This window comes from Podarcis liolepis (genome assembly GCF_965112155.1).
Source record: "Podarcis liolepis genome assembly, chromosome: 3".
NCBI lineage: Eukaryota > Metazoa > Chordata > Lepidosauria > Squamata > Lacertidae > Podarcis > Podarcis liolepis.
The window spans coordinates 32,287,462-32,359,550 of NC_139557.1; the positions used below are offsets into that span (position 1 = coordinate 32,287,462).

Sequence of the window (72,089 nt, forward strand, 5' to 3'; positions counted from 1 at the left end):
TGAGCAAACTCCTGGAACTTCTGTAATCTACAAAGAGAGAAAATCATTGCACTTCACATTCTAGCCTAATCTGATGATGATGATGATGATGATAATTTATACCCCACCCATCTGACTCGGTTTTCCCAGCTGCTCTGGAAAGTGTCCAACAAAGTATTAAAAATACAATAAAACATCAAACATTAAAACTTCAGGTGTCTTCTAAAATATGCATTGCTTTTATTCCTTGACTAGGGTCTGCCCCACTGCTTACACTGCTCACCAATTCCCTCCCCTGCCCACTCTACCCTTGTGGGGTCCTGTGTGCCTTCTGCCAAGAAAACTCAAGAAAGTAGCTTATTTCTCTCCTTTGTCCTCCCTGCCACTGTGGAAACCAAGGGAAGGATGCAAGCTTTTTCCTCTTGCTCCTACAGCAGCAGGATGGGCTGGGGAGGGGGAGACTTCCTCCCCTTCGTTCCCCTCCTTCCACAAGTGGCAGCAGTGATAGGGGCTTGAAGGGCCGCTTAAACCTCCCCCTTTTTGTCTCATGCCGCCACGACTGCTGTGCATCTAGAGGCCAGCCAACGCTTTTGTGTGCCTATCTCATCTCTGGCCACTTGAGGCTGTCCATTCACCACCTCTGGCCATGCTGTAGTTCATAGCACCACCTGTTGGTGACCAAGAAAACTGCACCATGACAACACAAACACATTGTTATTATAAAGTAAGATCATTTTTATAACCTTTTTTTTTAAAAAAAAAAGCTGAAAAAAGTGAAGGATTATTAACTTCAGTGAAAGAAAGCGACAAGGGAATGGTTTCTCCCTCCCTCACCTTCAGGGTGGCTCACTACTTTTAAAGGGCTAAGCCAGAGTGGTTAGTAGAAAACATCCTGAGCTCTTTTCCTTTAAGTTGCTGGGTGCTGATGGATTCTGCCACAGAGTAAGACTACAACTTAAACCCCACTTAACTGGGAGTTCGCCCCAGTGAATTTGGTAGGGCTTCGGAATAAACATGGTAAAGGTTGTGTTGTAAGCCCATTTATTCCAGAAAAAATAGGGCTTTTATAGCTATTCTAGTATGATGTGCCAAGTTGTTGTTGTTGTTGTTGTGTAGCAGTGCTCCTGTGCATGTAGTGGAGAGGGAAAGCAGAGGAGCACATTCAGAACGGGAACCAGGTGTGCCTGGGTGATTAATGGACCCTCCTTGCTGTGGCAAGTGAATGAGAAGGCCTTGAGGTTTGTTTAAGGGAAATTACCATAGATGGAGCCAGAGAATGAGAAAAATAATCAAGCAGAGACTGGGTTTTCTTTTCTTTGATGGGGTAGCAGTCATGCTGACCACATTAAACTGTGTTGTTTAGGGGCAGAAGGTGCTGGCTGCATTTTTTTTAGGGGTGCCATATTTCAAAAAGTACAATCCCTGACACCCGCAAAGTTGTTGAGCTTTTGAGCAAACTCCCCCTATGGCATTTTTACACCCCAAAGCCATGACATTTCCTGGCATATGACGAGCCTGAATTTTGGGGACTCTCCTTCCTGGTGCTGCGATCCTGGGTGGGCGGACTGCCTGGAAGTGCCCTTACATTTCAAAGGTTGTCGTTCAGCCACTAGCTCTCCAAGTTTAAAATAGCTCAATTGGTAGGGCATGAGACTCTGAATCTCAGGCTCACGGGTTTGAGCCCCACATCGGGCAAAAGATTCCTGCACTGCAAGTGGATGGACCAGATCACCTTTCCAACTCAGCGATTCTATGAGAGAAGCAGCTGAGCATCCCATCTCTATGGGTTTGTGTGGAAGTAGGAGCGCCAGTTTGGCCCCACCAGCATGGGTGCCCGGGGCTGTGTGCATGATCCTGGCGCCAAAATGTGTGGGTGCCCAGCCCCTTCACGGGGAATTTTGTGGGTGCTTGGGCACATAGGGAGTAGGCACTTATGTGTGCAAGCCTCCCTGAGTGTCCCCTTACCATGCAACTGCCATTGGGAAATTTTATGTCAAGTGTTGCATTGCAGTATACTTGGCACGGATTGTTGCATTCCGACGATCATTTCGGGTGAGGAAGCCAGGCTTTTCATTATAACATTTCGACGTTTATATAACCAAGTTCTTCATTAAAAAAAGAAGGAAACCCTCGATGTAGAGATGCACGAGGATGCCGGGAGGAGAGAGAAAGAGAAAATCCCCTCCAAACGCACTGCAAACTGAGGCTTAAACGGAAACAACCAGAGGTCAATGCAACGCCACAACTTGTCACTAGCTGTAGTAGCAGCAGCAGCAGCCACGGCTCACAAAAGCTCCTATTTCACAGCTCGCGCTGCGGAAGGATATTTTACCTTGTTTACCCTGCAGCCGGCTCATTGAGTGAGTGGAAAGAGGGAAGAGGAGGGAGAGGGTTGGGCAGGCTTTGCTCGTGTGATTGGCGCTTCGCTGGCTCAATGGGGAGGCACCTCGGGGCTCGGGGCGGGCCCTCTCCGCGGAGCCAGTCGGCTCTGCGGCGGCGGGGACTGGGCAGGCAGTCAGTCTCTTAGCCAGCCAGCCAGCCTGCTCGCCTGCCTGTGCGCTCCGGGTCGGCGTAAATGCGCTGGAGCTGCTGCAGCCGCCGCCGTTTGTGACACCCAGTAAGTAGAGACGCAGCGAGAGAATTCCCAGCGCACGTAAGTAGCTATTAATACATGGTGGGGAGATGATGCCTTGCTGAAAGGGATTGGCTCGGCCATCCCTTTCCCTCCCTACCTCCTCCTCCTACCTCCAGGAATTAAGAGAGATCGACGCCTGAAATAACTGAGTATATATACATATATATATATATATTCTACACATATTCAACGCGCATCTTTAAAGTAGCAGCATCTCCTCCGCATCTCAGGACTCTCAAAAGGAAGGACAAAGAGGAAACCGGCGAAAGGAGGTCTCCTCTCTTGCAGAGCTACTATTGTTAAGTATTCGCCTTTCATGCTGCTGCTTCTTTTGCATCATCACCACCACCATCATCATCATCATCGCCGCTGCAGGCGCGTCGCGCTCCAGGATTTGCTGAAAAGCGAAGGGATTTTCTCCCCCCACTCTTGTTGGAGATAAATAAGCAAATCAGCCCCACGCGAAATGGAAGAGCATTGATCCGCGCTTGTCCTTGATTGCACTTTTTGTCTGATCAAAGGAAACACACGCGAGGGCGCGCGCACACGAGAGCCGTCGTCTCGGGCGCGTGGATCTTCGCGCACCTCTCTCTTTCCCGGTGGTGACGGTGCCTTTCAATTTAGGAACATTTTCCCTCCCGCAAAAGAAAAAAAAGAGAGAGAGAGAGGAGTAAAGAAATCGATGACCAAATAGCGTCTTTATATTTTTCTCTGTGTGTATTTGTATATACATATATATTTATATCTATATATATTATATTTTTCATCCTTTTGTTGTTGTTGGAGCTCCTTGCTGACCCTCTGAAGTTAAATGCTCCCTCGTCGTGGTTTTGGGTTTTTTTTGCATATCTGGATAGTCCTTGCTATCAGGGAAAAAGCTTCAGACGCCATCTACAGTTAAAACGTAGGGGAAAAAATTGATTGGGGGGGAAAGAGAAGGGGGGGGCAGTCGTCTGGCTGGTTGCTGCACGTTACCTGAACTTAACACTTTTCCAGCCGTGCGAGGATTTTGCAGGAGCGCAGAGGAAGCCAAATACTAATAACGATTCTCACCTCTCTCCGTTCTCGACTTGTTCATTCCATTGTTATTTCTTTAAAAAACAACAACACCACAGTTGCATTTCCTGAGAGGCCACGTTTTTGCAAAGACTCACGCTTTGGCTTTGTTTGTGTCACTTTGTTCTCTTGCGCAAAAGCTCCCCGACGTGCCGGGCTTCTCTAGGAGAGGGGAACCCTTCGGCTTGGCCACCGGCTCTCCAGTCTCCGCGCCCCCTACCTCCGGTTTCCTCTCTCGGCGACATAAACTGGACACTAACCCCACGGAAACCTGCCCTCCGAAATCCCCCTCTTTTCTTCCGACGACAGCACAAAGGCATCGTTGCGGCCGGCCTGATCTTCACAATAACCCCCCCCCCCCCTCTCCAAAACGGTTGTGTGTGCGTGCGCGCGCGCTGCTGCTGCTCGCTCCCGCCTGCATCTGTGCGTGTTGTGTGATTTTGGGGGGGACGGACCTTTTTTTGGAGGGCTTGCTCTCTCCATCCCCATGAACATACAAAGGTCAACCCCAATCACAATCGCACGCTATGGAAGACCTCGGAATAAAACCCAGGATTTTGAAGAGCTCTCTTCTGTAAGGCCCACCGAGTCCAGCCAGAGTTTCAGCCCCAACCTCGGCTCACCCAGCCCGCCAGAGACTCCCAACTTGCCGCATTGCGTTTCTTGCATCGGGAAATACTTGCTGCTGGAGCCTCTGGAAGGAGATCACATTTTTCGAGCCGTGCATCTGCACAGCGAGGAAGAGCTGGTTTGCAAGGTAACAACTTTCCTGCCTCTCTTCTCTTCTCCCACCCCCTGGGATTTTTTTTTTTTAAAGCCTTTCTCTGTCTAGCGAGTTTATTTTTAGAAAGTACTCCGGAGTGGGGGCTGTGTGTGCTGGGGGCGGCGGCGAGCCATTGATTTAAGCACTGGGAGAAGTTTAATTAAAACAAACAGGGAGAAAAAAAAATCCTTGCATAATTTAAACGGCTCTCAGCAACTTTCCAGACAATGGCCACGTTATAACGGTGGCCTGGAGCCAAAGACTTGGGGAGGGGAGGAGGAGGGGAGTTAGGCTCTGAAGGCCACATAGGTGGAAGTACGTATAATCTAATTTCCCTCCTCTCTTTCCTTTCTGACTTCCCAAAAGGGAATCCCTTGCTAATTTTCAACCGGTCCTCCGAGGATATTTCACTTCCCTTGGGTGGTGCTGGATGCAAACTTGGCAAGTTGGCAGCTTTGCCTCTGTGTAAGACTGCAGTCCTGTATAGGCTTACTTGGGAGGAAGCCTGATTCCACAGAGAGGGAGTTTTACTTGCGAGGCGACATGTGTGGGATTGGGATGTGGATCCGAGTTATTTTTTTTAAAAAAATGCACACGAGCACCAAGCCTCCTTGCTATGGATTGTTTGCAAACACAATCGCCCACGTTTCAGCAGGAAACAATAATAATAATAATAATAATAATAATAATAATAATAAATCCTCGCACACTTGCATGCTTATTTGGTTAGAAGGGCATGCAGAAAACAACAACAGGGCTCAGACTTGGTAGGTTGCTGGCTTCTCGGTCTCTTCAGCTCCCCCAGTGAAGGTAAACTGTGGAGAAAGGAAGTCCACATGCTTCTCCTATGGAGGGAAGTGGCGTCCATTCACTCAAAGGCGATACTATTTCCTTTGTTCCTAAACTGCTGTGGTTACTCTTTCTTTCACTCTCCCTGGTGCCCTCTTGGAGCTCTGCTCCTGGAGCAGCCCCTGGAAAGGCTGCGTGGGAAGATTGCCACACTACACCACCTTTGTAATTACAGAATATTTTCCCCAAAATGTGTATTTTTATGGGCTTGAGAACAAAACCAAAACAAGCTGCAATCCTAGTGTTGAATTGGCAGGCTGTGATATAGACACATGGGCCACCCTTTAAACAAGCCAAGCTTTTTGGTCACTGTAGACCAGGTGGATGTTTTTATTTAGATTCATATGTGGTGACAAAATTAAATTGCAGCCCCTGGTTCGTCGCAAAGGGCTCTCTGTTCAGGTCAGTATAAAATGTACTGGCCACCCGTGAGTCATGAACCCTAAATCTTAATAAAGATTTAGTTCTGCACAGTTTATACCTGATTATGGAAAGTAGAGCCACTCTGACCTTACAAGGACTTCCACTGCACAAGGAACCAGAAAGTGGAGCGATGGTGCAGATCATTTAAAATACATGCATTAGTTTGTCCAAAATAGATGCAGATCAAAATATTATCAGCCTCCTCTTGTGGGAGGAGCAGATGAAAGCCAAAGAACGAGCAGCTGAAATGCAAAGAATGACATCTTTATGAAGATGCACACATCTCACAAGGCTGCCTTATCTGCTTGAAGATTTTCAGGAGCTAGTAACTTCTTTTTACACATCTAGTAGTTAAATTCGATCCAAAACCACCTGTGATTGTGTTCTAAAGGTATGGGAAACTACTGTGCTACAGAAGCAGAACTCCTATATGAAAGAGCATCTTTGTCCATTATAATTTTGAGCTTCAGGATGGGGAAGTATTAGGAATTTTCATGTTTTGAGGACACCGGCAACCATTTTTCAAAACTGAACACCTCCCTAAAAACAAAACAAAAACATTTCAGTTCCCCTCGCTTGTAAAATTGTAACCGTTTATGTTTGCCTTTAAAAAACAAAACAAAATCGGCCTCTTTGGCTGCTCCTGAAAAAATAGTGCCCTTGCATATACAGCTAATAATAATAATAATCAACAACCGACTCTTGTCTAAGTAAAAACAGGCTTGTGGATTCCCCCCCCTGCCCCACCCCCATTAAGAGCCAGATAACAAAGGGGGGGGGTGATGAGGCTTAATTTAATTTGGCTGGAACCCCTGAGTATGCAAAATGCCATTCTAGAATCCAAATGAGCTCTTTTTTTTTACTCTCGCTGCTGGAAAGAGCTAAACTGGACTACCTATAAAGTCACATGTCCTGACTTCTCATTATAAAAAACAACAAAGATAAGCTTTTGGAGAATCAGTCAAAATGACTTTTTTTTATTTAAATAGCTCTTAGGGAGAAATCTGGCTGTTAAGGGGAAACGTTTTGCTTGCATGAGGGCCACACGTTTTTATAGTACGTAGAAGGTGGTCATGGCTGCAATCCTGATCCTGGTTACCTAGGAGTCAGCCTCATTGGATTCAGCAGGACTTCAGAGTAGACAAATAATATCTTGCAGGTGATGTGCTGCAAGATTTCACAAGGAGGCTGCAGTGGTGGTGGGAATTTATATCTGTTCCCACAGCTTCTGGTATCATTGATGGGTTCCCCTGAAAGACATTTGGAGCGGACAAAAACAAACACCACTTGCAATGGTCTTCCCTTTTACAGATATGTAGTTAACCGGTCAACAAGCCCGAGTAAAAGAGCTTTTCTCTTTCCACACGTCAGGAATAACAGGAAGAGCTGTGGTGAATGCAGTTCATGGAATGCCAAAGTTTGCACTTATTTATAGAAACTTGCTAGAGAGTTTCTCAACCTGCTGCAGTCCTCTGCATGTTTACCTAGGAGCAAGACCCATTGAATTGGGTGAGACTTAGTTCTGAATGGACATGCATGGGATGCTGCTAGCAGGTACCTCAAAGGCAAATGCTGTTCTGCTTCAGAGCATGACATCAAGATAATGGCTTCAAGACAGGTTTTGCGTGCCTTAAATTAATTTCTGAATTGCTAAGCTACAAGCTATAGAAAGAGCAAGCGGTGAGCCACAGTCATTTATCCTTACGTTGCGCAATATGGTTGGCCTGCGTTCTTCAGCATTAATCTGACTTTGTAACTTCCTGACCTTCATTACCAAGGGACAAATGCATCAGAATCTCGCGAATAATGAAAGCCTTTGTGTCACGCACTGGCTATGCCTTCTTACTGCAGTGCACCCGTTATTCTCAATGAAACGTTCCCATTGCCTGGAATCCAAATGTCTCAAGCACTGATTCATTCATAATCGCTGGATTAGTGGAACATTTTTTAAAAAAATATATTTGAGTTACCCAGCATGCTTGGCGATTCCTTACCATTTCATTCACGAGAACGCAAGGTGGATGTGTCTGCAAGGTTAGAGAGGCACTCGTTCTGCTAAAAAAAAATGCACTAAAAATCTCCATAAATATTAAAAGGCAAATACAAGTTTGCAAGTCCATTAGAACATTTCCCTAGTCTTATGGGTAGGGAACACGCAGCCCAGGGGGCTCAGCCCACCCCCCAAAGTGATGTCTCATATGTTCGCCATCATTGCATTTGCACCTAAGCTTCCCTGTTACACATCTCCCAGGAGTTTCTCCTATGCAAGCCATCACAAGCGAAGGGTTATCCATTTTGCCTCATCTTACAACTGCCTGCTCTGTCACCGTGTGAACAGCAACCGAAACCTTGTGTTTTCTGTTGCTTAGCAACGGAAACACAGCAGAGTCCTTCCCTCGTTTTTCAGCATTTCAGACACAACTCTGAGACGTCACCAAAGGCCTCTTTAACTCCTTCCTTTTGTGAAGCAGCAAGGGAGGTCTTTTCTGTATCTCCGCTCCAAATTCCTATGTGGTGGTCTAGCGGTCTTCAACCTTGGGTGCCTTGCTGTTGTTGGACTACAACGCCTACCCTCCTCAGCCAGCTTAGCCAATTGTCATGGAAGATGGGAAGTGTAGCCCAAGAACTGTTGGGAACCTAGGATGAAGAGCATGGGGATAGACAAGGAGTGGGGAATGGGATAGACTCTGCCAACCTCTGATAGTGCTTAGGGATGGAAGAGGCTGTTGCCTGCATATTGGAGAGGGGAGGAAGGAATTTGAGAGCCTTCAGCTTCCATATGAGTTGCGGACCGTGGCAATATTTGTGTTGCCCAACCATCTCAACAAGAATTTTGACTTCCCTCATTCCTTCCACTGCCAGAGAATAGAATCATAGAATTGTAGAGTTGGAAGGGACGCTGAGGACTGTCTAGTCCAGTCCCCTGTGATGCAGGAATACACAGCTGCCCCATCAGGGAATCGAACCTGCAACCTCAGCATTATCAGCACCACATTCTCTAACCAACCAAGCTATCCAGGCTGTGGAAAAAGAAGGTGGTGTGTAGAAATGGCAAACAAGACTGTGCCCTCCAGAACTACAACTTTCGCCAACCACAGGCAGCATGGCCAGTGGTCAGGCATGATGGGAATTGAAGTCTGAAGGGCACCATGTTGACTTACCCCTCTGATAACCAGAAGAAGGCTGTTATAGTAGCACAACCTGGTTTGCAAGATGGGTGGGTAAGGGGGAACCTGTGGTCCTCCAGGTGTTGCTAGATTACAATTCCCATAATTTTTGACCATTTAGCCCATGGTGGCTGGGGCTGATGGGAGTTGGAGTCCAACAATATCTGGTGCCTCAACCCTGGTTTTTTAAAAAATAAAATGGGAATACAGAGGGAAAGGGGAAACCGGGAGACAACTGAGAGTGCAATTATCACATATAAGAAGAGAAAGGTGAATTATGTCAGTAACCAATTTGTGTGAATGATAAAAATATTAATAAAAGATTATTTTTTAAAAACAACAAAACAAAACAAAACAAAACAAAACAACAACAGCCCTGGAGTATGGTCCTTTTAAAGAAATGTAGCATGCTCTGCTTACTCTCTAAAACCCATGGCAGAGTTTTCATTCAGATACAGAGCCAGTGTGGTATAGTGGCGAGATTGTTGGACTGGGGCCTGGGAGGCAAGGGTTCAAATCCTCTCTTGGCCTTGAAAGCTCACTGGGCAACCTTGGACTGGTCACTGCCTCTCAGCCTAACCTACCTTGCAGGGTTCTTGGGATTAAATGAGGAGCGGGAGAACTATGTTTGCCACCTTGAGCTCCTTGGGAGGAAAAAAGAAAAAGGTGGGATGTAAATGCATAGAACCATAGAATTGAGGAGTTGGAAGGGACCCCGAGGGTCATCTAGTCCAACCCCCTGCAGTGCAGGAATCACAGCTAAATGAGTGTCTGGGTGCCGGATCCATTGGTGGTATGGGTGGACGGACAGATTGGACAGCCCCTCAGAAGCAATGCATAAAAGCAAAACGAGTGGGGGAACCCTAAATGGTTTGAAGCATGATACAGTGGAACCTCGGATTGCGAACGTGATCTGTGCAGGAGGCACGTTCGCAACCTGCAGCGCTGCATCTGTACACTCGTGTGATGCGATTCGGCGCTTCCGCGCATGCGTAAAGCGCAATTTAGTGGTTCTGCGTGAGCGCCAAAACCCAGAAATAACCCGTTCCGGTACTTCTGGGTTCGGCGCAGTCCGTAACCTGAAAACGTGCAACCCGCAGCGTTCCCAACCCGAGGTATGACTGTACTTCCCTCCCCTCCCCTTTGCTGTAACTATTGGCCATCCAGAATCAGAATTTTCATAGATTCTGAACTGCCGTCGAATTTTTTTGATGCTTTTGTTTGCAAAGAACCGGATGTTCCTTTTTAAAACAAGCCTATTTATGTTTCTTCCCTCTTATCAGCCAGGAAATTAGGCCATTCACTTTCCTTTCTCTCGCTGATATAATTTATGTAGGCCGGTTGGAGTGTGTGTTTTGGTGGAAACCCTCATTTAGTTTTCGTAAGGAAGAAAGCACTTCCAGACTGCTCAGGGCATAGTGTGCTGAAACACAAGCGCCAGTTTGCAGTTTGGACATCTTCGCTTTTGTAATATGCAGAGGGGTTTTTATTAGTTTTTAAAGCCTGTTTCCTTTCTATTTCTAACCCTTTCCTTTTTGATTGCCCATTGCATCTCTAGGTGTTTGATATCGGCTGCTACCAAGAGTTGCTCGCGCCCTGCTTCTGCCTGCCCCCTCACGACAACATCAACCAAATCACTGAAATCATTCTCGGGGAGACGAAAGCCTATGTGTTCTTTGAGAGGAGCTATGGGGACATGCATTCCTTTGTTCGTACCTGCAAGAAGCTGAAGGAGGAGGAAGCAGCCAAGCTGTTCTATCAGATAGCGTCTGCTGTGGCGCACTGTCACGACGGCGGGCTGGTGCTGCGAGATCTCAAGCTGCGGAAATTCATCTTCAAGGATGAGGAAAGGTAAGGGATTTCTCTCCCTTCCTCCCGGCCCTTTGGAATCCATCAAGGAGTGTGTCAGGGATGCAGTTTTGAAAGGGGTTGTTTTCTGAAGGCTCGTACTGTTAGCCCCATGTGGAAGTAGAGGAAACATTCCTGCCAGTTTTGATGGAAGATCTAGGAGAGCAGGTGGTGGTTATTCCACCTTGTTTCCTTCTGGTCCCTGGGGTGAAGCCGCCGCCACCATGTAGCTGAAGCTAAGCAGGTCTAGGTGGGGTGAGTGCCTGGATGGGAGAACTCGTGAGAATCTGTATGGCGATGAGTTACATGAGAGAAACATGGGATTGTGATGTAATGAAATTACACGCATGCATACATACCCTCCCCACAGTGTTCCTCATAAACTAGAATCTGTACAGGATCCCTTGTGATTTTCCTCTTAAAACCAAAGTTAATACTCCTTCTGTATACACACACACACACACACACACAGTCACAATCACAATCTACACTCACAAACATATCTTTTGAACTGTGGATTTCTATTTTCCATTCATTTGATTCCTGGGAAAAAGTGGGTAGTTGTTTTTTGGCAGTTACTGTGAGAGATTGCTTTGTGGTAGAAAAGCGATGGATGGGTTTATAAGATAAATAAAAAGAAGGGATGAATAAAGCGTGTACCACCCCAACCCCCCCCTCCTGCTTTGGCGATTGCTTAATCTATATTCTTCTTTTTGGAGCAATAAGCCCTTGTTGCCACGGTGTCATAAACCCCAACCTACCCTACCCACTCAAAAGTTTGGCCGGGACTCACTTCTGCCTTATGGAGATCTTGCACCAAGCAGCCCAAAGGGCTGACTCTGTTGGTTACAGATGGGAACATGGAGACTAGAGGCAAAGAGTGTGCCTTCTCATTCAGGTAAAAATGTGTGAATCACTTAATAGACCTCTTACTGGTCTGTAAAGCTAGGACAGGTGTTGCTGCTTCTTTACTAAGAGGGGAAAGCATGGGGACGTCTGGGTTGTTTTAGTACAGAAAACTCTCCTCTTACACGAGTGTTTGGTTCCGGGGGTCCACTTATAAAACCCAAAAACGTGCAAAGCCAGGAACCCTTGGAACTGCCGCCCACCCCTGTGCAAAGTGTGGGGAGCTGCTTACCTGCCTTTGGGCTGCTTACCTGCTTCCTCCCCAAAGCTGAGTAAGGCTGCAATAATAGCTGTGTAAGGGTGGGTGGAAATAAATAAATCAAGAGAGGGTTTCCTCCTCTTTCCATTCATTTATTTCCTCCTCACCTGCAGAAAGCTGTGATTGTGTAAGTAAAAGAAGCATAAGATGTGAGTTACCTGTGTGATGTTTGTTGTTTTCTCTCTTTTTTAAGCATTTTGTGGAGATGTCACTTTTGGAGCAGAGGTTCTAAAACACACACACACACACACACACACACGTTTGCAATGCATTAAGCTTGACTTGAAGGGACCTTTTGTAATTCTTTGTTAATGTAATGAATTAACACATGTTAAGCTGGTTTCTTAAGCTTGCTAATAATATCCAAGAAGGTAAGGAGACTGGAGGAGGCAGTGGAAGGGAAAAAAGACATGTTGCCTGTGTGATGTCCCGTAAATACAGCAGGATTCTTAGATGTTTGGGATGACTGGATAAGGCAAAGGGGTGTTTTACCTTTCCATCTTGGCAGCATAAGCAAGCAAGCAAGAGTGAGTGTCTCCTAATCAGTGCGTTTGGGGCTGCTGATGATTAGAATTCCATTCCTGTGCTTATCAGTTTTCTAGGGTACTTACATCACATAAGGTAAATGCCTTGGCTGGAGATGACAGGCACAACAGGGAATGGTGCTAGAACAATGAGGACCAGAAACAAAAAGTTGCTCAGTCTTCAGGGTGACCTGCAAAACATTTTTTTTTTAAGAGTTAGAAATTTTTCTGCATTACTTGAAACCTCCTTAGCATGTTTCATAAAGTCTTCTTCAAATGCGAAGTGTGAAATGGTACATTCCTGAAACCACAATAATTGGTATCTACAAAGAAAAAACTGGCCAGTGAGTTTGACTGGCTGGTGAGAGTGTTCAGCTTTCCTTTCCTTTGCCATTGCTGGATGAATGTTAAAAATGCTCTCACAATTTTTGACTGTTTCCCCGTCTACCAAGGAAACCAGGAAAGCTTTTAAGAGTAGACAGAACATTTGCCTGTTGTGTTACACACACACACACACACACTATGCACACACCTGTGCTCACACAGGGAAGTCTTTCTCCTTTGCTTCCCATTTTCCAAATACTGGCAAAATGCCCAATTCCTAGCTGGCAATATGGATTCGGCAGAATAAAATTGGTGGTGGTTGGTGATAGGAAATGTTAACTGCAAACTTGATTAGTTGGACCGCCTTCTCAAGCTGTGATGTTCAAACTTCCCTAGCATAATTCCCGGGTGACATGGAAGGAACTTTTGATTGTATTCAAAGTACTATTGATTTAGAACTCAAACATCTATAAAGATTTGGAGGGGGGATATTTTGTGTTTCTGCTGTCAGGCAACAGTATTTGTTGTTGGGTTCTGTAAATTGATGCAGCTTGAATGGAGTGTTGTTAGAGAGGAAGGGAAAAGACATTGCTTGGTAAAGGTAAAGGACCCCTGGACAGTTAAGTCCGGTCAAATTTGACTATGAGGAGGTGCTCATATCGCTTTCAGGCTAAGGGAGCTGGCGTTTCTCCCCAGATGACTTTTCCAGGTCAGGTGGTCAGCATGACTAAACCGCTTCTGGCCATAGCTGTCAACTTTCCCCCTTTTAAAAGGGAAATTCCCTTATTCTGAATAGAATTCCTTGCAAGAAAAGGGAAAAGTTGACAGCTGTGCTTCTGGCGCAACGGGACACCATGGCGGAAGCCAGAGCACACGGAAACTCCGTTTACCTTCCCACCACAGCGGTATCTATTTATCTACTTGCACTGGTGTGCTTTTGAACTGCTAGGCTGGCAGGAGCTGGGACAGAGCAATGGGAGCTCTCCCCGTCACACAGAGCCCAAGAGGCTTGGTGGTTTAGACCACAGCGCCACCTGCGTCGTCCCCCCAATTGCTTGTAATGTGTTGGTTTCTCCCCCCACCCCCACCCCTGGGCCTACAATAGAGTAACTGGGGTCTTGGTTGGAATGAGAAGGATTTTGAATGCAGTTCCCTATGTTCCCCTGTAGTGGAGCTTAATTTAACTGAGGTGGCTAAGATCAGTTGATTTGCAGCTACTTTCATGCAATGGCTTTGGGGTCTTTTTCCTTGCACACCTTGTCACAACTATGAATTTGGGAAGCCTAGTTGGGGCATGTGCCCAAAAGCCTGAACTGGAATACTTACGTGGAAACAAAAAAAAAACACCCCTTCCATTTAAACATACACACCCATTTTCGTCCAATGAATCTTTTAGGTCAGTGTGTGTAGAGAGCATGCTCCCTTTTGTGACTGGCATTTGGATTGCTTTCCCTGTTGTTACACATTCCTTATTTCCTTACTATATACTCCTGTGATCTTGTACTCTCATGGTTGCTTGTTGGCTGTATTTTGTCTCCCTTGATTCTCCCTAGTTCTTAGCTGTTGTGTGGCTCAGGGACACTGTTATCAACTGCTTCTGCCCACCTCAGTACAGATGCTCTATTCTGACATTGCAGTTATGTGTGTCCTTGACTCTGATGCCAGTGTGGTGTAGTGGTTAAGAGCGGTAGACTCGTAATCTGGTGAACCGGGTTCACTTCCCTGCTCCTCCACATGCTGCTGCTGGGCGACCTTGGGCTAGTCACACTTCTCTGAAGTCTCTCAGCCTCACTCACCTCACAGAGTGTTTGTTGTGGGGGAGGAAGGAAAAGGAGATTGTTAGCAGCTTTGAGACGCCTTAGGGTAGTGATAAAGCGGGTTATCAAACCAAAACTCTTCTTATTCTTCATTAGTTGCCTTGTAAATGCAGCCTTGTGCAGGTGCTTAGGTGAGTCCCAACCTTATCGAACAGGATGCTCATAGACTCTCCTTGTACAAGTGTATACTGTAAATTGTGATCCTTAATGCTTGGAGGTGCAGTTCCCCAGCTTTACATTTTCTGCTCTCTGGGTAAGACTTTGAGTACTTTATGACGCAAGAATTAAGGTTTCTTTATTACCTGAATGGAAGCTTCAATAGGCTGCTATGCAGCAAATATGTCCTAGATGCTTTTAGTCATTCCGTTGTTTGTTGGGAACTGGCCGAGAAGCCAATGGGCAGTGCATACAACTTTGCCTACAATATTGTGTGATTGAAAGGGCAACACCTAGATCTCTTGTGTGGATGGAGTTGTCTGAGGAAAATGGATGCAAATAATTTGATGTCGGGGCCAAAGCACAAAGGCATGGTCCCATCTATCTTTCAAGTCTGTTGAGAAGGATCGATCTGTGGGTCTTGCATAAAATAACTTTTATGCTCTTTTAAATGATAAGAGTCTAGAGCTAAAACACTGCCTAGGTACAGAGCTTGCTTTGAGTGATAGATTAATTTTTCTTGCCAGCGAATTATTAATGTTTGGGGGTATTAAATCTTCAATTATATTCAAATATTAGCTGTCACAATATTTGACACTGAAAAAGTTTGTGCTCGTTAATCAGTCTTGTTAACAAGGTTGGGATCATTTTTAAAATATTGAGACTTAAGGCGTTCTGTTTACTTCTGAATTTCCTTTCATAAAAAGAGATTTGTCTCTAGTTGAGAGTTGAGAAAGAACCTGACTTGCCTTTGCACTTTGTGCTAATATAAACATCAGTCCCAATAGTTTAAAAAGCCAGTGTGGTACATGAATGCCTACTATGTCTGTATGTAGTTATGTTCGTCTATATGCTTTGGTTATCTAATCCCACCTGCTCACCTTGTTTAGCTAGGATTTGCATTACAACCAAAATCTGCAAAGGCCAGAGTCAGTCCTAGCAAGACCTAAACTGATCAATTAGCATATCACTGTAGCAGCAGTGTAGGAGTTGCTTCCTCATGGCACAGTCATGCCTAGATGGAATAGTAGTGTAGGTATGATTCCTTCCTATGCCCCTGGTACCTGGACCTCCAGGGAAGACAGCAGCCAGACACAACTGGCTTGCAGGAAAGTAGGTATTGTGCCACTGTGGCACATAGGAAGTGACCTTGTAACAAGTCATACAATTGGTCCATCTAACAGAGCATTGTCTGCACTGGACTCGTAGCAAGTTTCCAGGCAGGATTCCAGGCAGGGGACAGTCCCACCTCCTTGGGGATGCTGGGGACTGAACCTGGGACGCTATCCCACTGGCCTTCTCCTTAGGAGCTGGACCTAAGGCTTAGCTCTGTGGAACGCCCTCCCACCAGATGTCAAAGAGAAAAACAACTACCAGACTTTTAGAAGACATCTGAAAGCAACCCTGTTTGGGGAACCTTTTAATGTTTAATAGACTATTGTATTTTAATATTTCGTTGGAAGCCATCCAGAGTGGCTGGGGAACCCCAGATGGGCGGGATATAAATAAATTATTATTATTATTATTATTATTATTATTATTATTATTATTATTATTATTATTATTAATTTATTTCTAATGGGGCATGCACAGTCCTACTGCATTGCTTTCTAGTTATACCTTCCATTAGATGCTTGGGCAGATCATTTCAGGTTTTTGCTCTGCTCTGTTTTGTTTTATTTAACAATTCAGCGAAAGGAAACTCAGCCCACAAAAATGTGACCAGAGACACAAGCTGTTACATTCCTTACCGGTTGCCAAGTAGTAAGATTTCTCAGAGCAATGAATGACTCTGGTTTTTTAACCGCCTGTCACCCTTTATTGCAGCCGGCTGATTTACAGTGATTTACAGTTGGAGCTAGTAACCCTTTTGAGCAATGCTTTGGGTAAAGGGGGGGGGGGGAGAGCAATGGAGGAATTATGGGATGCCCCTGTTTTAAGATGCCTCTTAAGGCTGAGCTTATGAATTTATTGGTTCCGGAACGATCACGACATTGGTGATGGGTTTCTGCAGTCATGCTAGGTCACAAAATGCTTTGCAGCTTTCGTAGCATGCTTCATCTCAGAAACCCTGTGTGGTAGGCTGTTGCTTTTTCCACTTGAGGAACTGAGGCTGTAGAGTTTGGGATTTGACAGACTCCTGGTTGCAGAGGTTCTGGGGTGGGAGTCCCATACTTTTTTCCACACTGAATTTGTCCTAGTTGTCAACATCAGGTGGCAGCACTGATCTGTTAAGCATCGGCCCAACACAGACAGGACTGAGTATATATTCCAGACCCTTAGATCAGGGTAGCAGATGTGCTCCTCCAGAGGTTGTTGGACTAAAATTTCCATCATCGGTGACCATTGGACCCTTGCTAGCTTCGCCCAATGTGGTCTGACAATATCTGAGACCCACCGTGTTGGGTATCCCTGCCTTAGATGCCAATATGAAATTTCCAGGGATCCGTGCGCCAAGCTACACATTGCACTTAATGTATAGTGTACCAGGATGTCGCCCATTTTTAATTTTAGTTAATTGCAAGTGCAAACGGGGATGGGAGTATTTCGTGGGATCACAGCAGGAGAACAAGTTTATCGGAGTCTCTGACAGCCCAGATTGCAGTACGTCTGTGGTTGGTTTTGAGCTGGAATTGTGTGTATGTGGGGTATCAATTAGAATGGTATTTTGCTGAATTTCCCCCCAATAGGCTTTGCCGCCTGCACCCGATTTTGCTGCTCCCTGATCCGCTGTTTGTACCAGCACTCTTTGCCTGGTTTGTGGGTCTGGCTGACTCAGCGTAGGAAAGGAAATTCACCATTTGGAAGACCAGCCAAAAGCATGCTTAGAGCTTGGATAGAATGTTGGAGGAGGGGAAAATAAAGATCTGCATTTAGTTTTAAATTGAATTGCATCCTTTTACGGCTATGTCATATGCGACCCATCCTCTGCAAGACGACGTCAGTTGGTTTTATGGTACTGCGGATCTCGCCGGTAAAAATTGAGTGGTGTTCCATTTTCCTTTGTATTCCGGATTCTTTCCTTTATCCACTTTGATATCTGTGCCATTCCCTCTTGCTTTCTTGTGTAACTCTCCCCCCTTGAGGTGCACACATGCTGAGAAGCCATGTTTATGTAACTATGGAGGATGATAGTCCTCATTAACTCAGAACCGAGAAGAAAGTCACAAGGTCAAATGGAGGGTCATCTTTGCTGTGGCAGGTGAAAGAAGAGATCACTTTTCATCCCAGAAGCACCCCGCTTTTTTCTCATGATTTTTGAACTTGTCCATGTGTAGAAAGACTGTGGGAGGGGTTTTTTGTTTGTATTTTCGTCCTCTTTGGGCAATAACTCTCATTTATCAAATAACAGAAAGGGAATAGTTATGCAACTTCCTTTGGCATCAGAGTTTAGACTACTCTTTTTGGATTTCAACATCATGGATCATTATTATTCGCTTATATTGTATAACAAAAGATGCAGCAGTGGAGTTGATCATCCTGATGAATGTTGGTCCCTGGAATCTCGAGACATGGTACATGTAAGGGTTTGAGAAATCAAGTCTTGCACCTGCTCCTGAATTTTTACTCCCTCTTTCCAAAGTGCCACATCGCCAAAGACCCAGCAGGTCTACAGGACTGTGAATGCACATAGTTGCAAGGATGTTGTAGTTCCATGCTCTGGAACTCAATGTGATTCCATATACCCCTTGTGACATGCTCTGATTGGCTCCTTTGTTTGAATCCTGCCCTCCCATTGTGATGATCCCCACTGACTTGCTTAGGGGTTTGTAAAGTCATGTTGCTTCATTCTGAAAACATAACATTCCACCATCCCTGGTGGGGTCCCAGTCATAAAGCACCATCAGATCCGGACTAACTTCAGCTCCAGGGTTGAAGGGACCTGTGGTTCACCCAATGTGTTGTTGGACCAGTTCCCCTCATCCTTGACCATGCTGACGGGGGTTGATGGGAGGTGGAATCCAACAACATCTAAAGAGCTGCAAGTTCTCAACCCATCCTGTTCCTTCCTTGTCGTGCCAGCAGGGTCACCATGTTGTCTCCTTAGCCCTGGCAGAGACTCAAGGCGTAGGCTCTTTCCAGATCAAGTGTATTGTTCTGCTTGCGCGGTTACCCACTACTAGTGTTGCATAGTGCTCTGCCAGCATGCTGGGCAAGTGGAGCAATGACATTGTGCTCAGTGGGTTTCATTTCAAGGATAGGATTTCCCTGTGCATCAGAATCTCTTTTGTAACCCTCGGATTCATCAGGGAAGAATAATGTGAACCGCTGTAGAGGGGGGAAATGTGTAGGACAGGCTGATTGTTTGCCAGAAACGGATGCTAACTCAGGAGTTTACTTTGAAGGTCCTTCTGGAAAAGGCTTAATTGATCAGGTTTTGTTACATTGCAAAAGGGCCAAGTCTGAATGTACTCGAGTAATGAATGGCATATTGATAAGAAATTCAGAATGGTATTGTTTTTCATGGGCTTCCCTGACGGTTTCTATGGGGACAAAGACGCATTTCCCGTCTGAGTGCTATTTGCTGCCCTCTGATTGCACTTCTGTGGTTTCATTCACCAGTAATGGGAAAGCATTCACAGGCAGAATAGCTTCCCCTTTTTAAATAGCAATGATTCAAGCTTGCTTTTTTTTTTTTTTAAGCATTAGACTAATGCAGGGTTCTGTCAGTGATCTGAGAGCTGCATAATGCTGTCTGCCCAAGTGCCTCTTCTATCCCCTCTTCCGAACTGAAATGATATACTCTAATTACACTGGCTCTGACAGAAGGCTTTGCATTATATAGTAAGTTTTATAAAGCGGATCTTATCTAGCTGTGTGGAAGCCCCTATTTATCTAACTAATTTCAGTGCAACCATTCCCATGGCTAAGGGGAACAGCAAAACAATTGGTTTACAGGGTGTCTTTAACAATGGAAGCTCGGGTCAGGAGAATATATTTTTTTTTCTTCATTCCGACTCTAAATCTAGATTCTAACCTAAAAGTGATGCTGGCAACTTGCTGCTTGAAATATCCATTGGAGTTTTGTGTCTGTTCTGCCTGTGGCACTTTGTTTAGCAGCTGGGTTCAAAAAAAGAGCATTGAAGGCGATGCCATAAATACAACCCTAGTCAAAAATGTATGCTAGAATGATGTAGGATATAAAGATAAAATGGCATTAGTGATTTAGCTGAAAGGAGTGTGAAAATAACTGAATCATAAGAACAATGGTGAAATTTGAATAATATTATGTCAAGTTTAAACACTTAAATATTTGACAACAAAGGGTAAAATTGGAGACATAATAGTTGAAATGTAATTTAAAACAAGTTTTGAGAGAAGGTGAAGTATTGCTGAACAAGATCTTGTAAATGGGAACGCAGAAAAGGGAGATGTGAGGGAGCCAGAAAAGAGGGTCATGGAAATCTGGTTTAGGAAATTGAACTACTTTTTATGTCTTTTATATGATTTTTTTGTCTGTTATCCTTTTTTCTTTGTATGTATTTTTTCATTTTGGTGATGGTACTTTTTATTGTTTTTGTGGGTTGTGTATGTGTATGGTGATATATTGTTTAAAACCTTTAATAAATATTTTATTAAAAAAACAAAAAACAAAAATGTAACCCTAGTCACTGCTGTCTGCGCCTACCCTGGATGCATGACACAATGTGGCTTATTCTTTATACATTGCAGATAATTTGGAAATGACGTGTTTCTCTCTCTCCCTCCCCCCACCCCCCATTTCCTACCATGTGCTAGAGGCAAAGAACCACCCTCAGGCATTCACTTCTACAGACTTGGGAGAGAGGTGACAATTCATTGTCCTGGGCTTTCCTACTGTCTTGCAGGCAGTCTCTCTTTCCCTGCATTTGAGATTGTGCTGCCAAGCCAACCAAAATTATGAACAATACCACAGTTCCTAATCATAATATGTCATGCTTTTGTTTCTCTTACTCTTTGGATGCACTAGGGTAGCAATTGTCTATGCTAAATAATTTTAGGGTTCTTGTACTTTCCCCGTAATCAGTTTTATGAACAAATGAAGCCTCTCTCTCTCTCTCTCTCTCTCTCTCTGTCTGTGTGTGTGTGTAAAAAGCTACCCAGACATTGATCCACGGTGTATTTGCTCTGGTCCAATCCATTCAGCAGGATGAAAGCATGGCTCCTCCTCCTCCTCCTTTTTTCTTTATCCTGCGAGAGATTATAGTGGAACATGCAGATAAAGGCCAGCTGTTGTTCAGTGGCCTGGTTTAAACAAAATCTGCTTTGCTGTGACTGCAGGTCCTTGATTCTTCAGTACAGTATAGAAAAGGTTGGTGTGTGCGTGTGTGCTGAGAATCAAACGAAGCCAAGATTGGTATTCCAGTCTTTGTGGCAGGAGTCAGACATGTAACAAAAGGACACCCTTTTGTTCAGAAAAACCCCGGAGTCCATTAAGCAACAGATATCTCAGGAAGGGAGACGAGAGTTGAGGTGGGGACGGTTCCTGACCCTCCAATGTCAGATTTTCTGCTAAAGAATAAACAGAAGAATAGAGAGAGAGACATGGGAAGTGCATAAATCTTTTGGAAAGGTAACCAAGGCAAGGACAAAAAGCACGCTGCTTTCTGGTTTCTTATCTGTGGCAGTTATGGGCATTGCATGTTGACTGAAACAGCAGCAGCTAGATAATTGAGGGAAAACAGGGTTGGCAAAAGGGTGGGGATGATGATTACATAAATTGCCAGGAGATGAACAGAATAAAGCAAATACCCTGTATGCATATTCAGCATGACACACGCTTAAGTTAACAGGGTGTACAAAGGAAAGGCAGCTTCTATATTCTTCAGAGTTTCTGTGTTTTCTACATTTCATTCCGGAGACCCAAACCAACCAACCCTCCTACGTTGAGAAAAGATCTGTTGCTGGGGTGGATCTGTCTATGATAAAGCTGGCAACACTTGGTGGTAGGGATTTCACATACGCTGAACTTGTGCTAGAACTATATGGGAACATCATTTGTGGGGACTGGGAAACAAATAGGCTTCCACAGGTCTTGGGCATGGAGAAGAAGTATAGTTCAGTGATACAGCACATGACCTTTCCCCCTGCTCCCTCAGATTGTAAGTGAGATATAAATGGTATGTGCTTCTGAGAAAATCACCTCAAGTGTCATTGTTTTGTATTCAGCATTCGAAATTTGCCAGGAGCATTCTGCACCTGGTTATCAACCATTTTGTGACCAAGCGCCAAGATGGCGCCTGATGTCTCCCACCATCTGGAAGTGCGTGTTTTCACACATCAGCAACATATCCTGTAGTATTCTATCCATTGTATTTAATTAGCACAATCAGAAATAATTTCAGGAAATGAAAGGTTGTGTTGAAAAATACAACTTTCAAGCCATCTGGCCCCAAAATGGCAAACAGGTGTTCCTTTTTGGCGACTGTAACCCTGGTTTAAGGAGCCATTTGGCGCCTAGCTTGTATATCTGAGTTTCTAGCTCTTATTTGTTTGCTTGTTATTTGCATCTGTAAACCTCCCCATATCAAGGAAGATCTCAGGGAGGAGAGCATACATAATAAAAAGCATAAAGCAATTAATTTAAGCATCGTTAAAATCACATTAGATCAATAAAAACTATCCGGAACAATTCAGCTGCAGCATCTGAAATGGTCATATTCATTCCCAAATGCCTCTGTAAGCAGATGTGTCCTAAGCTGTTATCTGCAAAACAATCAGTGAGGGGGGGCAGACTTAAAAGAGAAGCTGCAAGCAAGTTTTTAAGTATGCCTTGATTAAGAATTGGAAGGGTCAAGGCGATATGCTTCAGATCTTGCTTGCCTCCGGTTCTTCATCCTTCGAGCAAGCTGTGTCTGACTGCAGCTAAACAGATAGTGGCTGTGCCCCATAATAGTTCATTTCTGTGTTTGTTCCTGGGTTTCACTTAAAGCTGGTCCGTGTGTTGCCCCTTTGGAAATGGGTGCATGTGCAGCACTCTGGCAGCACCTCCGTTGTACATCAGGCAAAATGTGCGACTCAACGTGCGGCTACAGCTGCGCTTACGTTGGCCTGGATTTCTGCAAACCTTCCACCTATTTTTGGAAGCGGACAAACAGTGGAAATAGGCCATATATCTCACATTGTGTGTTGCTGGGTAACACACACACATAGGTTAGGTGCCTGTTGTGCACATAGTATTTCTAGATCGTAAACGTGAATCGGCCCTCCAAGAGAGACAAAGCAATCAAGGGCAGCTTTTGCTGGTGCTTTTTAAAAAGCAAACAGTTGTTTCTGGAAGGAGTCAAGTTATATAAGAATGGCATGGAAGTGAAAGCAAAGTACAGTGGCATCTTTGGTTACGAACATAATTCGTTCCGGAAGTCCGTTCTTAACCTGAAACTGTTCTTAACCTGAGGTACCACTTTAGCTAATGGGGCCAGCTGCGCCGCCGCCACACTATTTCTGTTCTCATCCTGAGGTAAAGTTCTCAAACTGAGGTACTACATCCGGGTTAGTGGAGTCTGTAACCCAAAGTGTTTGTAACCCGAGGTGTTTGTAACCCAAGGTATCACTGTAATGATTATGATTATTTATGAAAGGAGTCCAGGGTTGCAAATGTAATAAAGGCCCTTCTGGATCCAGGGTTAATGATATACCGATATATCATGATGTCTGAAATAAGGATGGAACTACGCAGAGGCATTGTCTAGCTTCACGGTTTCCCCCGTACACACACACATACAGTCATACCTCATGTTACGTTTGCTTCAGGTTTTGCATTTTCAGGTTGTGTCCTGCGGTGACCCGGAAGTACCGGAAAGGGTTACTTCCGGGTTTTGCCGCATGCGCAGACGTGCAAAATGATGTCATGCGCAGAGGCGGGTTGTGTTCTTTTCAGGTTGCGAACAGGCCTCCGGAACGGATCCCGTTCGCAACCAGAGGTACCACTGTATCATGATTCACGATATATTGCCAGGTCAAAAATTATGAAACCGATATCACAATATGGACTCCAAATCAGTTTGGGTCAATATATCATCCAGCCCTACTTTATGGTCAACATGGCACCTGGGATTTAGTTCTCAATGATGTGGCATAATTTTTGTTTGGGCTGTATGTACCACTTCAGATTGTTTGGTGGGCAGAACGCTCCTCATGGGACAATGCTCCTTCATTAATTATTTTTCATATCCTTCTACATGGGCAACTACCAGGTTAGGGAGAAAGTTTCTAGTCTAGTTGACTCAGTGGCATATATTACTTTTCTATGTAGAATAAGTTTTGTTTAATGAATAAGAATTCAATCACACAAGCCCCATCTGAAGTGGTATAGTCCAGACACAGGTTTATCACCTCAGTTAGGCCTTGGACAACATCAGCAATGCAATGTTTTCCAAATACTGTTTTGTCGCATTCCCACACTGCTTTCTTAAATTATAAAAGATCCCCTTTGTGATTTGATAGTATAAAAAGCATATAATATGTTGCTAGGGCTTTTGAAAGCTGGTGAGTAGCATCCCTTAGCACTGGCTTTTCCCACATTTTATTATTATGGACTAGCTGGGACATTATCAAATCAAGTTTTACTACTTCCTTATTGACACTGAGAACTGGAGGTTGACTTCCAGTGGCATGCGATGGCTGCTTTTGAGAAGGTTTTGGAATGTAGGGGATGCACTGAGGGAGAAATCAACAATAGCTTTTTAGCCATGGTGAAATGCTAGCTTCTGTCCTGTTAGGTAAGAATTAAAGCAATTTATGACTTCCTTGTCCAAAGGGTCTTTGTCAAAAGGACTTGCTGGTAAATATGGCTGGATGCTTTTAGTTTTTTTTATTGGCTATCTGTTTTCTAAACTAGAACCTAACTAGCTGGTGGTAGAATACTGAGCTAAGTGCTCTGTTGTCTGTGGATATGAATGGGTGTGGGTGAAACCTAGAGGAAAGGAAGATTCAGTGAATAAATGAACCCTTTTGGGGTGCTAGATTTCTGGGAAACTTCCAGAGCTTACGAGGCTACTGCAGAGGCCAGTTGCTATACTAAACAAACACATGACTTTGCATCACTTGTGTTCATTTTCTGTACTTAAGTGTGAGAGTCTGGTTGACTTCTAAGGCATGTCTATATACTTTCTTTCTTGCACAAGTGAAAATTCTCCTGTGAGTCACCATGATCTGAAGTTACTGGGTTTTTTTGCCCTTGTTACTGTTTTCTTCTTTTTATTTTAGGGGTAGTCTTATAACTGTTTGAGTTAATAATAATTAAAAAATCACTTTCTGTCAATTTTTAAACAAATACCTTAAGCAAAAGGAAACAAATACCTTAAACTTGAGAAATGGGGATTGTGTATAATGGGAAAACCATGCCTTGGAGGGAAAACTTATTGGGTTATGAGTTACATTGGTATCTTTTCAGTGTAGTCTCTAGCTGTGTTTATGAAGCACCTCAAGTGTTGTTCTTTTTTTAAAAAAAAGTGTAAAAAAGTAATGGACATGATAGGCTTTGGTTTGGCTTATGTAGTTCTCTGCAAGCCAACAGTTTTCTAAACTAAAAACCACTGGGTTCTGTTTTCCAACAAGTCCAATGAGATGTGTGAAAGGAAACTTCTGAAATAGTCAGTGCCTATCTTAACTCCCTGGATATTCATTTGCCGGACCAGCTTCTGGCATTTTGGGAAATACCTGGGCCGTTTCCCAGTGCCTGGAGAATTTCAGAAGCTGATGTCCATGTACACATTATCTCCCTTGATGGGCCAAGAATTGAAAAAAAGATTGTGAGCATTCTTGAATGTCCTTTGTCTTGGCGCAACAAGGCAACTGCGTGGGTATTTGTCAGTGAGTCTAACTGTGGCCTGTCTCCTCTTGCCCTACAGGACTCGAGTAAAATTGGAGAGCCTCGAAGACGCTTACATTCTGCGAGGGAACGACGACTCCCTTTCCGATAAGCATGGATGCCCCGCCTACGTGAGCCCAGAGATCTTGAACACAAACGGCAGCTACTCTGGCAAGGCGGCCGACGTGTGGAGTCTAGGAGTCATGCTGTACACCATGCTCGTTGGACGCTATCCCTTTCATGACATTGAGCCTAGCTCTCTCTTCAGCAAGATCCGCCGCGGGCAGTTCAGCATTCCAGAGACTCTATCCCCGAAGGCGAAATGCCTTATACGTAGCATTCTGCGCCGGGAGCCCTCAGAAAGGCTGACTTCGCAGGAAATTCTGGACCACCCTTGGTTTTCTACAGATTTTAATGTGTCTAATTCAGGATATGGTGCTAAGGAAGCAACGGATCAGCTGGTGCCTGACGTCAACATGGAAGAGGACTCGGACCCGTTCTTCAACTGAGCGTCGGGGACTAGTGTTTTGGGTTCTGCATTGCCAGGAAGGGACAACATGAAGGGAGTCCTTTCTGGCCGTGCAGAATTATATCTGTGTCTCAGCCTGGCTTGATAGCAAGAGAGAGAGAGTGAGAGAGACAACCTGGAGTTCTTTTTTTTTCCTGGTTGGAGAAGGAACGCCCAATAAGTGAGCTAAAACCACAGATGTAGCATGTGGATGGTTTAGATGGGAGGAATCGTTGCTATTCAGTTAGGTTGACATAGAAAATAACGGAGGCGGCAGCACACAGAGAGACTGTAGCTTCTCATCTTTATGGAGCCAAGGACACTACGCATCCCAAGTTCCAGTGCAGCCACTAATCCACTCCTGATTCCGTTTCGTTTCATGTATTTACAGTTCCCAGTAAATAGAAACTTTTGCCTCAACTTGCATCTTGGCATCGCACTGTTAGATATTTAACTTCAGCCATTATTCAGGGAAGGTACAACTAGCTATTATTTTATTCTTTGTTTTCCTGGATTATTCCCCCCCCCCAAAAAAATCTGATGTTTAATAGTTACAAGTGGGATTCATTTTCGTCGGGTGGGGCGGGGGGTAGCGCACAAAAAGGAACACACGAGAAGTGGGTGCTAAACCTGCTAAACCATGCCTTTTGATAGGTTGTTCTAAAGTTCACATTTCTCCTTATTTTATTTTGGGCCAGGAGGAATTAACATTTAAAATGTTCTTTTCCACGTCCCTTGAAGGGATGAAAACTCACAAGCTGTTCAGGGTTAGTTTGAATATTGTTATTATTATTGGTCAAATGGCTTTGTGGCAGGAAGCAGTTACAATTCAGACATTCAGGTGTATTGGACTTTTTTATTAGCAAAACCGACAACAACGAAAAAGAATAATTGTCCATATTTGGGGTTATGTGTTTTTCTTCTTAACCGGGATTGGAAACACTGGCTTCCACTATACTGGACATGAATTTTGACCACAATATTTAGGGAAGGCCACCTTTGCATCACCTAAAGAAGAAAAAGGGGGAAAGCCCTAACCCTGTAAACAAATTTTCCTCTGACACCCCTGAACATGATCAGAAGAGCTCTTTATATTTGAAGGGGAAAAGGCACCCCTACACTTATTTTGTGGAAAGGCAATGACTTGGGTTTTCTTGTTTTCGTTTTCTAAACAGGATACTGTTTTTAATTTTCTTCTCATTGATCTATTAATAAGCTGAATATTACCACGACACAGATCTGTCTTCTAAACAGTACACGGTAATATGCACCTTTTTGTATTGTCAAGACTTATTTATTGATTAAACTGTCACAGTTGTGATGAATTAAGCCAGTACTTAATTACGGGTTGACTTGGGGGTGACATGTTACATGCTGTAGTTAACACACTTCTGTTTTGCTCTTCAGGTATTCCTGTCCCTAAATGATAATACTTTATTTTTTACTATTATTTTAGCCCGCCCACCCAACGCCTCCACCTTCCTTAGAGAGCTTTCATTTTGATTTAGACTGGCAAATGATTTTTATTACTGCTTTTTATATTGCTGTATGATATTGAGGGGGTGTTGGGGTGGGTGGGGACACAAGAAAACAAACAAAACAGAGATCTCTTGGCATAAATATTTGTGTTTCCAGTACCTCAGTTGTTCTGATGTTACTGCCTGTATGCGTTTTTTGTGAAGTGGTCATGTTTTTTGGATAGGTACACGTGGACTCTGTAGTATGTAAATGTTACTTGAATTTCGTGCTTAATTATAGTTATGTGGCATGTGCGTACTTGGCATTTGACGTATGGATGCTATACACCTGCTCTCGCAGGGAAGGTTTCGATCCCACTCTCAAGTTGATAGTTCCACAGTTCCTTATCAAGAGACAAAGCTGCAGCTGACCTGCCTTGGTTCTATTTTGGTATCTTAAGAATATAAAGGAGTAATGTTTTTACACTCTGAAGATGGTGCTGTGTTGAGGGATTTCTTCTTTTTTAAAAACAAACAAAACAACAATGTTTATTATTTTATAAACTTGTAGGAGGAAAGATTGGTGATGTGCATGGTGGGATTTTACTGCCTCTGGTGCTTTGTCTTGTATTTGGTTTAATGTTTTTTGTCCTAATCTCTTCAATAAACAAAATTGTGCATATTTAACTAAATTCAACTTGTGAAGGCTTTATTATTATTATTATTATTATTATTATTATTATTATTATTATTATTAGTTTACTGCTCTATACACACGGGTCTCATTATTAAGCCATGTAGGTGACTGAGTCCATTCAAAGGTGACTATGGGGTTGCAGTGTTCACCTCACTTTCAGGCCGAGGGAGCCGGTGTTTGTCCACAGACAGCTTTCCGGGTCATGTGGCCAGCATGACTAAACCACTTCTGGTGCAATGAAACACCGTGATGGAAACCAGAGCACACGGAAATACTGTTTACCTTCCCGCCACAGCAGTACCTATTTATCTACTTGCACTGGTGTGCTTTTGAATTGCTAGGTTGGCAGGAGCTGGGACAGAGCAATGGGAGCTCACTCCGTCACAGGGATTTGAACCGCTGACCTTCCGATCGGCAAGCCCAAAAGCCTCTGGTTTAGACCACAGCGCCACCCGTGTCCCTTATTAACCCATGGCTAGAGGCATGCAAGTACAAGATTCTGAAAATATAAAGGGGGAAGGCCCATAGGAGTAGGGCGCATGTTTTGCATGCAGGAAGACCAAGATATAACCCCTGGAATCTTACAAGGACTCCTTGCCTGAAGAGTCACTGCCTGCCAATGTAGACAATGGATAATCCGATTCTGGATAATGCAGCTTCCTGTGAATTTTTTTTCTTTCAGAAAAACAATCTTAGTTCTGAAGTCAAACTTGAATACTAGACATAAAGACTTGGAATATTTGACCGAATCTGCCTTAGAGCCCCAATTAAAAATGTTGGATTTTAACTCTTTGCTACATGCAAGCTTTGATTTACTTAGAGATGCTGATTTTAAAAGGCTTTCCTTTTAATTTAGAGCGTATTTGCTGCATTTCAAAACAACACAGTCCTGTTTATGAAAGGTGCAATTTAGAATCACACACAGAGACCCTTCCTCACGAGATGGCTATTAGGTTAAAATTAGTTAGACACATTGTAGTTGTGTGTTGAATATTTTGGCACCAACTGTTGATACAGAGATTCATTCATTCATTTAATTTATTAGTCACTTCGTACAGGGTAATCCCTAGGCAACTGACAATTAAGTTTAAAAACTTCTCAAATGTCATCACTTTCCCCCCTTCACTCTGAGGACAGGTTGTTGTAAGCACACAATAGCTACCATTCCTCAGGTAATTACTTTTTAATTTAAAAAAAAAGTGTATAAAGTCTCGCTTTCTGGATCTAAGAGAATCTGACGAGATGAGATTCCTCCCAGAGTGTTTCCTTGTGGCTTTTGGCACAATTATTGCTGCCTCTGCAGCGGCCGTCTTGCAGTTTCGTATTGTTCCTCAGAACGGCAACGGGGGGGGGGGGGGGAATCATTAATATGTAAACTTGGAGAGAAATTGGTTTTTAAATGCAGCCAGAGTTTAAATTACCAGAAACTCTTTCCAATTAAACTCCTACAATAAATGTGCTTTAGAAAAAGCCCTTAGAAAAAAGCAGGCCACGATTCCTTCCTTTTAACAAAAAAGGCTGCTTGGGCAAGAGGAGTTGAATTTCACCACCACCTCTTTCCAACTTCTCTTACTTCAGCCCACCTCCCTTTGGAGCCTCTGTGAGCAGCTTCTGTTCTGTTTGGGTGGAAATAGTTAGAAGTGTGCCTGTTTCCTTTGCACTGCCAATAATTATATAAAAATGTGGCTGACTAATGGTTGCTCATTTGCAGGGGATTATATTAAACACGGAGGCCTGCTTCGTGCTGGTGTGAGGGAAACCTTTTGGCTAAAGGAGCCAGTTTCCAAATAAGAGGCAGGTTTATAAATGCCTTGGCCTTACGTAGGCCTGAACTTTCCTACGTTACAGAGTACTGAGATCTGAGTTGCCACCTCTTTTAATTTTCAAAGGTCCTGTGAGGACATACATCATACATAACTAATGCTGATTTTGCTCCATGATTTTCCCCAAAATTCTCATCACCACTAGGTGTAAGGCAGTGTTTCCCAAACTTGGGTCTCCAGCTGTTTTTGGACTACAACTCCCATCATCCATAGCTAGCAAGACCAGTGGTCAGGAATGATGGGAATTATGGTCTGAAAACAGCTGAAGGCCTAAGTTTGGGAAATACTGGTGTAAAGGAATGAGTTCCACTTCCCAACCTGCCACATTCACAGGCGAACAGTAAAGTTTACAGGAGCCTGATGCAATAAGTGTCTTCAACTGCAAGTTAATGGATCCATACCTGCCCTAGTCCTCAGCACTGGAAATCGAAGCAGAAGAGAAGATATGGTAGGGCTCAAGAATCTTGAAAAAAGCATAGGTTTAGGTGCCCTTCTCAGTACCGCAATGGCATGAGTTTTGCCACAGGCAAGCAAGAGACTTTATCAGAGACCAAGGACCTCAGTGTTGTTGTTTTTTAAGAACAGATGAGGTTTTGGCACTCATCTTCATAAAAGTGCTGTCAGAGCATGATGGGCAACAAAAAAAGAGAGAGGTGATGAAATTGTGTGCCATTGAGTACCATCACAAAAGCACCTTCTGCATATACAGTGGTGCCCCGCAAGACGAACGCCTCGGAAGATGAAAAACTCGCTAGACGAAGGAGTTTTTCATTTTCTTAGCCGCTTCGCAAGACGCATTTCCCTATGGGCTTGCTTCGCAAAACGAAGCTTGCTCCGGACCTCTTTTGAAGCAAGGGGCGGCGGGGAGAAGATCGCTTCTCCCCGTTGCCTGCCCCGCAATCTCCGGGGACAGAGGGGAAGGCGCGCGCGCCTTCCCCTCTCTCCCCAGACCCCTTTTGAACCAAGGGGCGGCAATGGGGAGAAGCGATTCTCCCCGCTGCCCCTTCCCTTGCTTTAAAACAGGTCCGGGGACAGAGGGGAAGGCGCGCGCGCCTTCCCCTCTGTCCCCGGAGATTGCGGGGCAGGCAACGGGGAGAAGCAATCTTCTCCCCGCCACCCCTTGCTTTAAACAGGTCCGGGGACAGAGGGGAAGGCGCTTCCCCTCTGTCCCCGGACGGTCTCCATAGGAACGCATTGATTGATTTTCAATGCATTCCTATGGGAAACCGTGCTTTGCAAGATGAAAAACTCGCAAGAAGACAAAACTTGCGGAACGAATTAATTTCGTCTTGCGAGGCACCACTGTATGTGTATACAGACATAATATACTATTTAAACCTCCAACCATTTTTTGTATGTTTCATACACACACACACACACACACACACACACAAAATTTTAACAAACAAATTATCAATCAACATAACCAATTACATTTTTGCCTCTTTTTATCCCCCCCCCTTCCCTCCCTCTCCCACCCACAAAGGACTTCCCTCAGCTCCCCTCTCTTGATTTGTTTGCACATATTATTCTCTTAATGTTTAAAATGGTACATATCATTACCTTATCTACCATATATTCTACTAATAAATTTGTGGATGCTTATTCAAAACCTGCAAAGGAGTCCAAATCATTTTGTTGCTTTTTTAGATAGTTTGTAAAAAGATCCCATTCTTCCTTGAAGTCACGATTGTCCTCACGTAATTTATATGTCAACTTTGCCAACTCCGCATAACTCATTAATTTTTCTTGCCACTGGGGTTTCTCCTTTCTTGTATGTTTCAGTCAATATTGCTTCTGCTCTGCTGGCTCATGGCAGGTTGCAGATGACTTACAGTAATCCATTCAGCATGACGGCCATTTAAAAAACATCAGGACACAGCTGAGTTGACTTTATACATAGAAATACGTGCCACTAAATAAACTGAAAGAAACGATGGGCTACTTCCAAACCCAAACCCCATATTTTCCAGGCAGATGGCAGAAAGGGGAAAGTATTGGGCAAGGAAGCAAAATAATCTTCAAAATCTTGAAATGATTCTGCGCAAACTCTAAAACGCCTGAGTGAAACCTCATGACTAACAGCAAATACCAAAGAAGTTACTGGACATCAGTGTTTTTCTTAACCTTTTGTTGAAGTCTATGAAACGTTCTAGCAAACTCAAGTATTCCAGCAGCTCTTGACTCATCTGTGCTTTCCTTGTCCCCCATTGCAGCAGCTGTGAGAGGATGTTGTTAAATCCATATCCTTAGAGAAGGCCAGGAAAATTAGAGGCAGATATATGTGATTAGCAGCTACAAGATGGATTGTATGTTGATCTAATGAAACCCAGCCCTACACCCTGATGATCTGTACTGGACACAAATATTAATTCCAGAGTCCACAGCTGGGTAAGACCTTTATTAGAAACAACCAAAATGTCACAAAAATGTGACAAGCTTCTGAGATCTCCAGGAGTCTTCATCAGGGAGGACGTTTCACAAGTTCGAGTGTGGATGGAAAAGGAAAAATAGTAAGATTGGATGTTAACAGCCATGATGTCTGCTTACAGATTAAACAAGGCAGAGATTGCAGTCTGTTTACACATCTGCCTAAAATGGAGATTACAGGCGAAGGTGAACCTAGAAAATGCCCAGGACCTAGAAAATGCCCCGCACTTGGGATTATGGGATAAAGAATGGCTGCTCCACCCATTTCTTCAAGAAAGCAAAGCCCAAGTTGTAAGTTAAAATTCCACACCTCATACGAGACCCCAAGTTTTTGGCAGGTAGAATGTGAGTATACCACATAAAGCCTATTTCACTTCCAACCTAGTGCAGAGTTGACACTGGATTCCATATCGGGTTGCCACTGAGCCAGAATTTCTCATTAGAGTCTGGATAGAGTCTCATTAGAGTCTCATTAGAGTCTAAAACCTCTGGATCCAGGAAGGACTTGGGCTGTCTGTTTGCGTGTTTATGCTGTGCCACCCACTTACACTCAACCTGTAAAACAACAACAGCAACAGCTCCTGCAAATATTACAAAGCACCAATAAACCTCCAACAACAACCTCCTTTCAAAGGAAAGGAAAGCTGGAAAAGTGCTGCCATCCCCCCTCAAAAACATAACTATGAAACTCTTCACTGCTTGTAGAAGTGCCATGAAGAAAGCACAATATTCTCGTTGCTTAATGTTTGGGAGTTCAGCCAGCGGAGGAGCTAGCAGCTCGAGCACTCGGAGCGGCACACATGCCATGCACCTGGGGAGCAGGGCAAGCCGCCCAGGGGGGCGATTGGCACAGTGATTGGCATCCAGGGGGGTGGTTCGGTGATCCGGAAATACCTTTGAAAGTGACCCGGAAACTACAACTAATCCAGAATGCGGCAGCTAGACTGGTGACTGGGAGCAGCTGCCGAGACCACATAACACCGGTCTTGAAAGACCTACATTGGCTCCCAGTACATTTCTGAGCACAATTCAAAGTGTTGGTGCTGACCTTTAAAGTCCTAAACGGCCTCGGTCCAGTATACCTGAAGGAGCGTCTCCACCTCCATCGTTCTGCCTGGATACTGAGCTGGTGGTTCCCTCACTGTGAAAAGCCAAGTTACAGGGAACCAGGCAGAGGGCCTTCTCGGTAGTGGCACTTGCCCTGTGGAACACCCTCTCACCAGATGTCAAAGAGAAAAACAACTACCAGACTTTTAGAAGACATCTGAAGGCAGCCCTGTTTAGGGAAGTTTTTAATGTTTAATAGACTATTGTATTTTAATATTCTGTTGGAAGCCGCCCAGAGTGGCTGGGGAAATTCAGCCAGATGGGCGGGGTATAAATAATAAATATTATAATATTATTATTATCCTCCCAGGGGGATTTTGTCACACACACCCCAGGGATGACAACCGCCCCCCCCGCCCCCCTTCCTACGCCCCTGAGTTCAGCAGATTAGATGCTTTTTGAGAGGCTAAACAGTCTGGATATTGCTACTGTGTGTTAGTTTTTTGAAAAACAAACAACAACACAGCAGCATGAAATAGTACTTTTACATACTAACCTTTGAATTATAATTTACTTTTAGTGTACCAGTGGGTCGCTTGACACACATGCATTTATAACAGTTTTCCAAATTGTTAGAATTAATGTTGCAATATATCACTTATATTGCACTGCTCTGTGCTTCTGGTTTTATTCATCTTCTTAACAATCATGTGAAGCCAGTCCTACTTTTTTCTGATTTGGGGCTGAGACAGAGGTGAGTTGCTTAAAGATCATTCCCCAGTATTTTGCAAGTCTCTCCCTGCTTCGTCCAACTCATGAGCCAGACCTAGTTCACTCAGTTCACTTTGCCCTTGGTCCTAAGTTTAAACTTGGCACGTTGAACTTGGGTACCAAATGCATTCATATTTCAGTGGCAAAGCACATGTGTAAATGCTGACCCCAACTGTAAAGGATGTGCATGCATTCAAATTATTACATTTCCTTGCAATAAGCAGAGTGCCCTACATAGTTTCACAATTTCCATATTCATTGCAGGGAAACATGACTGTAAAACACTGATGTGCAGTTCACAATTCTTACCATTGTGCATGGATTTTACCATTTAAACTTGAGACCTTTTTATGACTCAGCTAAAAATACAAGGTATGAAACAGCCTTACAGATGCTAGGCCAAGAATCTGGTAGCGGTTTAAGTATAACAGTTTCTGACTCACAGGTAGGCACTTTCCATTTTATTATTTTTCTGACTTACATGTCAACACTTCCCATTTTATTATTTTTGCCCTGGGAGCAATCTGCCAAAACGTTCTAATGTGTGAAAATTAAAATATGGAAATCACCTCTCATTACGTGGCAGGTTTCATATTTGGAGCAAGAACCAAACTCAGCCATGTAGCTTGGATGTGCTTTTGTAACACAGGAGAAAAAGTGATTTTTTAAGAAGGTTTTCTCTCATATTAGTGCAAATGAAGTTTTCTCTTTGGTTTTTTAAAATCTCATTGAGTTTGGTACAATCTAAGTGGTGCAATAAAGGATGCTTTTTGTTCCATAAACTCATACACAGGTGAGAAAGAAACAAGGAATGGAAACAAAGATGGCATCACACTAGTTCAGAGGTCGGCAACCTAAGGCCCATGGGCCAGAAGCGGCCCATGAGGGTCGCTTAACTGGCCCATGAGCCGCCCCCGAACCGAACAGCCCGCTTGGCGAGTTCCCATGCACTGCGCTAAACCGGCGCACTGCAGCACAGGGACTCTCTTCCGCGGCTCCGGAAATCACTTCTGCACATGCCCAGATGCTGGAAATCGTGTCTGCACATGTCCGTGGCGTCGGAAATCACTTTTGTGCATGCTTCTGTGCAGAGCGATTTCCGGTGCCGCAGACATGCGCAGACACAATTTCTGGTGTTGCGCTGCGCCAGCCCGGCCCACGGAGGATCTCCGCGGGAGTGATTCAGCCTTGCCGACCCCTGCACTAGTTTATCAAATCCCTTTAGAAATATTGTTCTCTTTGTGACTAGTCTGAAGGGAGCACATAGCCAGGAATGGAAGGAGGCAAGTGCTCCTTCAATGAACTTTTTCTTGCATGACATGACCCCTTCAGAGAACATGTGAGCAGGAAGTGGATCCATGACAGTCAGCTATGATCCTAATGGTACATCCTTCAAGCCATGATCCCAATGCATGCACATCCAGCAAAACACATGAAAGGGGCTTGTATGCACATACCACTGTACACCTGATGGAGCATCTACACTATTGGGAACCTATGTCACACAAGGTGTCTGATTGTGTAGAACCAGTGATGTGTGTGCAGCTGTACATGCTGATGTTCGAGGTGTGGCTAGGCAGCATGATCCCAGTCATGCGTTCTCAGAATGGCCATTTTCACACATCCCATTAAGCGAGGGTCGCTAGCCAGCTTTAAACCATGGCTTGCTGTTTGCTTACAAATCCTGTCTTGTTAGGCAGCAACAAGCCGTGTCCTGGGGTTTGGACACAACAGAAAGCCAAGTTTCTTGGTGGCTTCCTGGCTTGTTGCTCCCACTTGTGCCATAGGAGGAGCAAATTGGAGTGCGCCAGCACACTGCTCGTGCATCATAAACCATGCTAAGCCATCAGCCGCTTTTTATGGAGACATATAAAGGTGGGCACTGTGTGTGAGAGTGAGTGCTTCATATGAAGAGGTCTACTGCCTGGAATAAAAGCATTTTGAAAAGGTCACCTCTAGCTGACTACCTCTTCATCGTTTGGCCAGAAGAGACTTCAAAACGCACTCCATGCTCTTATATATTTCGCAGGTCAGAATCCTCCCGCTAAGGACGGTATTGACTGAAAAGGATTGTTGTCGAATGAGAGGAATTAATGATTTTGCTCTTTCACAATGAACAGGAAGCTTTCAAAGGGCTTTGGCTGAGCTCATTGACTGCTGAACCTCTGTGGAAAACAAAAAGGTTATGGTTTCAGTAAGAAAACCACGCTCTTCCTCTCACGAGTTTGCTGACTTGGTTTTCTTAAATTTTATAATGATGAAGGAGCAGTGTATCTTTTTCAAAAAGTCCTGGATCCAACCCCTAAGACCATGGAATATAACTACCTCAGTTCGTACAGTGGTTTTCGGGTTAATACGTGCCAGTTGTTCCAAACCCCAGTATTTTCTCTTTTGAAGAGATTTGGGAAGGAGCTTAAACAAAAATTAAAAAATGTCCACATGCCCTGCACAAACTTCTTCATGTGCCTCCTGCATGGGAGGGTGGCAACATGAGAATGGGTCTTTTCTATAGTGGCTCCCTGTTAATAATAATAATAATAATAATTCATTTTTTATACCCTGTCCATCTGGCTGGGTTTCCCCAGCCACTCTGGGTGGCTTCCAACAGAATATTAAAATACAATAATCTATTAAATATTAAAAGTTTGTGGAATGCTCTCCCCTGGGAGGTTTGCCTGGCTCCTTCAGTATAGATATATTAGGTGAAAATGTTCCCCTTCCACCAGGCCTTGGGCTGATTGATATACTACAGTCTTTTAAATTGTATCTGTGGAAGGGGTGGGGTGGGGTATTGTTTTGCTGTTTTGGTTTAATTATTTACTTGTGTTTTATCTTGTATTTTATTCCATGAACCGCCCTGGGATCTCTTGATGAAAGGTGGTATATAAACAAACAAACTGAGTACAGTGTTACCTTGGGTTACAGACACTTCAGGTTACAGACTCTTCAGATTACACACTCCACTAACCCAGAAATAGTACCTCAGGTTAAGAACTTTGCTTCAGGATGAGAACAGAAATCGCACGGCGACGGCGCAGCAGCAGCAGGAGGCCCCATTAGCTAAAGTGCTACCTCGGGTTAAGAACAGTTTCAGGTTAAGAATGGACCTCCAGAACGAATTAAGTTCTTAACCCGAGGTACCACTGTATGTCCTCTTGCTAGAACATATCTCACATCATCACTATATAAAGCAACATGGGAAAAGCTTAATGTTACATGACAGAAAGGATTCATGAGTTGCGAAAGTTGAGGTTCTTTTAGGTTTCAGCCCAGGCATCTCTAGGAGTTAAGTCTGCAATCCTATACCCTTACTTCAGAGTAAGCTTCGCTCAGCTCTACGGGACTTACACCAGGAACATTGGAAGTTCCCTTATAGAGAGTCAGGTCATAAGTCCATATAGCTCAGAATTGTCCAAAGAGACTGACATTGACTCTCCAGCATTTCAGATAGGGAACATGACCAGACGTATCTGGACATCCAGAATACAGTGGTACATTGGGTTAAGAACTTAATTCGTTCTGGGGATCCGTTCTTAACCTGAAACTGTTCTTAACCTGAAGCACCACTTTAGCTAATGGGGCCTCCCACTGCCGCCGTGCCACCGCCGTGAGATTTCTGTTCTCATCCTGAAGCAAAGTTCTTAACCCGAGGTACTATTTCTGGGTTAGCGGAGTCTGTAACCTGAAGCGTCTGTAACCTGAGGTACCACTGTAATGGGTTGTAGCCAACGAAAAATGGCTCAGAGTAGCTTTTAAAGCTGCATCATACCACTTGTCATGACTTCCCCCAAAGAACCCTGGGAAATGTAGTTTATAAAGGATGCTGAGAGTGGCTGGGAGACCCCTCTACCCTTCACAGAACCGCAATTCCCAGAGTTCCCTGTGAAGAGGGATTGACAGTTAAACCACGTTGAGACTTTAACAATGACAGCAACAGAGTGAACCACCTTCTCCCCTGACTAAATTATACTGCTGAACTGAAGAAAATGGGGAGGCAGGGCTTTTTTTTCAGCTGGAACTTGCTGGAACTCAGTTTTGGCACCTCTAAGGTGGGCACCATTGCCATTATAAGAGGACAAGGGAGGCGTTCATGTTGAGTTCTGGCACCTCTTTTTCTAGAAAAATAGCATGGAGGACTGTTGGAGGACTGGGAGTGAGAGTTTGGGTTTCATTTCTGCATGGATGTACTTTGGACCCAAATCAGTTGTGGTACTGAAAACAAATTCCGGGGTCCGGAATTATTTAACACCCAAGTCTATGTCTTTTGTACCTGGGTCTGGTTGGTGGGGCCTAAAAAAAAGCAAAGGAAATCCCACAAGGCCTGTGCATCCCTGCCCTATGACGTGTCGCCAACTCTGCAATGTTGCCCTGAGGCTTCCTGACAGATTCTCCAGACTTCCACAACAGATAATTCAAATGAAATGATAGAGGTGGAAGGTTTGGGCATCACTGAAACCGTGCTTAGCAAGAAGGAAAACCACGTTTTACACTGTACAGATTGCCATCCACCTAAATAAATGACTTCACTGCGTGGATGCCTATTGCTTTGATAACTTGGAGGCCTGTGACTCAACATGTCTGAGAGGTGAGAGTTACTCAGGTGTCTGGTTTGTCAGATGTGTTAAAACATGCATTTAGTGATTTTGATCAAAGAACAGATCCATGGTGCGTATTCAGCATAGATTGCATCTGGGATATTATATCAACTCTCCAATAGTTTTAATAAAGGACAGGTTTGATATTTAATAGCCTGAAAATGTAGGGTTGGCACCGTGAGCTTCTTGGAGCTCAGAAGAATCCCGACTGAATATTGTTACAGATTTGGGAGGGGGACACCCCCCAATCAAAAATTTAATAAATAGTAGGTTCTTGATTATTTGGGATGTGAAGGGAGAAATACAAGCTGCAGAGGAATTCCTAGACTAGCCTATGCAAAACGACTTTGCCAAGCCAGAACCATTAAGAAACAATACAGGGTTATTGAGGGCCATCAGCCATGCAAGAGAACTGTCCTTCCCTGCTGTCCTGAGGCGTGAACAGAGGGGTTTGGAAGGTTGCCAGGGTAACTGTGTGTTTGAGGTGATAGGAAAAGGAAGTTTGGTAGCAAGGGATTCTGGGAAGAAAAAGGAGGTAGAGAGACTGGGATCAATCTCTGGGCAGGCTGGCTGCAGAACTGAGTGGGAGAGATGTCTTGGACTCCATGGCGGCACTGCTGTGGGGGACAAGCCCCTCTTGAAATGACCATGCTGTAAGATGTGGGCTCCCTCCATGCAGACTGAGGGTGTAAATAGGTGTATAAACCATATTTCTTAAAGCTACGACAGTCTCCGCTGTGTCTCAGTTCTCTAAAGGACCACAGACCCTGGAACCCCATGAGCTCTTGCCGCCACTTGGAGGAGCCACCCAACTTTTGTAACAGCATTAATAGCTAGGAATTAGCACAGAGCTTGAAACTTGAAGGAAGCTAGGAATTAAAATACTCTTCTTTCCTCATTAGTCTAGTCCTTCTTTCATACATTTCAATTGGTTAAAAAAACACAAACCACTTCAGAGGACTGATTCACACATGCAACCTTACCTTTTTATGACTGCAACACTGAGTATGATTTGCATGTGCTAAAACAACCAATACAGGTCAAAGACAGAACTTGTATAATGTTTCATTTCAAACTTAAGTGGGAAGGAGCTGCTGATTAAATGATTCAGGAGGGGGTCAATTGCATGTGGTTTTTTTTTATGCATTCAGCCATTCCTGGTAGTGCTGTGAGTTCATGGTTATTTGTGCAATTGCTTCCCAACAGGTATGAGTGAGAACTTTCATTTGGTTCACATTTAAAGGTGAGTTGATCAAACACACTCTTTCTTTCTTTTTCTTTTTCTGAATATTTTATTTGTTGAATATAAGAACAACATATAATCAAATACAAGCAATCAAATACAGTTTTCCTCTAACCCCCCCTCAAAACAGCCCCAACTTCCTAAAACAACATGAGAACCAAAACACAACCATCCTTTGAAATTCACACTTATCTGAATTTTGCAATGAAGTTCTTCAACTAAATAATGTTTGCATAAATGTGCATATTAGGGGAAAATGTGCATAAAAATTAACACATTAGTGGGAAAACATGAGAAAATGCATTGTATTAGGGGGAAAAGATTGCAAAAGTGTGCAACTAATCAAAGCTGCATGCAAAAGTGTGTTTATTAGGCAAGATTACCAATAAAATGCTGAAGTTGATTTTTTTTTAAAAAAAGTTCCAGATTGCTGTGGAGATATGGAGAGCTGCATCTGAGTTTGGAAAGATGAGAAAATGGGGGAACCAAACTTGCGAGCTTCTTCCCACCCAAATGACTGGATCATTTTAAAAGAGGCCTCTAATGGAAAAGCTGCTTTCATGTGACTGAGACAGTATTTAAAAGGCTCCTCAATGAAACCACTTCACTCATTCAGCAAATCACTCATATCTCATTGTGGGATGAACCATTTAGTGGCTAAAACACACCTATATGAGTCAGCCCTCTCTGAACCATTCTGAGCAGACAACTAATATATTGAAACTACCACAAAAATCATTTTTTTTAAAAAAAGAGCAATAATTGCATAACGACCAGGCAGAAGACATGTTGTTGCCTGAGGTGAAGGTGAAGATGGTGTACCTCCATTTTATGTGCAAAAGCTGACCAAAATGTTGGTGGAGTCTTCCTTCAGCACTGGCGATGGGACATGTCATGGCTAAAAATTGGCCGCTGTTTCTTTAATGCTTAAAAAGCTGGGTCAGCATGAGTCAGCGGCCTGCACCGGGTTGTATATATACAGTGAGAAATGTTAGTTTGTTGTTGGGTTGGTTGGTTGGTTGGTTAGTGAAAGCTGGTAGTGTTGATGTGTGTACAGTTGGTCGGTCGCTTTTGCAAAAAGACTTTTAAGAATAAAAGCAGAAAGTACTCTGCAGGGATGCTCTTCTCATGGACTCTTTTATGCCGACAAGGGTCCGAGGACCAGGCTGAGGCGACAAAGGGAGGTCAGAACCTTTTTTTTCCTTCACAAAACACTGACAGGAAAATGCCTGCATAGCAAGATAGGAAGTTGCCTTATATAGACTCATGCCATTACTACATATACATGGGATAGCTCAGCTGGCAGAGCATGAGACGCTTAATCTTAGGGTTGTGGGTTCAAGCTCCATGTTGGGCAAAAGATTCCTGCATTGCAGGGGATTGGAGTGAATGACCTTTGTGGTCCCTTCCAAGTCTACAATGCTTTGATTGTCTACATGGATGGACAGTGGCTCTCCAGACTGGAGACATTCCCGCCAGCTCTACCTAGATTAAACCAAGGTTTCTTGGTTAGCTTTTCTAGTAGGGCAGTTTTCCATACATTTTGGTACTCGTGGTCTATGTTCACTCCTGACAGGTCCTTCCAGGGTCTAGTTATCATGTTTCTTGCTGCTTAAAGTGACATATGAGTTCCTTGTCATGTATGTGTGCAGTGTCATCTTGGAAGATATTTAATAAGGCTAACTAAATACAAAAAACAACAACCCCAAGGACCTTCTGTGTGCAAGGTTAGAGCCCTTCCCCAACCATACCTGAGGGAAGCAGGTATGACCAAGTCAGGGGGATGCCTAGCCCCCCCCCACTCCCTGCCCCACAGCACCTGGCAAATGGGGAGGCTGCCTCACTCTGCCAAACGGCAGAGCCGGCCCAGGTAGTCACCAACCATTTCAGTGTCGTGCAGAAAGGATGTGTTCACAACCTGGAAAATGAACTAAAAGTCTCGGCAGTTCCTGCTCTCAGCATGTCTCTGAGGCTGCAATCCTGTACCCAGTTTCTACTGAACTTGCACTGCAAGGGCCAACTGCCTTTTTTTTTTTTTTTGGCCTCTGTTTCTCCATGGCTTTGTTTTTATTTATTTATTTACAGCTGTGGAGGCGGACAATTGTTATCAGGATCACAGCACACAGGGAAGGGAGATTTATCCCTTCCCCATTCCTGACACTGAAAATTGCAATGGTGGGGGTGATTATATATATATATATATATATATATATATATATATATATATATGTGTGTGTGTGTGTGTGTGTGTGTGTGTGTGTTCCAATTGATGCCAATGTCAAAGAAAGCACTCATACAAATGCAAAATCCTCACTTTGTGGTGTATTCAACAGTGGGCCGTATCCAGTGCTTTTTTCCCCAGCCCAAACTCACCGGACCTCAGTTCCGGCACCTCTCAGGTGAGTGCCATTGCTATTCTAAGAGAACAAGGGAGGTGTTCATGGTGAGTTCTGGCACCTCTTTTTCTAGAAAAATAGCACTGGTCGCCTCTGATGTTAGCCTACTCAGAGTAGATCCACTGAAGTTAATGCATCTAAATTAGTCAAGTCTATGAATTTCAATGGGTCTACTCAGACTATGATTAGGATTGGCCACCCCGCCATGTCCACCATGACTTCAGGATGGCTGCCTGAATAAACTCTCACAGAGGAAATTGCAAACTTCAAACGCAGCACCATTAACTGCAATCAGGCCCTCAACCATTAGCCATTCTTAGTGCCCGTCTACAATATAGTGAAAGGTTTGTGCTACCCCCCTCCCCCCTCAGAAGCTAGTAATTAAGTGGATTTGCAGTTCAGCAGATCATAAACTCTGGCTCCAGCTGTGCAGAACAGTATGATTAATAGTGAATATGAGCAACCAATATAACTGGGCAGCACTGGGGGTATTCAAATGATTTGCAGTGTTCTTCCTGGAACTAAAAAAAACAACATCAGACATAATGGAATGATTGACTTAGCAAATTCCAATGGAAGCTCGGTTGGTGGTACTGTTACTAATAAGATTCAGCTACAATTCGCCCCAAACCCATCGTCCACTGTTATATCATCAAATGGACACAAGTTCCCATAAATCTTTCCATTTCCTTTGTTTCGTTTTTCGACCTCATAGTTACACGTTTCCTCTCAAGAAATGTGACCAGCTCCATGGCTTCAGCACCAGCTCCATGGCTTCAGCAAAACTGAAGCAGAGTTTTGTAGAACTCAAAAGCTCGCACACTATTTTGTAACATTTGAGTTGGCCTCACCCAAAGCCCTAGCTTAGATTTCCTTTTCAATTTAATAGGCCAACCCAGCTTTAAGATGCACTGTTTATACAAAGGAAACCTGCTGTGGAATCGCAATTATTTTATTGGTTTAGCCTGATGTTTTAATTAAGCTTTAATCTATTGCTTTATGGTACAGGGTAGCCTGTAAATTTAAGTAATATGTAATAAATAAATTGAATGTTTGCTACCTCGTGCCACATTCCATTGCAAGACTGTGACTAAATGTCGACTCTATGGCGGCAGCATCAGCCAACTTTTCCCCTCCCCCAACCTATCTAGCCTGATGAAGAGTTCTGGAGAACTGAAAAGCTTGTGTGCTATTTTGTAACATGCTATTTTGGGAATGATTTATTCTATATGCAAGTAATGAAGCCAGACTCTCTAAGTGTCCCTATTTTCCAGGGACAGTCCTGGATTTACGGAACCGGTCCTGGTTTCTAATTTGATCCTGGAATGTCCTGCTTTTCCTTAGGATGTTCCTATTTTCATTGGAGAAATGTTGGAGCGTATGGAATAGGACAACCCCAGGGCTTTTTTCCACCAGCCAGAACTCACCGGAACTCTCCTTCGGTACCTCTCAGGTGGGCACCATTGCCATTATAGGAGAACAATGGAGGTGTTCATGGTGAGTTCTGGCACCTCTTTATCAAGAAAAATAGCGTTGGACATTCCTACTTTCATCGGAGGAATGCTGGAGGGTAAATCTCTATTTTCCTCAAAGAAATGTTGAAGGGTTTGGATGAAGCCACACTGGGAATGGGAGGAAGGATCTAATTCAAAATGCATTAGGAGTTTTTCTACACATTTCATTGCACTTTAACTAGTTCCCTTGGACTTCTGTTTCTTGCATGACAAGTAACTCTTTATTTTAGAGTGAAATTTAAATGCTCAGAAGAGAGAGAGAGGTGGTGGTGGGGATTCAGATTCAGATCAGGCATGCAGAATTCACATCCCAGTTGCAAGTATGTTTGGTTTGAAGCAACAGGGGAATAGTGGTGTGTGTGTGTGTGTGTGTGTTTTCACTGCTAGCCTTTAGCCAACAGCTCTCCTTCCTGACAAATATGTTCATAAGACACCCCAGCACACACACACCCCTTTTAAAAAGTCAGCCATGGTGTGGAGCTGCCTGGGGTTCAGCAGTTGCTCACTCAGGAGAAAATCCTACAGCAACCAATAAGTGAGAGCCAAAATATGTTGCAATATTATTTTAGAGGATTCATCAGCTTATTTCCTGCCAGTCTTGCATAACCCTCATTTATTTCTGAAGTCTGCCTTATGTGGATTTTTGTTGTTGAAAGTGTTCCACTTTCAGCGAACGCTTGGGTAATTCACGGAAACAGATGACTCATTAATACTTTCCCCCTGATGATATTATTCTGATCTTCTATAACCCATGGCTTTCTGTATTCTTTTTAGAAGAGTGCTATTTGTTTTCTCCTGAGCAAAATTCCAGCACTGAAGTACAGAATGCACATGATGAAAACAATACTTAGAAAGAGTTGTCCAAAGTCTCTGTGAGCCTCCAATTCCTGGGAGCGCATCTCCAGGAATGCTCTGAGACCAGAAAGAGAGCTCTGACCTCAGAGAGGTAGATCTGATGTCAGGTTCCTCCCACCCCTGTGGCAACTACCACAGAGCTCTGATACTGGTAGGGTCTAAAAGGGGTGTGTTTGTGTCAGAGGATGACCAGAAGTCAGATGGATCTGAAGGCTCCAACACCTTCTTAGTTCCCACAAACCAGGGAGGAAATCACACCAGACCAGGAGCTGAGGTGATTCAATCCTGTTTATTAGTTTGAATAGGAAGGAAATTGTGTGCAAAAGAAATGTGGGGAAGAGGAGCCTCTGGAGAAAGAAAAAACTGGTGCTCCTCTAGGGCAGTGCAGCAGGGCAATGAGCAAAGCACTGTCAACAGCCCTTTGAGCCTTAGGACTGCAACCTTCGTGGATTTAAATAAAGTGGCTCATATGTTGAATGATATGCACCCGTGAAATACAACAAATTTGCAAGTCTACTCTCCTGATCTTTAGAGAAAGATGAAAATATATATGAATTAAATGTTTGTGTCTTAGTTTATTTCTTTTTAAAGCACACAGTCTATGGGAACATTGGATAAGGAGGGGTAATTCTGGTGGTGGAATCAGTCATTAAAAACTGCAAAGCTAAGAGTCAACTGAACTCACTGGGTTTTGGGTGTTGTCTTGTATTGTTCATTCAACCTGAATGTGACAGTTGGTGATGGCATTAAGTGGTTGTATCTTGCTATAACACAATACTGTGTTTGTTTTAAATCTTCAGGTTGTTGTTGTTTCTCCTTCTTCCCATCAACAGTAGACTATGTTTCTCAGCACATCACCTCCAGAGCGGATAGAACCAGCTAATTGGAACCCCTATAGACGTCATGCAACAGATGACGGCGGTGCGTTAGTGACTAAGCCTGAAGGAGAAAATTGCTTCAGGTTGCTTCAGGTAACTAATTCACACCTCTTGAAATGATCCATGACCTGAAACACAGCTATCCTCTGAAATCTGCACTTATCTGAAATTTGCAGCTTAGTACAGAAGTGTATTTATTAAAGGGATGTATGCAAAAAAATAAATAAATGCATCTGTTGCTGAAAAAAGTGATTATATTAGGGGGAAATCTTGAAACAATTTGTATATTGGGGAGAATCAGATTCAAAATGTGTACATTAGGGGAAATGTGCAGTAAAAAACTTGTGCATTTTCATGAAGGCATTTATTTATTTTTAAAATCACAAACTGATGCAGAAATGTGGTCGACTGAACTTGATTAGAAAAATGAGTAACCAAGAGAAACCAAAATTGATTTGTCCATCCTTATGGTGAAGGAATGGGTTTCCCATATCTAAAACCTGACTGTGCAGTCAGTCTGAAACAGGCCCCCAAATCCCCATTTTTCCTTCTCCAAGGGTGCATTAGCTAAAAACCATTAACTTGAGCACTTGAGCAAATGTATAACAGGAACCCAGCTGTATAAACTGGCAGTGAATGCAACTCATTAATTGCACAACTTCAGTCAATCTACTGGATGATGATGAGCCCGTGCTCTTAGGAAAAGCAATATATACTTGAAAAATGGAAAGAATGGAGCCTCAGCTGTCAGCTACAGTTTCTACATCTCAGACCAATCACTAAGGCTTCAGTTGTTGGAAAGAACGTGTATCAAGTTCAAGTTCTGTAACTGTTAGTAGAGCATGCTGGTACCACAGGTTTATCCTAGGCCAGAGGTTTCCAACCTTTTTGAGTCCATACCGCCCTTGACCAACTACGTTCTTTCTGCACCACACCCCATTGCCCCAAAGAGAGGTGCTGCCTCATACTGCCCCACAGGGGCCTGGGAAGAGGATGCCCCCAGTCTTAGTGACCCGATGAAGACTGGCCAAAGGTGGACATGAGGCCTGCACAGGGGAAAGATTCTCCTTCAGCATGAGGCACTCAGCTCCCAGGCAAGCCTTGCTCACAGCAAGCCCAGGAAAGGCCAGGACACTAGTCTGTCCATTCCCAAAAGTAAGGGCTGGAGGGCTGGCTGGCTGGCTGGGCTCCCTCACCCACTTCCTTGCTTACTCTGAGGCCGCCTCAGCTTCTGGCAACCAGCACGCCCTGACCAGCCCCAGAGGCACCATTCGCCTGGGGAGCTAGGAGCAAGGGCTGTTGCAACAAACAGCCACACAAGTCTTTGGGAGGCAGAGACGTTAGAAGGTATCAGAGGAAGGAGGGAAGGAAAGAGGGGCAGAGGCCAGTGTTGCCCACAACACCCCTGCCCACCATTCAAGGCACCCCAGAAATTTAAAGACTACTTGCAGAAGTACTGTAAAATTAAGGAATGTTAAAATGATGTCTGATGGAAAATAAGTGGTATTGGTAAAAAGATCTCTAAGAAAATGTAAATAGGGATTGACAATTGGAAAATTGATATTTATAATAGGTTAATATCTTGAGTGAGGATAAATGCTAGAGGGTAAGGACATGCTGAATTAAATATCTGAACTGGAATACAAAAAGGGAGGTGTGAGGAGGTCAAGAAACTAGTGAATGAAGTATAAGATATGAAAATACTAATCTATTTTCTGTTTTGGTTTTTGGTTTTTCTTTTCTTTCCTTTTTTCCTTCCCCTCATTTGTTAACTGTTTTCTATTGTGTATTTTTTATGTGTTTTGTCTTTGTATTTTTCCATTTTTGTAGTTTTTCCTATGTTTAAATTTTGAAACTTTTTATTGTTCGTGAAACTTTAATAAATATTATTTAAAAAAGGAAAAAAAGAAAACCACTGTCCTAGGCCAGTGCTGACTGGAAGTTGATTTTAATCATTGTACATCCTGACCACCATCTGACCTGTGCCTCCTTTATGCCACCATGCAGGAACTGCTGCAGGCGCAAACCCTATATACAGTTGTAGTTCTGAAATTTGTGCCAGACAGGAACAGTGCCAATTTTGCCTGCGTCATCAGCAAAAGTAGTGTGTGGGTGGAAATCCCTGGCACTGCACATCGTGAATATTATGCTGATCCTCTTCTTCCTCATTCATTTGGACTCAAAATGGAACGTGGGCGGGAAATGCCTTTCCACTATAAGAATTTTTAAAAAGCATTTCCCCATCACTAAGTGCTCAAATGCATCTCAGAGAGACTGGACAGAATAGATGGATCCTACGAGGGAAATATGTACCTGTACAAGCTATGAGAGGGGTGGGGGTTGCCATCCCAATGATAGACAATCACAAAAATGACGCTTCCTTTAGAAGGACCATGAAACCATTCTTATTGTCTTTCCGAAGGCAAGATATATTTATTTTTCTTTTCATCGAGCTTTTGGACATAAATCCATTTTTAAGGGGCCCCTTCTTTTAGGAATGATATGTATGTATGTGTGTAGAGCTTTTCTTCTGGGGGTATGCAGGGGTACGCATACCCCTGAACATTTTGTGAATCTTTGTACTTTTGTCCATTTACTGTATTTATTTTTCCGATTTGAACTATAAAATGGTGATTTCCTTGAGTCGAAATGAGAATACCACTAAACATTTTTTTAAAGGAAAAAATTAGCACTGTATGTATGTATTTCTCACTCTTCATTAAAATCCTTGGGCAGATGACAATAATATTAAAACAACCAACAATAAGATACAATAAAATATTTTTTGTTTCTGTGTGATGTTTTTGACTGTTTGTTGGTTGTTGTTTTTTTAATTAACTTTGGGAATTTGATTGGAATGGAGTGTGGACATTTAATTTTCTTTAACCCACCCCCCAAAAATTGCAATTGTAAGGAGCAAAAGGCAAGTTTTGAGAGGAAAGCAAAAATGTTAACCACCCACTCTATTTTAGTTAGAGAACCCACCTGTACTGTATACAAGCCTACCCAGGTGCTTAGGAAGTTGAGGCAATTTTAATTTGTTTTAGTGTGTTACTATTATTTATTAAATTTCTATGCCACTCTTCACCCGAGGATCAGAGGACAGTTTACAATACAAAAATACAAAAAATACATACATAACATAGGTAAAGGTAAAGGTACCCCTGCCCGTATGGGCCAGTCTTGACAGACTCTAGGGTTGTGCGCTCATCTCACTCTATAGGCCAGGAGCCAGCGCTGTCCGCAGACACTTCCGGGTCACGTGGCCAGCGTGACAAGCTGCATCTGGCGAGCCAGCGCAGCACACGGAACACTGTTTACCTTCCTGCTGGTAAGCGGTCCCTATTTATCTACGTGCACCTGGGGGTGCTTTCGAACTGCTAGGTTGGCAGGCGCTGGGACCGAACGACGGGAGTGCACCCCGCCGCGGGGATTCAAACCGCCGACCATGCGATAGGCAAGTCCTAGCGCTGAGGTTTTACCCACAGCGCCACCCACATCCCTATACATAACATAGTAACAAACAATAACAATACCATTGTCCAATTTAAAAGGCCATAGATTGTTAAATTAGCCAAAGGCGTGTGTTTTTGGGTGTCATGAGAGTATGATCCCGAAAAGCTCTGGGATCTTGCGCAGGTCATGTGACTCGCATGGGAGCATGGCTGGGAAGATGCGTGTCCTGATTTTAGGACTGAACATGTTGGAGGGTATGAGAGTGGGGGCAACTGGGAACACTTGCCCTGGGCCTTAGAGAGCTAAGCTGGCCGGGGGGCTCCACTGGGGTCTACTGGACTTATGTTGTCATTGAAATAATGCCCTTTGCCTCCCAGCCAATCAGGGACTTAGTGCTAGCCTTTGATAGTAAAATCTGGACCTGCTTTACTGCATACTAGTGTGTAGCGTCAGATCGGATTGGGCAGCGATGCCACAGAGCTGCCTCTCATGGGCAAGACTCCCACCCTGGGCCTCAGACAAACTTTGCACGGCCCTGGCTGAATCTAATCACTTTTTAAATAATAAAAAAGCCAAAATAAATATCTGTGAGCTTTCTGATGTTTTGGTACCACTACTCACAGTGTATCGCGCGCATATGCCTATGCAGAATAGTTGTGAAATATATCTCTGTATGTGCCTCAAAGCCTTTTTCGTTCTTCCTGAACAAACACAAACTTAGATACATTTTTGGATGAATGGCTTGTGCGTCAAGGGGGCATGAATGTAAGTAGGCTGTTCTGATTGAAGCCACTTGACATTTGAGTTCCTCAAATGAATAATGGTAATTCTTAGGGTGCAGTTACCACATTTAAATATCTGAATCAGGACTCACTTTTGGGAACTATGCAATATCCGTGCTTGTGGAGCTTATGCTGAACTCATTTTTATTTTATTTTTTTGGTCTTCTGTCTCTCATGGACTTCTTGGGGGTTTGAATTAATACCATAAATATGGATGGATTGTTCTGCTTACACCCCTGTGTAACTGAAGTCGATGGAAACATTTCATGCATGAAGATTATTACTCTGGGTTTGAGCCGGGGTGGGCCTTGGTAATAAGGCCAAAATTTGACGAACACACACCCAGCCCTTGTGCTGCCTTCCCAAAGCCAGCTAAGCAAGGTGCTGAGCTTTGGGAAGGAGGCATGAGGCTCTGGTAGGCTCCTAGTGCCCTCCCATCTCCTTCCAAAAGCTAGGCTTTTGAGCAGGAGGAAGGAAGACCCTAGGACCCTGTCATAGCCCTCATGCCTTCTTCCCCAAACCCAGCACTTACTAGACTTTAGGAAGGAGGCAGGAAGGTGCCTCGTTGGCTCCTGCACCCTCCTGCGGGGGAACTGGTCACACTGCCCTAAATCTGCCTCTGGTCTGTGTGACACCTTTGATGAGGCACTTGCCTGGTTGCCTGTGATAAGTAAGAAGTGCTTCCAGTTAGCCAAGTGCACCAATGCACATTGCACTCAAAATGCATGCACAGCGAGCGTCCCTGCAGTCCCTGCATAGAGGAATGCCAGTTCTGAGCAGAGATAAACCTTACGTCCATTGGGGTGGAGCCCATCAGCTTGGATGGGCGATGGGCACAATAATAATAATAATAATAATAATAATAATAATAATAATAATAATAATAATAATAATAATTTATTTATACCCCACCCATCTGGTTGGGTTTCCCCAGCCACTCTGGGCAGCTTCCAACAAAGTATTAAAATACAGTGGTCTGTTAAACATTAAAAACTTCCCTAAAAGCTTTCACTCCATTTTCCATCGAGCCTCAGCCAGCATAGCAAATGGACAGTGATCATCGGAGCTGTAGACCAACAATACCATGTTGTGTATCCCTTGATGACACATCATCCACATTTCTTCTCCCCTCCTTGTGGTAAAACCAACTTGGGGGAGGAGCGACAGTTAAGAAACCCCTCTCCTTCCACCACTTTTCCATTTCAGATTACAGCCTGGGTGGCTGGGAATTTCTTGCTTGAATGACCGCCAGCAAGTCCATGGAAGAAAACTCTGAAGCCATGCAGGACAGATCACTCCAAAAAGTGATTCGGTTATACCCTAAAGTCCATCACCATATCCATTAAATGGCCAAAGAATGAAGCATTTTTTTTGGGGGGGGGGGGAATTACACACTACTCAGACACATGCTGTGTCATATATGGCTCCAGTAGGGCTAGGAGATGTATTGCAATATTGTCCAAAACTGGTTTGAAGTCCATATTGTAATATTGGTTTCATAATTTTTGACTTGGCAATATATCACGAATCATGATGTCCGTGTGCTATGCAAAAATCACAACGTGGGGAACACAGTGAAGCCAGCCGATGCCTCTGCATAGCTCCATCCTTATTTCAGACATCGCGATATATTGGTAAGTCGCAATGTTTAGCTGGTGATATATCACAATGTTGAAAACCAAGGATCGCCTGGCCCCAGCCTTCAGACAAGAAGCAGACGAGAAGGAGTGATTGCTTCCGCTTATTGTTTTTCTACTAACGCTACTATGAAAGTACAAAAGACATGTCATCTTTTGCATTTAGTCATCCTCATTCAAATCGTGGTTGTTGTTTCTAAAAGCATCCATAAAGAAGGAAATAGACATGGCCTACATCATTCCCTCGGGAAAGCGAATAAGGCCTTTGAAACACATTGTTCGCATACCAAAGAATATTCAAAAAATATTGTATGACTTTAGAACTCCTGCTGCACTTTTGGAATCCACACACACACACACACACACACACACATGCCTCAAACTGGTAAGCGAGAATGGTATATAAAAAAAATCACAAAGTCCATTTCTCACAAAGACTAAGTAGGATTTAACCCAGCTCCTGAGAGGAAAACAAAGTATTAATCTATGTCAGTGCCAAAGCAACAGGATGAGGATGCTATATTAAGAGTAAATGAAAAGGCTTTTCTCTTTTTTTTTCTGTAATCTCAGTGTACACAGGTCACCTGCCCAGTCAACAAATCTTTTTTGTATTTCCTGGTAATTTCTTTTCCAATGTACTTGGTGGCCAGTTTTTGTTTATTGTATGAAACCATGTCACATGTATATTTTTTTGAACTTGCTTTATCCTTCAAAGAATTTCAGAAATGTGGCTCTGAGCCAAAAACCCACAAAGCCCACACAGCAAGCAAAAAAGAACCAGATTTGGGAACTTTCATTTCCAAAATTTCCCATTTTAAGAAATGGGCACAGGGAAAGGGGGTGGGGATATTGATTGATGCTTTTACATTTGGTTATTTCTCTTCAGAAAACAGCCCAGAAAGAAAACATCACAAACAGCATGCAAATACCATAAAAGAGAAGAAATACCATTCAGGTTTTTTTAATAACAAAAAACCTTTTGAAAATCATAAATTTATTATATATTTAAAAATCTTTAGAGCTGGGCGTGATCTGTGCAGACCCACTGGTAATCTTAGTGTATATGGCTAACTTCATTGATTTCAATAGGCCAAATCTGAGCAGGGATGGTACCTGCCTGATGTCTAATGTGTTTATAGTATACTTATAGCCCCCCCCCTCACCGATGAGCTCAATGGTGAGCCAGAGACATCTGAGATTTAGCTATGGATGCAGATTTAGAAATAACTACAGTGGTACCTCAGGTTAAGTACTTAATTTGTTCCGGAGGTCTGTTCTTAACCTGAAGCACCACTTTAGCTAATGGGGTCTCCTGCTGCTGCTGCACCACCGGAGCACGATTTCTGTTCTCATCCTGAAGCAAAGTTATTAACCTGAGGTACTATTTCTGGGTTAGTGGAGTCTGTAACCTGAAGCGTATGTAACCCGAGGTACCACTGTACTTTAATTTAAATAGAAATGCAATGTATCTCTCCAAAGTAGGGTAAACTGTGACCAGGTGACTGCTACTCATTCATCTGTCCAGGTACTTAACTTCTGAAACCTTACCTTCTTAGCGTTCTTTACGTTTAAACTGGATTTGTACTGGACAACCCTTTGGATTGAGAACATGTGGACTGAGAACAAGACAAAGCTTTGGAATAAACTATTTTGGTTCAACAAAGTTCACTGAAATATCTTACCTACTCCTGAAAGTAGTTCCCATAATTGCCAGGTGTACGGAATGTGAATTAAGTTCATTTTGGGGTAGAACTTTCATCTTCAAGTTCTTTCCCCTTCATGTATTTTTCACTCTTTAAACTTAAAGATAGTTGCTGGGGGGAAATAAACAATTTGCATTTCACTGTGGGTTTTTTTCTTCAAATGTTTCCTTTCTTAAATATGCTTTGCAATTTAGCACAGCGGCTTGTAACATTCTGAATGCTGAGAAAATTTGCCGAAGGTGGTCTGAACGAACTGTAAACTGAACAGGAACAAAACTGGTTCATTTTGTAAAGGGAGGAGCATGAATTGGAACAGGTTCATTTTGGGGTATGTTGAAATTGATTGACACCTAGTTCCTTTTTAAAACAAGCACCACAGAGGAGTTTAAGCAGGCCTGGAAAAGATGGATGCAGAATCCCACAAAATTACACAGAGGGCCCCCAATTTCTAACACTGACTTCTCGTTCCGTATTGCCCTTTGACTATACTTAGCATTTTCCGGAACATGGACCATAGGAAATATTTTCAGGACATACTATTTTTGGGCAGCTGGAGAGAGACAGCATGCTATCAGTGATGTGTGTGTGTGTGTGTGTGTGTGTGTGTGAGAGAGAGAGAGAGAGAGAGAGAGAGAGAGAGAGAGTTCATGAAAGTGAGAATGATCTTTAACTGAGTCTCGTTGTCCCACCCCAGACATTTATATACATCAGTGAAACTCAGCTGAGTCATTTTTCACATGGGTGGAAGCAGCTGCTGGCCACCTCATTATACAGCAGCTCACAATGGAGTCGTTCATTTTCCAAATAGTGGAGCTTTTGTGGCGGAAGAATCCTAAGAACCGAGGGCCATGTTTGCATGTTATAGTTCAAGTATACTGTGTGGCTTTATAATCACAGGATAAGGGAGAAGGCACCCACTGGCTGTGAATGGAAGTATTTTTCATCGCATTTGTATCCAAGTTGCTGAGGTTGGTATGCGCTGGGTTTTTCCTTGCTTTATCCTCAAGACAACACTGTGAGGCAAGTGAGGCTGAGAAAGAGCACATAGCCAACAGCATTTCACCGAGGAAAACAGGGCAAGTTTTTGTGTCTGCCGAGCCGAGCCGAAAGTTGGAACTGGAAGCTGGTGGAGTGAAATGCAGGGTTTCTGAAACCAGGGGAGTGTCCTTTCTGGAAAGAAATTCCTCAAACATTTGTAGGGATGGGGCCTACCATAGAGGTGGTAGTGGTGGCAGCAGCAGCAGCAGCAGCAGCAGCAGCTATAGTGGTAGTCTTTCTATCCTTAACGTTTTAAAACTTAATTCTGGTGCCTCAGGAGGAAGCTGAGATCCACTCAGTGGCCATCAGCTATCATTCACCATTTCCTGCCCAGATTGTGAATCGTTCTAGGGGAACTGGGGAGGGAATTCTTAATAATGAGGCTTGTGCCTGTTCCTTAAGTCTCTTTTCCTCCTACCGAATGCTAAATCGCCACAACCATTTACAAAGTTATTTATCTTTACATTGGATTTGGGCCACACAGCCCTTCAAACAGAGGACTCCTTCAGTCAGAGGAGTGTCCTCTGTAAATTAGGAGACCTGAACTGAGGAGGAATGAAACATATTGTGGTGAATTATATTTACAACTTCCTTTTGCATGAATGGAATTAGTCTGAAGTCTAATTCTTCATTTCCGTTCCTACTCTCAAGCCCTTCTGCGGCTTGCTTGGTTGGGTTCCAAGTCCTTGATGGGAGACTTGATTTAAAGTTTGCTCTGGGACTTACACAATGTTGGAAACTTTATTAATATTCATAATATTAATAACAATAATGGTGCACACTGGTCTACATCACTGGTGAATGATGTAGTCTCACACTGCAGTTTAGTCTTTGTGTATTGGTCCTGCACATTCCCATGAAAAGCAGTATCCCATCTACATTTAATGGATGGAGGGACTAACCTTTCTACGGTCAACATCGTTTGCCCCTTGGTTTGCACACTAGTCTCTGAAATACAAACAATCTCTGGGTCAACATGCACACTAGCCCTGTGAGTGGGTAACTATATCACAGTCTTCAAAGAACTACATGAAGTGAAAAGGCAAAACACTGAGGCAACGGGAAGGAGAAATCGTTTGGCTGGTGGATATCAGATCTCAGGTCCTGAGCCTCATGAAGGGACACAGCAACTCTAAAGTCATGCCTCTCCAAGGCAAGCCTCTAGGCCATTATTTCTCAAACGTGGGTTGCCATCTGTTGTTGAACTACAGTTCCCATCATCCCTGACCACTGGACCTGCCAGCTAGGGATGATGGGAGTTGTAGACCAACAATAGCTGGAGAACCAAGTTTGAGAAACACTGCTCTAGGCTGTTCTGTCTGTAGGAGCCACTGCCTGGCTATCTAGGGAGCAATTGCCAATATGTCTAGGATCCTGACTCTAATTGCCTTTTCCTGTCTGGGAAACTTCCTATGTTATAATTAATATCTGTTCATTCACCCCAATTTTGTATAATTATGACTTCCTGGCCTGTGAGTCTCCTGGTCCGGTGAAGAAGGATGGGTCTGTTGCCTTTTCTGTAACTTCCAGATCGGCTGAGGGAGTTTACAACTCACAATTTATCTGTGCCTCCCCTAGCTTCTAATTTGGGGAGAGGGATGGGTGGGTGTGAAATGTGCATTGTGGGTCAAAGCCTGTCCCACTCTGTGAACCCTGAGACCTCCGAGTATAGGGCAGTATAACAATAACAATAACAATAACAATAACAATAACAATAACAATAACAATAACAATAACAATAACAATAATAATGCTCTCCCCCCAAAAGAGGGGGTATCTGTGGTTCCACTATACAAATGCACACAATTCGGCTCTGCAGGCTAAAAGGCTACAGACTTAATTTGTCACAACTTGAGAGTTTGTGTTCTTTTCACAGCGCAATCCTGTGCTTGTTTAGTCTGAAGTCAGCCCCTTATGTTCAACAGGGCTTACTTCCAGATCATAGGAATGTATCATAGGGCTGATCATAGGATTGTAGCCCAAACAGTTATTTTCTATGTTAATATATGTATTTTTTCTGAAGGAAATAATGTTTGTTTGAGTCTGACTGTGTTGTTCTGAGATTCAAGTGGATCTATCCAGTCACTGCTTTGCTGCTTGGTTCATGCTTGAAAGAAGCTTCAGTTACTTTGGGGAATCTAAAGACCTCTTGACCAGAAATGACACTGGATATAATAATAATCAATAAAAAATATTACTTGTACCCAGCCATTCTGACTAGGTTGCTTCCAGCATATACAAAAACATAACAAAGCATTAAACATTAAAAACTTCCCTCTATGGGGCTGCCTTCAGATGTCTTCTAAAAGTTGTATCTCTTTGACATCTGATGGGAGGGCGTTCCACAGTGTGGGCGCCACTACTGAGAAGGCCCTCTGGCTGGTTCTCTGTAGCTTCAATGTCTCGCAGTGAAGAAACTGCCAGAAGGCCCTTGGAGGTAGACCTCAGTGTCCAGGTGATGGGTGTGGAGCTGCTCCTCAGGTGTACAGGGCCAAGGCCATTTGGGGCTTTAAAGGTCAGCACCAACAATTGTGCTTGGAAATGTACTGTGAGCCAATGTAGGTATATGATGTTTTACTGGCTGAATCCAGCATAGGCACACTTACGTCTGCTTGAAAGCAATGAGTTTAAAGCTATAGATACAAGGGGCTTATCTATGCTGTACACAATGCTGAATTGTGGCCAGTGGCGTAGCGTGGGGGGTGCCAGGGGTGCCGACCGCACCGGGCGCAACATCTGGGGGGGGGCGCGAGTCCAGAGGGCCCAGCCCCGTCGTGCCCTCGGCCCGCCCCTATTGTCAGAGCGGCCAGCCTCTGCCTGCTCCTACCTTGCCCACCCGAGGACTGCGGCAGCACCCGCCCCCGTGGCCACCTACCCCCGCCTCACCCATTGGCTTGCCTCCCTCGGCCCCGCCTCTCTCCGATGGCCGCGGGGGTGTCCTGCTCGGCACCGGCGCCTTTTTTCAGGAGGTAGGGAGGCTGGACGGGAGGTGGGGTCGGAAGCGGGCAGAGAAGGAGGGGAGCTTGTAGCCAAAAGGGCTGCACAGGCCGGCAAAGGGCCGGGGAAAGTTTGGAGAGGAGAAACGCACTGTCATGATTTCCCGGTGGAAGCGGCAGGATTAGGGATTGCAAAGCGTAATTACGCACAAATTTCACTGGGTGAGAGCTTCGGGGATCGATCGACGGAAATGGGAATCAATTGGAATATGAGAAAGAGAGAGGGGGGGGACCATCATTCATAGGCATAGATTTGTAGGGTTAGGGGGCGCAAATCCACGGGTTAGGGGGCGCAAATTACTTGCCTTGCCCCGGGTGCTGACAACCCACGCTACGCCGCTGATTGTGGCTGCTGTTTTTCTCCAGAACCCAGAGTTCCCTAGGTTCTGGTTCTGTCTATGAAATCATCTGATTGAAATTTCGGACCGCTGATGCGTCTGTCAAGATTGGGTCTCATGCTAAAGCCTTGCAACAACACGACACTCTCAGGAAATCTCCCTGGCAGTTTTGAAAATGGAACTTACAAGTCATTTGCTCTCAAAAGTCAATTGCCTATTGTTTAAGAGGGACACAACCCAGTGACCTGGAGCATTGGGGATGGGGTGGGGGCTTTGACTGGTTCATGATGCTCATCGCAAAATGTGCTAATGTAATGCAAAGAGGCATTTATTTTTCAATTGAATTCCTAACCCTGGAAACTTGGACGATGTTAATCTTGGTTAATAAATGCATTGCTTTGCTCCTGTGCAAATGGCTTCAGCATTTATTGGAGCAGAACAGCCTTTGCAGCAGCTTGTGTTCAGTGTGCTGGGGTGGGGGGTGGGGGAGGGATACAAGATTGATAGAGACACCTCATTTAAGAATACATTGCCTTGAGCTATGTTATAACTAATGTACATACATCAACATTTATTGAACATACTGTGCACCCTTGGTAGAATGTTCTGGGATAAGCTTTTCCTCTGAATTATCATAGTATATGTTAAAGAAATGCTTACGGCAAACAGAGATCTCTCGGCGTTAGCCTTCGCCCGCAGTCCCCTGTGGCCCCACATGTGCTTCTCACTAGGCAGGATTACACTTCCGTTGCCTGCGATGCACGTCAGTCAGCTTTTCCTGTGCCATGTCCCTTGGAGGGGGGGAGGGAAGGTGCACTTTGATTTTACACTGTTTTCCTCAACTAAGGCTTGTCTGAATTTCGGAACTGGGCCAGGGAGATGGCCATAGAAAGCCTTTCTCAGCCTTGCAGCATTGTCTGTGCCCTTGAGCAAATCCCACCTCGCAAAGAAGCTTGAGAAGAACATCGTATATAACTGCTCTTCTGAGCTTTTGGGAATTGTAGCATCATCGGATTGTAGAGTCAGAAGGGACCCTGAGGATCATCTGGATCAACCCCCTGCAATGAAGCAATATACAGCTGACCCATGCGGGGATAGAACCTGCAACCGTGGCATCATCAGCACCATGCTCTAGACAACTGAGCTAAGATGGATAGGATACAAAGAAATAAACGAATTAATGAATAATCTTCCTATAAGCTGGAAGGGGATACTGCAAATGCGCTTTGAATTAATTAATTTATGCATTACAGTGGTACCTCGGGTTAAGTACTTAATTCGTTCCGGAGGTCCATACTTAATCTGAAACTGTTCTTAACCTGAAGCACCACTTTAGCTAATGGGGCCTCCTGCTGCTGCCGCGCCGCCGGAGCACGATTTCTGTTCTCATCCTGAAGCAAAGTTCTTAACCTGAAGCACTATTTTTGGGTTAGCGGAGTCTGTAACCTGAAGTGTATGTAACCTGAAGCATATGTAACCCGAGGTACCACTGTACATTTATATCCCACCTTTTTCTCCAAGGAGCTCAAAGTAGTTTACATGGTTCTCCTCTGTATTTAATCCTCACAACAACCCTGTGAGGTAGCTGTGGTTGAGGGGGATTTGAACCCTGGTTTCCCCCTCTTAGTCCAACCCTCTAACTACTACAACACACTGGCTCTTCGATTTTGTGTAGCCAGTGGTTTGGTTCTAGTCAATTTCCTTCTTTGCTGTAACATCTCTGCTGGATTATTATCTCTACTGTTAATCTTCAAAGCCCTAATTGGTTTATGGAAAGATTCTTCTCCTTCCATATATACCTGGCTGGACCCTATGATAATCTCCAGAACCCAACTTTGGTGATGTTGGTGCCTACTAAGGAGAGGGTCTTGTTTATGGCAGCTACCCAATTGTATATTTGCCTTCTCCAGAGAGGTCTGCTTGGCACCCACACTGTGGTCCTTGAATAAAAAAGAACGCAAAAGAGCCCTGCCCCACACATTCCTCAGAAGTTGCAGGGATCACAGGCTGCTCATGGACTGTAGGGATCAGATGGGATTACCATGAGGAATTATAAAATATACATCAAGCCATCGTGCCCACGATGAATGCATTGGCCATTCCACAGGTAGGCAGGCAGTCTTTCTCAGGTCGGCTGCCAGATCTTGGACGTGGGCAACCTCACCTGACCATTGAAGTTAAGCGGACTTTTAAATCATTTGATTAACAGGTTTTACAGATGAACTCTTGAGGAAAGTAGTAGCTAGTATGAGTCAGTGAGACCTTATTATCCCAAACGACCTCAAACGGATGTTGTGAAAATAAAATGGGGGAGAAAACCCAATGTTCCTTAGAAAAAGGATTGGATTTAAAAAGAGGGAGAGAAGCTGTTGATGAAAAACAATTCAAAATTAGCAATTTCTTCCTGCAACATCCTATGCCAAAGCAGCCTTTTAGGCAGTGATCTCTGATCATCCCACTCCATCTCCTAATTCAGGGTTAATCAGTGCAAAAGTTAGATAAGATCGGAAGGCAATCGTTTCAACATTTCCATGTTTTGCTTGAAAGCTCTCCCAGCCCTGTAGCTGATGAAGTTGGATGTTAAAATGCTAACAGCTTTTAATAGATTCAAGATGAGTGGGATCATGCAAAGAAATAATGAGTAATATGAGTAGGTTATATATTAAATATTTGGCTTTAATATTGCTAATATCTTAGAAAATATGTTCCAAGTTGAAATATGTTATTTCATCAGCAAATAAATGAGACAGTGATCTCTTCATCTCATAATTGTGAGGCCCCTCCCCCACTTTATCTTCTGTAGTTTTAATATTTGATTTAAGAACTGTGATTTCTCTTGTGTTGGCTTTACATAGAAGGGTGCAGCACTGTGAGATGCAGTGCAGATAAGGGAGAGCAAACGCTGACTGAATTAGCCATGTGGTCTACAGAGGCACATCTATGGAATTTCTATATGTAAATATTTAATACGGCAGCATTCTTGGCTGGTATGCTATGCTTGCAGAAAAAGGTGATCTTGGAATATATTACATGCACAGCTACCCTCTCTAATAATAATGCAATGCAGACAGGGATTGGTTGGCATTTTGGTATGGGTCATAGGAACCAACTTCTAGGGGGCGAAGTCCCTTCGTGTCCCCATATAATATTTTAGGGGGCTGAGCCCCACCCCCCAGTTGATGAGCAAATGGTATTCATGTGCCATGTTTCATGGTCAATTATGTGGGGGGATTACCCCCCCCCCAATATTTTATTCAAGTTGGCACCCCTGGTATTTTCTGAATTACACCAGTAGCCTTCAGGTACATTGTAATTTGTTGTTTAGTCGTTTAGTCATGTCTGATTCTTCGTGACCCCATGGACCAGAGCACGCCAGGCACTCCTGTCTTCCACTGCCTCCTGCAGTTTGGTCAAACTCATGCTGGTAGCTTCGAGAACACTGTCCATCCATCTCATCCTCTGTTGCCCCCTTCTTCTTGTGCCCTCCATCTTTCCCAACATCAGGGTCTTTTCCAGGGTGTCTTCTCTTCTCATGAGGTGGCCCAAGTATTGGAGCCTCACCTTCAGGATCTGTCCTTCCAGTGAACACTTAGGGCTGATTTCCTTCAGAATGGATAGGTTTGATCTTCTTGCAGTCCATGGGACTCCCAAGAGGCATCTTGCAATAGGCATCTTCAAAATGGAAAGAGTTTAGCTTATACAGTATGCCTTTCCAATAGCATCCTTTCTAGTAGTTTGCAGATGCAGCTTACTGGATGGGGCAGAGCTGCTGCACTAGTTCCTTTCTTTTTTTAAAAAATAATATTTATTAAGAGTTTCAGGATTACAGAAAAGAAGAAAAAATAGGAAACAACACTACAATACATAAAAAAGAAGGAAAACAAAACAAAACATAAAAACCAATACAACAATACCACAAAAAGAAAGAAAACAAAAACCACAAATCCCATATTACATATCTTTAACTTCAATTTGCTTGTTTCATTGACCTCCTCACACCTCCCTTTTTGTATTCTAGTTTAATTAGTTATTTCAGCAAATTCTTTCCATCTTTCTCAATTTTTATTGAATAATTTATCTTAACAATTTAACCTATTAACTCAGCAAATCCTTTCCATCTTTTCCCATATTCTGTTATTCAAATTGCCTTGATTTATTTAACCTTATCTTACCGTAAAATACCTTAGAGCTTGAAACTTAATACTCATTTATACATGACTCCTTATATCATTTCTACTAAAGCCATATAGTTTCATTCCAACATTTTCCCTAATATTCATTAATTTTAGGCTAATTCCCTAAATAAAAAATTTTCTTTATAAATTTTCTTCCAATCTTCATCCAACGTCTCTTCTTCCTGGTCTCGGGTCATGTCAGTCCTTACTGTCCATTCCATCTAGTCCATCAACCTGGTAATCTTATGTCCGAGGCTCTTAAATCTCTTCCATGTCCCTTCTGCAGATCTTCTTCTTGTTGTTTATACCTGCACTTTCCCTTGTCTTTTGTTGGTCTCTTTCTTAATTTCTTTCCTTTCTCATTGAGGAGTAGGTCTCTAGGAGGTTCCAGCCCAAAATTGTCTCCATCTCCGCTGCTGCACTAGTTTCATGGCAGACGGGGTCAATGTTGCTTACCAGGAGAGAGAGGGGGGAAGCAGTGGGGGGGGGGAAGGTCAGTGCAGTAGAAGCAAACCAGCAGGGATGCCTGTTCTTGTCAGTGGACTCATTGCTGGAGTGTGAGCCCTCAACCAGTACCCACCATATCAACTCTTGACTGGGCTTAAGTTAGCTGGTTGGCTTCCCTGCAGCCTTTGCCGTCGCAGCTGAATTTTTAGAGATGTATCCCACAGTTGATGGACTTCAAAGTTCTGGCCGTGGCCACTGTGCTGCCAACAAGAACGCTGAAGTGAAAAGGGCTTTTACTGTTGAGACAGAAGAGCTTTTCTTCACCTCTGGACACAGCACAGGGCTTTCATGACACTCCTGTGATGTCATCTCCCCTTGTAGCCAGTAGGAGCCTGCGTCATCTGTGTGAGCCCATACAGCAACGATGTAGATTATTTCACATCAAACGTACCGCAGATGGTGACCAGCTGGGGAGCCAGATTAATTATTTCTTAAAATGTATCATCCCTTGTAAAATATCTTAATCGCTATCAGCCTCTGCAAATGCCTGGCTGGTTGACAGAGCGAGCTGCCTTCAATCTGCAAAAGGGTAGCTACAAGTCGTACAAAAATGCTGCAGCTCCCTACAAAATTCTCACACCTTTTATTTTGTGGACGGCTATTGCTGCAGTGTTTTCTTCCCGCACTTCCTTTTCTGTAACTCAAAACAACGCTGTAACCAAGCATGCAAAGAAGCAGACATGGATCAAAGTTCACCTTCTGTTCAGTCCATTGAACTCATGTAAGGATATGATGCAAGTCTCAGAAGAGTTTCGGAATTGCTATTTGTTTTATCTGGGGGGTTACTCTGCCCTTTTGTAACCAGAATGGAAAACTACTATTATTTCCTTTGCAGAGCTCAGTGGTTGGAAAACAAAGTAATCAGAAACTGGGCGGTTCAGTCCCCAAAGTAAAATCAAGCCGGTAAATGCAGTAAGAGTAAGCAGTGCAAATGAAAAGAATGAAGGTTAGGAATGGTGTTTTGGAGGAGGGGCAATGGGAGGGACGCTGTGCTGCAAGCCAAAGAGCTGGGAACTGTATTCATTGTTGCAGCAACATTAAGGAGGTGAATGTTGAGCCTCAACAAGGAGGAGGAGGATGGAGAATCCATTTTCGGCATGGTTGCATATAGTGGTGGATCGCTGAACCACGGGCACCTTTATGGACCTGGTTGGTGCTGTTGGTGCTGTTGTTTTTCCTGCCAATTTTCGGCCACAACTGCAGCATATATTTAAAGCACTTTACAGCATCACTTTAACTGTCATGGCTTCCCACAAATAATCCTGGGAAATGCAGTTTAAGTGTGTTGAGAGTTGCTTTGAGACAATTATGCCCCATGCAGAGCTATAGTTCCCAGAGTGGTTTAGCAACCAATCCCTCTTGCTAGGGAACTCCCTTTAACCTGAAATCTCACATTCAAGCACCGCTTATTGTGCAGCATTTATTGAACATCACTATCAGATCACTTACTTTATATAGTGCCCTCAGTGAATTAACCCCCTTTGCTGTCTTAAAAATAAATGCTTGTGCTATATGGTTTGGGAACCAACTGTCCTAAAGACTGTCTACTATATGGGCCTTTGAGGAATTGAGAAGGGTGCTCAAAAAGTTAAACTCAATTTCCTTGAGGAGAATCCTAAGCTGGTTCTGCTCCTAGTTAGTCTCACCTACAAGGGCAAAAGCTTACTTGGGGATCTAGGTAGGTGGAGACCCATCTGGCTTTCTATAAAAATGAAAAAACCAAAATTCAGTTCTTCCCACCATCAAATTTAAATATTCCTTAATATAAAAAACCGTTGGGCTTATTTCTCTGCAGTTTGGCAGGTTTCTTACCCAGTAGTCTCCCCTTGTGTCTGTAATTTTCTGATCAATTTCCCACAAAAAATATAGGAATTCTCTTGCAGGTCAATCTTCTGAAATTTGACAGGTATCATATCCTCAGAAGGGGTGACCTTTTCTGCAAATTTCATCGAAATACTTTTTGAAATAAACACATAAATAAATTAAAATGAAATAGGCAGGCTTTGTCCTCTGCGGAGGGGCTAATATGTTGCATGCCTGCGAATTCCATCCACTTCTGTCAAAATGAGGAAAATATTACAGCCATGCTTTAAAAAACAACAACAGTCCTAATGAAGTGTGTTTGTGTTTCAAATGGACCCTGCATCTAATGAGCCAACCTACAAAGTGCCTCATACCAATAGAGACTGTTTTCTGAAGTGCTGACTCAGATGAATATTGTGGTTGGTGCACACACCTATTACCTATCACCCTTGAGGTTATATCTAAAGTGAAGTGTGACTGGTGAAATCTTGTGAGACGTTGAACCAAATACAGCCTGCCGGCCATGTATTGTGTCTTACCAAGTACTTGACATCCTCAGTCCCCCACCCAGGTATGCTGCAAAAATGAGAGACTTTCAAGCCTCTGGGCTCGAAGGTTCATAGAATGGCTAGAAGGTTCATAGCCCATATGTTAGCAAATACTGGTACAAATCAGAACACAGCATTGCACAGTAAAGCATATATCATTGATATTAAATCACATTTTTTCCCCCAGTCGCTTTATTGGAGTAGAATTTCATACACTCTTATTATTGGGTTGAATAAACTATTTCACTTCTTGGCTGTCTCCCACTACATCTTTGCCATGATTTCTATTCCATAAATGGAAGCCTGGAAGAGAGCATTGGGACCTGCCACTCTCCCCTACCAGTAGAGGCTGAAAGTGGGTAGCAGGGTGTTGCTAAGCAGGCTTCCCAATGCCGCACATTACTGCCAGTTGCTGAGAGGAGGTTTAAGGCAGTGGCGAGCTTGGTGAGGGTGCCTGGTGGACCCAATCCAATGCTCCTGCCACTGTGCCCACACCACACTGAGCTCTCCTTCTTTCCCTCCTCTTCCTATTTGTAGGTGGCAGCAACATGCGGCACTGGAAAGCCAGAGTTGCAATGCTGTGCTGCGCTGCCAACCATTACTGCTTCTACCCCCTCCTGACTACATGTTTAAAACTTGAATTAAACTGTGCAAGACCACCACCACCCCACCAGCAATCCAATTTGGGACCCAGATGCAGGTCAGATTAGCACCATATCGGGACTCATATCATAATGTGGCATGCGCATCCCTAAATTTTGTTGAGGGTTGGCCAGGTTCCCCACATGGTACAGATTCACTGTGTGTGTGTGTGTGTGTGTGTGTTTGTTTGTTTGTTTGTTTGTGTGTGTGTGTGTGTGTGTGTGAGAGAGAGAGAGAGAGAGAGACGACACCAAACAAACAGACCATATTAGAATCCTCATAACAGCAAGACTCTGTATCTTATACATAACTGTGCCATCTTTAGATACAGAGTCTTGCTGTTATGAGGATCCAACTGCCTCTTTTTCCAGAAACCACATTAAAGAACATGTGCTGGACAGCTGCAACACTGAAGCTGATGATCCTGGTGGTTGGCGCATCGAAGGAAATTCTTGGATCTGTTTGAACCAAACAACAGATCCATGAATATAATTTAGTGCCGATGTCACATATTTGAACAACAGTAATGCACATTGCTCTTCCCAAGTTATCAAGAATTCAACAAGTGCTAATTGTTTATTGCACTTTGCTTTCTACATTTCATTACATTTCCCTGATGAAATCCTTTTCTTCTGGAAGCACATTAAATGACTGTGTTGACAGGGCAGCTTAGAAAGGCAGGAAATCAATCTTCTGGTGAGTTAGTCAAGTGATATGTTGCTGTCCACACTTTGAGGAGACTGCAACAACAGCCTATTTCTAGATAAAATATTGTTTTAAAGTAATAATGCACAAATATGCTTGTCCTTTACGTTCCATGAAGCTGAGCAGTAATTTGATGTTACAGTATTAGCATATGGGACTGTGATCCATCACGGCAATACAGTGCAGTATGTGCATGAGTCTGGTGGTTCATGAACAGTTCCATTGCAATTGTCACACTGCTAAGTATTGAAAAACCTTGCTGCATCAGGGCAAGAGGGTGTGGAAGAATCATCCAGTGGAACCTCTGAATGCAAATATGATCATCTGCTGGAAGATTACATAGCTTGCTGGAACAAGGCCCAGTTGTGTGTGTGTATGTGTTTAAATGATTTAATCATAGATGCAGACCACTGGTGGTCCTCCACACAGACATGAGTGTCATAAAATCATGCAGGGTGGGATGCTGATATATGGCTCTGGTTGGCTCATCATTTGGGGAAGCCCAGCCAAATATTTCCGTATTGTATCAATTTTGTTTTAATACAGGCAACCACAAAAATGTGATGGATAATTCTGATACAAAAACATAATAATTTTAATGGCCAAATAAAAGCAAATGGAACATCTGTGGATTTTTCTAATCTGTCATCATCTAAGATTAGATTTATGGGTTTAGCAGATTGTGAATCACTAATGGTTGTGTATTTTGCTTATTTACCTAGGGCACACAATTTTTTTAAAAATGTATATATACAAGATTTAGGGAGGAATGGGATGAGTGGATATCATTTTCGGTACAGCTGGAGATATGCCGGCATATCTCCAACATCTTGGCTCAACTGGGACCCAGCCTGGTGGATCTTAAGATGGTGTAAGCCCTGAAGAAGAGGTATGTTTGGTGCAGGACCAGAGAGGGGGCGACTCAGGCTGGATTCTAAGCCTGTTCAGCTCAGTCTCATGACCTGGGAACCCTGTGCAAATTAAGCCAACAAAAAGGGTGGCATAACACCATTTAAAGGCTTGTTTCCCCTTTGCTAGTTAGTCCAGCCCAGCCAATAGTAGCCATGCTCCAGAATGGAGGTTGGATCTGGCATACTTTACCCTGGCTTAATTTACCAGGATTGGTTTCTTACAATTTTAAAAATCTCAGCTTTCTTTAAGAATGTTTCTAGCCCTTAATGGCTGTTAGAGCAGCAGGATTTGGCCAGCATATTGTTGCGATGGGCAAACTCATCTGTTTTCCAGTGCATGATATTGCCGCATGTGTGCTAAAGGTGCCATATGCATGTGCAATATTGAATTGTCTTCCAGGTGTTATAATTTGGTTTCACCTGCCTGACAATTATCGCATAGCACTGGAAATGACTAAGAAATCCACTATCCCTTTGTCCCCAAACAAATGCTCCTGAAATAAAATTAGGTTCTCTAGATTTGTATGGGGACACCACCCATATAAATGTCTGCAAGAAAGCATAAAGGGAATTGAGCCATACAGTGGTACCTCGGGTTAAGAACTTAATTCGTTCTGGAGGTCCGTTCTTAACCTGAAACTGTTCTTAACCTGAGGTACCACTTTAGCTAATGGGGGCTCCCACTGCCACCACATGATTTCTGTTCTCATCCAGAAGCAAAGTTCTTAACCCAAGGTACTATTTCTGGGTTAGCGGAGTCTGTAACCTGAAGTGTCTGTAACCCGAGGTACCACTGTATAAATAATATACTCTCCAGTCAATGGACTGCTTGATCAAGGACATTGGTAACATAGTTCATAGCAATGAATTCTAGTTTTGCCCTTGCTTTGCGTAATCCCCCATTTCTCCTGTTTTCTTAGACTATCTGGAATTGATTGTGTCCTGTTAGTTAGGTCAAATGTTTGCCTAGCACTTTGGCTTTGTTACCAATACCTGTGCCCTTCCTCTGCCCTGCTCTTCCAAGAGGCACAGATGACAAAATATACATTAACACTGCTGAGATCTGGCGACACTAAGCCTAAACGGTTACTTGCTGGCAACCGGCATAACATGGTTTTAGATTATTATTACCCATAAGCCTCAGGCAATAAATGCATCTGCCAAAGTTCGGACATCTGTTTGAAATCACCGTGGCAATCATGGTCTGAGATGAAACGTGATAACATCACTCCCCTTTTGCTGAAGCAGGTAGCTGCACTGCAGATGCGCTGGCACAAAAATGAACTTGGGGAGGGGGCTAGAACGGTTCCCTGCTAACAGGGGGAGCCCCCTCTCAAGGTTATGCGAGAACACTGTGTTCCAAATGTTAAAAAACACAGTGGGGGGGGCTAAGGATAACCTGTGAGTTTGCACCACTCTCATGCTGCTTCCGGGACGTGGGTGGCGCTGTGGGTTAAACCACAGAATCTAGGGCTTGCTGATCAGAAGGTCGGCTGTTCAAATCACCGCGGCAGGGTGAGCTCCCATTGCTTGGTCCCTGCTCCTGCCAACCTGGCAGTTCGAAAGCACGTAAAAGTGCAAGTAGATAAATAGGTACCGCTCCTGCGGGAAGGTAAACGGCATTTCCGTGTACTGCTCTGGTTCCCCAGAAGCAGCTTAGTCATGCTGGCCACATGATCCGAAAGCTGTACACCGGCTCCCTCGGCCAATAAAGCGAGATGAGCGCTGCAACCCCAGAGTCGGTCACGACTGGACCTAATGGTCAGGGGTCCCTTTACCTTTACCTTTACCTTAACCTTTACCTTTACATGCTGCTTCCAGTGGTGGCTCATGAAGAAGGGTGTGGGGGTAGTGATGTCATATTCGTGGTGGTGGAGCAGTCCTCATTGGGTTGGAAACAGGGTCAGGTGGAGTTGAGATAGCGGGAACTCCAGGTTCATGGTGGTAGCCCGAGGTTCCAGGCCGCCATTGCAGTAAAGCTCTGCTGATCTTACTACCTCATTCCATTTCCAGCACAATGAGCACACTGTTGCTGCCGCTGTTATTAAAATTTGCATACCACCCTATACCAGGGTGGTTCACAGTATAAAATCACAATACAGTGGCACCTTGGTTCTCAAATGCCTTGGTACTCAAACATCTTGGAACCCAAACACTGCAAACTTGGAAGGAAGTGTTCTAGTTTGTGAACGTTTTTCAGAAGCCGAACATGCTCCATTTTGAGTAGTACGCTGAGGTCTGTCTGGTTTTGCTATTTATTTTGTGTTTTCGTTTTTGTGGCTCTTTGTGTGTATGCGTGTGACTGTGTGGAACCCAGTTCAGCTACTGATGGATTGATTGTGTGACTGCAGTACATTGTTTATTGCTTTCATCTTATGGATCAATGGTCTCGTTAGAGAGTAAAATTCATGTTAAATTGCTGTTTTAGGGGTTGTTTTTAAAAGTCTGGAATGAATTAATCCATTTTGCATTACTTTCTATGGGAAAGCGCCCCTTGGTTTTGGAACACTTTGGTTTTAGAACAGACCTCTGAAACTGATTAAGTTTGAGAACCAAGGTACTGCTGTATATAAAAAAAACACAAATTGCATACTAAAGATGAGAACGAACCCCCCTCCCCAATAACCTGCCCTTCCACAACACATTTAAAAGGGCTTTGGATGTCAATGTCTTTGCCTGGCGCCTGAAGTTGCACAACAAAGGCGCTGGATGAGCCCCCTGGAGAGAGCATTCCACAAACCAGGGGCCACTACCGAAAAGGCCCGTTCTCAGGTTGCCACCCTCTGGACCTCTTGTGGAGGAGGTACATGAAGAGAGGCCTCATATGATGATCACGGGGTCCAGATCAGTTCATATAGACAGAGGTGGCCCTTGAGGTCGTGTGGTCCTGAGCCATTTAAGGCTCTATAGGTAAAAAAACCCAGCGCTTTGAATTCAGTTCAGAAACAAATGGGCAGCCAGAGCAGTTGGGCCAGGATTGGTGTAATATGCTCAAACCGTCTTGCCCTGGTGAGTAACCTGGCTGACGAATTCTGCACTAGCTGAAGTTTCTGAACCATTTTCAGAGGCAGCCCTGCATATAACACGTTGCAATAATTAAACTGTTGCTGCTGGGGGAATGCCACTGCCCCCCACTCCCCATTTTAGGAGCCCTCTCTGGCTACTTCCAAACATTTGTAGCAGGAAGCAATGCAAGGACCCTTTCAGTTTAAATTACTAGTGAGATACCCCCTTTGCACAATGATGGTGGGAAGGGAGGGAGTAATACCAGTCTTGAAGAACATTACCTCTGAGGCAAGTTTGCACCCAAATATTACTTCTTTTTTTAACACCCACCCACTCAGAAATAGTATATTTCTTGCAATTCAAATAGTGGCACTTGGATGTTACGTTCCATAAGTAAGACATGTTGGTTCTTTTTAAAGAAATGGTTGTAAATACAGCTTGAAATTTCCCCTATCCATACCAACTGATGGTATTTGTCCAGCTCTATAAATATTTGACTTCTTGTATGGGCAGTTGGCTTGTACGCTGTTGCCTTTTACATGATGCGACAGAAGCCAATTATTTTTTTAGTGAACATGCATCTTTTATGTGGTTGAATTTTTTATTAGTCTAAATACAAAATATTTATGTTCCATTACATATTTACAGTCCTGTTCATGAAAAAATAATGGTAATCTCAAAGCAGTAATTCCCCAGAAACTGTTTAAAGGAATGTTCTTCTGCAATTTCCTGTTTCCCACAGTGAGTGAAACTATTTCTCATGGATGTGTGCAGAAGATTGTCTACAGAGTGGTTGCCATAGTCAGCTAGCAGGGAACGCACCTTTGTTGCCTGACTGTGCTCCAAGCAAACACAGCTGGACCTTTGGCTATCAACCTGTACTTTCCCCCTTGAATAAAAATGGATCCAGCTATTTTCTTTTCTTTCTTTGCAACTGTCACATCATAGGAGCCAATTCCTATGGGTCATGGGGGCTTCGGCCCACATAATAAAATATTTGAGGGGGCTGGGCCCCCACAAAGTTGATGGGCATTCTCATTCAAATCAAGTGTGCACACTGTATCATGCGATTGATTATGCAGAGTAGGCCCTACCTGGCCCCCCACAATAATTTATTCAAGTTTGCACCCCTGGGCTCCATTGCGCATGTGCGGGTTGCGTTTCACCACTTCCACGCATGCACAAGATGCCATTTTGACCGTCTGCACAGGCGTGAGCAGCGAAACCCGGAAGTCATGCGCTCCGTTACTTACAAGTCGCCATGGAGCACAACCTGAAAATACTTATCCTGAAGCGTATTTATCCCGAGGTATGACTGTATTAATATACTGCCCTTCATCCGAAGGTCTCAGGGCGGTTCGCAAGATAAAAATACAAGATAAAAGCACGAATAAATAATTTAGAACCAAAACATAACAGAGCAAAATAATACCTCTCCTTCTCAAATACATTTAAAAGCCCATAGAATATTAATCAGCCAAAGGCCAAAATAACACCCTATAAATAATTAGCATTGATGATAGCCAATATTATCCATACTCAGACCCATTGAAATAAAGGGAAGAATTTTCATCTCATTAAATTTCACTGGATCTGCTCTGGGTATGATATCAACCCAAACGATTGACTAGTTTTGGAAAGAGATTTCAGTTTTCTGACCCTGGAACATCTTTCAAATATTTGGGGTTACACTTCTAGTGTCATAACTTGAAATTGAGCTGTACCAATGACCCATTTTCAATTTCTGCAACCTCCCCATCCTCCACCCCTGGGAAGAGTTATTTGTTTTCAAACTATTTCCCACCATTGTAATAATTTAGGGATACTATTATAAACTTAATTTCTGCCTGATATACTTTGATAAAGATTCTAGGAAACATGTTTGGGGCCTCTTGAAGTAGCCCGCCCTTATTCAAAAAAATCTATTAAACTTATGTCACAAAGCAATCTAATGTAATAGCATTGTTTAGGTGCATATTGGGGCCCATAAGCAAATGTGTATGTGTGTGTGTTTTTAATGAAATTGACAGATGCTATTAGCAAAGTGGTCTTGCTCATACCATTAACGGAAAGCTTGGTATTTGGGGGAGGGGGGGAATTTATTTATTTTTTGAAAATGTTAATGAAGCC

General features: G+C 43.6%; 1 protein-coding gene and 1 long non-coding RNA gene across 2 annotated transcripts; both read left to right on the forward strand.

Annotated features, from left to right (window-relative positions):
- The first annotated feature begins 2,780 nt into the window (after positions 1 to 2,780).
- TRIB2 (tribbles pseudokinase 2) lies at positions 2,781 to 28,155 on the forward strand. The gene is made up of 3 exons (XM_083495703.1): positions 2,781 to 4,427; positions 10,431 to 10,723; positions 25,539 to 28,155. The coding sequence occupies exons 1-3, from the start codon at positions 4,158 to 4,160 to the stop codon at positions 26,005 to 26,007; spliced, it is 1,032 nt and encodes a 343-aa protein (XP_083351829.1). The 5' UTR covers positions 2,781 to 4,157; the 3' UTR covers positions 26,008 to 28,155.
- A 15,898-nt stretch (positions 28,156 to 44,053) lies between these two features.
- On the forward strand, positions 44,054 to 48,366 carry LOC310703462. Its single transcript, XR_014524151.1, has 3 exons — positions 44,054 to 45,108; positions 45,668 to 45,805; positions 47,720 to 48,366. It is a non-coding gene; the product is annotated as an uncharacterized lncRNA (long non-coding RNA).
- Positions 48,367 to 72,089: the final 23,723 nt, after the last annotated feature.

Bases quoted from the DNA above. Each gene is read 5' to 3' on its own strand.
- TRIB2 (XM_083495703.1), top strand. From the start codon at position 4,158: ATGAACATACAAAGGTCAACCCCAATCACAATCGCACGCTATGGAAGA. The intron at 4,428-10,430 runs GTAACAACTTTC...TTGCATCTCTAG, and splicing joins AGGAAGAGCTGGTTTGCAAG to GTGTTTGATATCGGCTGCTA. The intron at 10,724-25,538 runs GTAAGGGATTTC...CTTGCCCTACAG, and splicing joins ATCTTCAAGGATGAGGAAAG to GACTCGAGTAAAATTGGAGA.